This window comes from Sinohyriopsis cumingii, chromosome 8 (genome assembly GCF_028554795.1).
Source record: "Sinohyriopsis cumingii isolate HCF-2022 chromosome 8, ASM2855479v2, whole genome shotgun sequence".
In the NCBI taxonomy this organism is placed as follows: domain Eukaryota; kingdom Metazoa; phylum Mollusca; class Bivalvia; order Unionida; family Unionidae; genus Sinohyriopsis; species Sinohyriopsis cumingii.
In genome coordinates this window covers 92,217,157-92,289,245 of record NC_142968.1, presented here as the reverse complement: position 1 = coordinate 92,289,245, position 72,089 = coordinate 92,217,157, and the positions used below count along the sequence as shown (strand labels likewise).

The window sequence follows — 72,089 nt, the reverse complement described above, 5'->3', positions numbered from 1 at the left end:
TGGGATGATGAGTCCACTCAAGCTGCATCCACGCTCCCATCAGGTACAGGCAATTGAGACAATGACTCGAGCCGTCGTTGTGTCTGTGGTGCCAGGCCTGGGAGATGTCACCTTTAACCAGGTGTAACCTGATGTGTGTGTGTGTGTGTGGACTCGTACGTCTGAGTGTATGTGTTTTGTCTGCACGAGTACGTTTGGTTTGTGTGTTTGTTTGTGTGTATGTGTGCGCGAGTACGTTTTTTTCTTTGTATGTATTGCTATTTATTTGTCCCTATAAAACTCTTATTCCTATCAAATTCGTTTCACCTACCTACCTACCTACCTACCTACTCAGGTCCGTCACTTGCAACACTGTTGCCATTATTCCCCTAGTGTCCAGTACAGTGACGTCATTGAAGCTGGAAACTTTGAGAATATACATATAGTCGGGTTTTTCCGCATGTTTATCTATAAATAGATACTAGAGTTTTCAAACATGTACGGCACAGAAGTTGAGGCTATATATAGTGGGGTTTTAAAAAGGAATATCCCACACAAGTTGTAGCTAAAAATAAATAATAGGTTTTCTCCAAAGGAATTTCCTACCAGTGGTATATAACAAAACATACTAGTGTTTTTTAACATACTGTTTTTGGCAGTGTATGGGTTAATCTGTTTTGTGAATATTTATCTCCTTCGCTTACATTATAAGCTAACACAAAACGACTAGACAGTCCCAATATCCCCATGTTCAATTCCCTTAACGTCAAAGTAGCATATATAATATCCCCATGTTCAATTCCCCTTAACGCTATGTGGCCCATTCAATTTCCTTATGACAAATTCTCTTGATGAAATAGTGGCTCACAACCTTTTAAAGGATATGCTAAGATAGCTGATTAAAGAAGAAATGGAGGAGAAGTTAGATGAAGAGGACATAAAGAGGATGAGAGAATGGAATAATAAAATAGAAAAGGAAGAAGAAAAATTAAGGAAGAATCAAGAAGAGAAGGAATATCGGGGGAGACAAAAATTATGAAAAGAAGAAGACAACAGTGATAACAAAACTAAGAAAATGGTCGAGGAAAAAAAGAAACTAGAAGAACAAGACCAAAAAAAACAACAAAGGCCCTTTTCACGGTCAATCCACTGTCACAAAAATATATTGATTATCTTGCCTAAAATTTGTTAATTCGATTTTATATTTTAGGTTTGCCTACAAAAGATTTGTTCTCTTGCCTAATTTTTTAAGGTCGGTTTTATAGTTTAAGTGTGACAAATTGATGTTCATCAATCTATGTATGTGTTATATATGTCTATGTCTCTACCTGTTCCATTTCTATTAAGTCCCAATATTCCCCATGTTAAATTCCCATTGTCCGTAAACGTGTCCAAGGAATCTAGAAATTCTTGTCCGGAAACGTGTCCAGGGTGTGCTGAGAAAGCTTGTCCGTAAATGTGCCAAAGTGGAGGTCTGTAAAGTATTTTTCCATTGTCCGTAAACAGACCCCATTCTCTACAGTTGTACGCTGTGGTTCTAAATGTCTGGATGTGCGTTTCTACTGACCGACTTTCGGGTCGGGTAGACTCGCTTGGTCTTGGGCTAGATGTTGATGGCGTTGATTCATGCTCGCTCATGTCATCTTTGAAATCGCTGGCATTGATTTGAAACATCACCTCATATTATGTGCATGACGACACGGCTCGTCGTTGTCTCTTCCTCTCTTCTTTATCGCTGAAGTGTGCGATCGTTTCATTTGATCGCAAAGTTGCATTTGAGTAGGTTTTACACAGTGGGTCCATGTATAGTGTTAATTCATCTCTGAGGAAGTCGAAATGGAAAAATCAATACAGCTTACCCTTCTGGTCAAAGCTTTCAGGCGCGTCATACGAAAGCATCATTCAGAGAAGACATCAGACTACTACTCCTCTCGAGTCAAATGTCTCGATATTTGCTATATATGTCAGGAGAAAAGACACTGGGCTACATAATAATGACAACGTCAAAGCAAAAGAAACACATGAGAAAAAAGAGACAAAGGTCAAGATATTTGTTACCGTTGTAAAGATAAAGAACAAAGGAATGAAGAGGAAACGTCTTCTGAAAATGAAACAGTCCATTTCCATCAAGAAATGCAAAAAAAAAAGACAAATAGAAAGTTAATACAAGGAAGACAACGTGTCGGTGAAGATCACAATGGGATATAAAGAGTGAAAGAAGAAAATGGAATTTTGAGATGTGTTGTGAAATTGTCATTGTGAATCAAAAATGATATTCTACCGAAATAAAAATTCACGTGTCTCTTTGTCATTATTGTCTTTTCTATCGACAAACAGTCATGGGGAAAATGGATTTAAGTTTAACATGATTTGGCAGTCTTGTAATAGTTTCTCTTTTGTATAGATATGGTTGACCCTGAAAGAGACCGTTATGTGCTTATTTTTTACAAAGACATGGACTGGACATAATGAGCCTTAATTGTCTCAAACCATGAAGGTCTCGATCTCATGGGCCGAGTTAAATAAGTCGGATACATTTATCTCATATACGTTAACTCTGCCATAATGTCATGTAGCACACACTACGTTTGGCTTTCACCGTCATTCTTCTATTCAACTCCTTCCTTTATCGTCTCTTGCCTTGTCTTGTCTTGTCTTGTCTACTCTACTCTTCTCTGTTTGTTCTGCTTCATTCTGCTCTTGTAAATATTTATCCAGTTCTTTCTATTGTCTCTGTCTAAAATCCTCTCCCAAAAGTAACGAGTGAGAAGGCGGTTAAGGCAATGGTTCCAGAAAATCTTCTTTCGGAGACAAATAAAAATATCCACTACATTAAAATCATTAGCTGGCAGCGGATGTTAACACTGATAAAAATTTTGCTCCACATCTCGATGACTACATGCGTCAAAGTGGTGTTACCAAAGTCTCGTATGAACTGTCATATAATTGTCTTAAGGGTCAAGTAGAAATTGATCATTGTTACGGGAAATTTAGAAATTGTCTAGAGGTTTCTACCTAGAATAATGTGTTTTTGTTATGGCGTATGCTGCACTGAAGTATCAGAATTTTCTTGCTGCGTGAGTACTGTTTTTGTTGCATCCATGCCGACTCCCAAGCTCTCTAATGGTCAAGGAGAAATTGGTCGTTGGAATCACACACAGACAATCTGTGCACAGATGTAAATTAGTTAACTGATGCGGGCATTTGCGAATATGTAGAATAACGTATTTCTATTTATGAACAATAATAACATAATTCATATCGAATAATACTTCAAGGTTTCAAAATCAACATATAAAGGCAGCTTCGCATCTTTTCTTGCGTAAAGATGCATAATTCTTCATGCAGTAAATACGCTATCTTTCTATGTTCTAGTACAGATAATACTGTACCTAGTACGAAGAACTAGAAGCAAAATTGAAAGCACTTGATACAATACCACATCTTCAGGCGCTATAGGTGAAATCCAGATGCTATCATCACCCGGTAATTAGAAGTAGTTAATACCTTGATCATTATTTAATGGGATTAATTGTGTGTATTCAACTGCCAAACTAACACCTCGTTAATTCCATTGGAATCGCAAGCTCTCTTGCAAACTCACTGTCCATAAGGCCATAAACCAATAGTTTTGACGTGACCAAACATTTGCATTCCTTTGAACACGCCATGTGAAACATTTTCTTTAATGCTTTTTACAGAATCATAACTATGGCAGATGGTTAGAGAAATAAACAGAGAAGTACCTGTGGGTCAAACCTGAATGTATTTAGCAGCAAAATATCAATCTTTCAATAAGATAGTTCCGACCTATCAATCAAACTGGGCACATTGACAAACAAAAGATATGTATCGATTTCAATGCATACTTTTGTGTAGCTATTAACCATATTTGTTCACAAAACTGAGATCATCCTTTATTACTCTGGTATTACAATGCAGAAGAAATTTGAAAGATTACGCGTAAAATCACTGAAAATTTACCAGAAAATGAATGGTTCGCTGTTGTACTTGCGGCACATGCGATGCAGACTCGTAATTTTACAAAATCTAAAAATGCCTGCGTTGGAAGTGATCCATTGTTTATAATCATATTTCATATAAAATTACACACAACTGTTTTAAAGTAACGATAGTATTTGTTGTGCTTGCGAAAATGCTTGTTCTTGAATACAATTGTATGCTAAGTGTATGTTTATGCTCAAAATTGTTATATCCCACTGGAGTCAAACTACAACATGCAATAAAGAAACTTTGTGTATACGTTTTGTTTATTTTTGTATTTTTATTATCTCGGTATGTTTTTCTTTAAAAAATTCAAATTGGAATATTGGAATCCTGCATCATGTTTCAGTAGTGATGATTTTGTTAAAATTTTCAAATTTAGTTTTGTAACTGGTGTCAAATTGACGAAACACCACGATAAACATTAAGTTCTGGATTGGCCCTAATCCTATTCATATCCTTATTGATATGTTGGATTCTTGGCATCAGTTATTTCGAAATTGTAAAATTTAATAATTTTTTAAATAGTTTTTATTGAAACCTTAAATTTATGATGAGGTGAAACTGTTATAAAATATTTATTTTGTCTTTATTAGGCTTGGGACTATATATCAGCAATATTCTGCCATATATATATATATATATATATATATATATATATATATATATATATATATATATATATATATATGCCTTTTTGATATAATGAAATAAAAATAATCTGTTATTAGTTAGTGATTTACAAACACGTGCAAAATGTTATCTCGTCAATGAAGTGAAACGAAACGAGTCACACTAATTAGCAGATAAAGGTCAAAGTGGATGCAAACATATCCCGTCACCGTGTATGTAGTTGCTTTTCTCAATGTGACAGTATTATTTCCTTTTGTTTTCTTTAAGAGATTATGATAAAGGATTTACATGGATTTGATACAATTTAAATTTACTAGTTTATCTATGATACACTTATAAAAGTATCCGTCCAACTTGAGGATACACGTTAACGCGGCGTAAAGCATTCCCTTGAAACACTCAGGCAATTTTGTATAAAGTGTTTATTTATTCATTGTAACATTAATATTCATTTTCCTAAACATAATTAAATCATTAAGTAGAGACAGAAGTACCTGATTTATGTCTTGTATGACAATTATAAGTATACGACATAAATATAAAGGTTTCATTTACGTAACAAAGGCTTTATTTTAAGCCAAACTAGAAGTTTTGATAATAAGTATGCCTAACTTTGCAAGAACAGAGAGATTTTGTTATTTTGTCGTCTTCTAACAAAATGTTAGAGGGCCCCGAGTGGCCGAGTAGTCTAAAGCGCTCTCCGTCACGGGTCACTGCCTTTTAACCTCTGGCTGCGTGGGTTCGAGTCTTGGGTTCGGTCAATGTGGATATGTGAGAAAGCTTCTCGTGGGTCGGTGGTTCTTTCTGGGGTTTTCCTGTGTTCTTCCTCCACCATTAATACTGGCCGCCATGTATAGCCTATCTTGTGCTGAAAAATGGCGTTAAACCCCATAACAACAACAACAACAACAACAATAACAACAACAACAACAAAATGTTATCTTCTAATTTGTCAGGATGTTTGTTCTTCCTCATAGATCGCTAGCAACATGTTGTAACTTTGACCTGATGTTTGCCGTCGAAAATTATAGTTCAAGCTTTTCTGTATCGCAAGATCTGAAAGAATCTTGCAATCAGGCAGGAAAGATTCAGAAATATTTTCGAGAATATTTTCCAATGTCTCTGTTGCAGATTATACTGGATCCGCCATTTTCACGAAAGTTTGTGAGCTGTAATTAAGTGGGTGGAGTTAATCGTTCAATAGCGGAACTATCCGACGTGGAGAAACGAACGCAAAGAGCGAGAGAGCATATTCTTTTAAGAAGAAAAAATCAAAATAAACAACTTAATATAGTTGTATAGTATGAGTTCAAACTATGATGTATTAGTGTAAACAATTAGTAAGGAGGTAGGCCGGCAAGGTAGGTAGCTAGGTATGAATGCAGATAGGTAGGTAGGCATGGCAGGTCGGTAGATATGCATGTAAGTATATATTGTTAGGATTGATGGTGATTAAGTCAAGGCCTGTGTGTCTGAAGATTACTAGGTGAACAACTTATGGCGGCGAAAATGAAAAGCAGAATTCACTTTAATTAAAAGCACGTATGTTATTTAGAGCGTGTGATGGGCAGGTCATAGAGATCATCCAGGGAATATTTAATTCCTTGGAACTATCCATTCTAAAATTATCGTTCTTTGAATTTACTTACTTCATAAATTTTCTTTTCATTTAAAAATTAGTCATATCACTTTACGTTCTTAATTTTAAAAAATTACAACAGCCGATTTATGATGCATTCTAAACAAGCAGATCGAAAACTACTTTATCATGGTATTATTTTTAAAATGTTCATATTCAAAAGCGTACTGCAGGGCATTAAGATCATGGCCCTATGGATATGTGCCTGCATGTCTTTTATGAAGGTTTTACAGCAGTGTGGTATGCCTCGTTTGGCAGACTTATCTCAAACAACATTCAGTCACCCCAACCTCAGTAAATACTTTCTAAATTACGAAAATGTTTTTGTTTTTTTGTGGTTTATTTGCTGACAATCTGCTTGTTCTCTGCACGAATATATGATAGTCGTATTACGAGTGTGACGAATATATGATAGTCGTATTACGAGTGTGACGAATATATGATAGTCGTATTACGAGTGTGACAAATATATGATGGTCGTATTACGAGTGTGACGAATATGATTGTCGTAATACGATTGTGACGAATATGATAGTCGGAATATTTTAATTTTAAATGAACAATTGTCTTTGATTTCATTATCATAAGCCAACTTTAATCATTATAAATGTTCACACTAATGGACACATTTGCATGTCGTGGCCAGAAGTAATATCAATACTCTGTTATTTTAATAATTGTAAATGAATCAGGTAATGAATATCACACTGGGTGATCCACGCTATTTTGTCTATTTGAATAACTACTCCGCCAACCCCTGTATCACTTGCATCAATAGACATTTTCAATAATTGACTGAAATTAGGATGTGAAAGAACTGGTGCACTCAGAAGTATGGCCTTTAATTTATCAAAAGCCTCGTGACATTTTTCAGACAAATGACACTTGGGTTTCTTACTCAACATATTGGTCAGGTGTTCAGCAATTATTGAATTAATGGATCATTATTTAAAATAATATCCAGCCGGACCCAAAAAATCGCATGAGTTGCTTCTTACTGATAAGTAGAGGGAATTCAGATATAAACGTGACCTTAACTTCAATCGGTTTAATATGAGCGTGCCCGACGGTATGTCCTAAATATGTAACATAAGCACGTCAAAACTCTCTTTTAATCAATTAATTGTCAAATTTCCTTCAATGTGTCAATCAAAGAATTTCCAAATGGTTTCCAAGATGCTTTCCTGTATCGTTGCAGACGATGACCTCATCTTTGTAAGCGTCAAAGTTATCTACAGCAGGTGTAATCAAGTTCATTAAACGCAGGAACGTTATAGGAGAACCTTTCAAACCAAATTGCATCTGGAGTTACAAATAACGAAATTTCATTTGTAAGTGGAATTTGCCAGAACTCTTTCTAAAGGTTAAACTTAGTCACAAATTTTGCATTTCCAATTTCGTCGAGCAGACATCGATTGTTGACGCTGGAAATCTGTCTGTTTCGATGACACTGCACACCTTTTTAGTCGATACGGATGCGGAGAATATTATCCGGGTTGGCACAATAATGCATGGTGAACTTTTGTTACATATAGTTGGTTCGATGAAGTCTGTGTCCAGCCGATATTACATTTCTATCTTCAAACACCCCTGCTTGAATCCTCATTTATCCTGTAAGGATCCTGTTTCAGAGGCATAGAATCTACAATTTTACTTCCTTAATTATTATCAGCATGCTTTTTGTGTAATGTGATAGTTTTACGATGTTTTGGTCTTAAACTAAGTAATAAAAAGAAGCCAAAACCAACAAGACTTGTAAAATTCAACAAATAATTTATTTCCCCAGAATACATAGTGAAAATTTAAAAAGAGGTTTCGATATTACGAATTAAATCCCAAAATGGTCCTAAAAGTTCACTCTCAAGTCCAAATGTTATGAAAATCCAAATGAATTTTAATTTTATTCCAAATATGATCTAGTATTGAATATCTTGATATGCCTGCATTATCGAAAATGCTAACGCGCCATGGCCTGGATGGTGTACTAAGCCTTGACGTATCACACTCTTTTAATAAAAAATGTCATTATATGCTTTCACTATAATCCAAATTAATACCCCAGTCCAAGAATATTATTTAGCACATAGTAATTCCAGTGAATAATAATTTCAATAAATTAATTGTTATTTATATTTACTGTGCATTGTTAGTTAGTTTATTATTATTATTTTCTATATTTCATTACATGTTTATTTGTAATATAGCATGGTATGTTGGACTTGATAATGTCCAAAACTGAGTTCACTTCTGCTTGATCCGAATTGACCATTTTATTTTTATTCTGTGTAAACAAATAATACATAGCTAAATTATTCCATGTGTATGGGTTTAAAATCAGAATTATTATTAATAGAAGTAAATATGTTTATTTGGGTCTAGGTCTAGGTTTTGGAATTTCGTTAGTGTGTTTGATCATTCTGTAAGCATCAGGATCATTCTAGAAGGTTATTTTCCATTAGATAATATTTTTGTTAACAGAAAATGCTAATTGGGACCTTAGGTCAAGTAGAGAACTATATAATCTTGTAACCGAGAGGAATGTTTAGTCGTGCTTTAAGATCTAGCACGTTTTATTTGTATTATATTTCATGTCCATTATGTGAATACTATTTCATCAAATTAATGAATTCAAGTTATTATTTTCTCTTGAAATACAAAAGTGTTCTGATAACATTCTTGGATAGAGACATTCACTTTAATTTGGAATTTATAGTGAATTCAAACCTGATATTAAATGTCTGTGATTCAACAAAATACTTTTGACACATCAACACTTTATAATCTATCACATGCACATCATCGTTTTCAGTTTCTGGATTTAGTCGGGACTTCTACTAATTTTTATTCAGGGCTTTAAATTATTGCAGTTGAATGTTTGGAAATTAAGAGAACACATTTTGATGTTTAAAACTAAGAGAATGCAGTTGAAAGTTTGGAAATTAGGAAAATGCAGTTGGAATTTTCACATAAAAGATTGCAATTGAATACGTAGAATCACTTGACTGCAACATAACTTTTGTAATTTACGAGAATGTGATTGAGTTTTTCCAAATATGAGATTGTAATTGTATGACCTGATATTGCATGAAGGCAGTCGCATCTTTGGAATTAAGAGGTTGCAGCTAAAACAAAAAATGAAATTTATAGAACTCAGTTAAATATTTGCGGCAACGAGATTGCAATTCAAAATCTGAACGTTTGGAAATTATGTGAAAGTAGTTGCGTATTAGAATGAATAGATTTCAATTGAATGGTTGGATTTACGAGATTTTAACTGAATGTTAGAAATTCAGAGCATGTAACTGAATTGGAATTTCGAAATTGCAAACGAAGGTTTAGAATAACGAGAATACAATCAATGTTTGGAAGTAAGAGAATGCATGCGAATGTTAAGAATTCAAGTGAATGTTTCAATATTGCGAGAGTGTGGATGTATGTTACGAATTTAAAGATTACAAATGAATAGGTAGATATCGCAAGAACGCTTTTGAATGTTTGGTATTATGTGATGGCAATTGACTGTTTGGAATTACGAGATCCAAATTTAAAAGATTTGGGATTTACGAGAATGCAGTGCAATGATTGCAATGAAAATATTACAATCGAATGTTTGGAAGTACAAGACTAAAATTAAATATTTGGAATTTACGAGAACACATGTGTATGCCTGGAATTACGAGAATGCAACTGAGTGTCTAGGGTTACGAGATGACCACTTAATGGCTCGATAATGCAAGAATAAAACTGTTTGGAGTTACGAAATTGCAGTTGAATGTCGAGAGGTTCCTAGAATGGAATTGAATGTTTGGAATGATGAGATTTAAACTGAATATTTAGAAATTACGCGAAAAAGTTGCATGTTGGAAATAAAGAGACTGCAATTCAATGTTTGGAAATTACAAAAATGCAATTGAATGTTTAGACATAGCTAACTGGAACTGAATGTTTGAGATTTAGATGTTGTTGTTGTCTGTTTGTAATTTACGAGAATGCATTTAAATGTTTGGAAATAAGAGACAGCAACTGAATGTTTAGAAATTACGCGAATGCAATTGAATTTGAAGTTACAAGAATGCAATAGAATATTCGGAAATCATGAGATCGCAAAAAATATATTGAATTACGACAATCCATTTGAGTGGTAGGAATTAAGATACTGCAATTCAAAGTTTGGAATCTATGAGTTGGATGGTTTGGATCATGATGTTTCAACTGAATGTTTAAAAATTACGTGAATCTAGATGCATGTTGGAATAAACAGACTAAAATGTATTGTTTGGAATTTCGAGATTTTAAATGAATATTTAGAGATTATGAGAAAACAGTTGCATATTAGTAATGAAGAGATTGAATTCAATGTTTGTAATAAAAGAATCAAGCTAAATGTTTTCAAAAATTACAAGATTGCAATCGAATGTTTGGAGATTACCAGAATGGGACTGAATTTTATAAGTACTATATTGGAATTTAATATTACGAAATTCGAGATTGCAACTGAATGTTTGCAAATTACGAGCTTGCAAGTAAATGTTTGGATATTGCGAGAATGTAGTTGAATGTTAGAAATTTAAAAATTGGAAATGAATGTTTGCATATCAGGAGAATGAAAGTATATTGTTCGTAACGCGTGATTGTATTTACGACAATGCAGTGCGATCTTTGCAAATAAGATACTGTAATTGGTTTTTTATAATTACGAGACCGCAATTAAATGACTGGAATGTACGAAAATACATTTGAATGTCTGAACCTACGGGAATGCAACTGAATGACTGGAATTACAAGATTGCCGTTGAATGACTGGATATTGCTAGAACGGAAAGGAATGTTTGAAATAATGACATTTCAACTGAATAGTTAGAAATTACGAAAACTAACTTGCATGATATTAATGAAGAAATTGCAATTTAACGTTCGGAACTACGAGATTTCAACTCAGTGTTTAGAAAAGAACAGATTGCAACTGAACGTTTGAAAATTAGGAGAATGCAATTGAATGTTTTGAACTAGGAAATTGGAGTTGAGTGTCTGGGATTAAGAGATTGTTATTGGATATTTGCAATTGACGTGAATATAACTGAATGTTTGGAAGCAAGAGATCGCAATTGAATGTTTGCGAATTACGAGAATGCAGTTGAATGTTCGCAGTTAGAAGAAAGCTACTGAATGATTCGCTATAGTGATCATGCAATTGAATGTTTGGAATTACAATATTGCAGTTGAATGTTTGGAAATTAAGAGAATGCAGCTGATTTTGGAATTGCGAGACCGGTATGGAATATTAGGATTTTTGATAATGCTCCCGAACGTTTGCAATTATGAGGCAATGCAGTTGAATGTTTGAAATAACCAGAATACAGCTAAATAGTGCGAACTACGAGATTGCAATTGGATGTTTGCAAATTACCAGCTTTAAAGTGAATGTTTCTAAATTGCAAGAATGCAGTTGAATGTTAGAAATTTAATTTTATTGCAAATGAACGTTTCGGAATCATGAGATCGAAATTTGAATGTTTGGCATTTACGATAATACACTGCGAACGTTGCAATTAAGATATTGCAATCGAGTATTTGAAATTTAGAATAAATTTTAATGTCTGGACTTGCGAGAATGCAATCGACTGTTTCTGGAATTACGAGATTATTATTGAATGGTTCTAAACTGTTAGAATGCATCTGAATGTTCAGAATTACGAGCTACTTGTTGACTGTATGGAGACTGATGAAACTTAATTAAATAACGAGATTTCAACGGAGTGTTTGAAAATAACAGAATGAAGTTGTACGTAAAAATTTAAGAGACTGCAATTGAGCGCTTAGAATTTACGAGAATAATCGAATGTTTTGAAATAGAAATTTAAACTGAATTTCTGAGATCAGCACGTTGTTATTGTACGTTTTTAATTTAGTTGAAATTAATTCAATGTTCGGAATTAAAAGATTGGTACTGAATGTTTGGAAAATGCAACTCATGTATGGGATTACGAGATTGCAATGGAAAGATTGCAATTCAATGCTTGGAATTTACACGAGTGCGGTTGAACGTCTGGGATTATGAGATTGCACATGAATGTTTGGAATTACGAGATTGCAACCAAATGCTTATAAATTAGGCTAATTCTGACTCGTGTTAAAAATGAAGTCATTGAGATTGAATATTTGTAATAACAAGGATGCAATTGAATGTTTTTGGAATTATTAGACCGCAAGTGAATGTTTAGAAATTACGAGATTGGAACTGACTGTCCGGAATTACGAGATTGCAAATGTTTAGAATTACGAGAATCCAATTAATCGTGCTGAATTCGCAGATGCAGTTTAATGTTACGAATCATGAAATTGCAATTGATTTAATATTGCGAGAATGCAATTCAATCATGGAGTAACACTATGACACATGAACGTTTGTAAATTAAGAGAATGCGATTTAATGTTTGCAATTACAATATTGATATGGAATGTTTGGAATTCCGATAATGCAGTTAAATATTTGGAATTTCCAAAATGCAGTAGAAATTCTCAAATCATGAAAATTCATTTCAGCGTACCGAATTAAGAAATTGCAATTGAATGTTTAGAATTAAGATATTGCAATTAAAAGCTAAGAATTGCATGAGTGCAATGGAATTTTTGGTATTAAAAGATTGCAATTGGATATTTGGAATTACAATTTCAACTGAATGTTTAAAAATTGAGTGAATGTTATTGCATGTTAGAAAAAAAGAGACTACAATGGAATATTTGGAAATAGGTGATTGTAATATAGTAGTTAGAATTAAGAGATTGGGGTTGACTATTTAGAATCAAGAGGTTGCAATTCAAATAATCGGTAGTACAAGGGTTAAATCGAAAACTTGAAATAACGACATTGCTGTTTAATGTTTTTATTTACGAGGATGCAATTGAATGTTTAAAATTACGAGAATAGAAAATATCTGGAAATTGCGAGAATGCTTTTGAATGTAGGGAAATGAGAGATTGCAAGTGAATGTATGGAATTAAATAATATGTTTAATCTTTGTAATAAGCGAGAATGCAGTCGGGTGTTTGGGATTAAGAAACTGCATTTGAATGTTTGGTTGTTGTTGTGGGGTTTAATGCCATTTGTCAGCACAAGATAAGTTATGCATGGCGGCCAGTATTAATGGTGAAGGAAGAACCCTGGAAAACCCCAGGAAGAACCACCGACCCACGAGAAGCTACTGGCAAGCTTTCTCATATAGCCACATTAGCTGAACCCTAGACTCGAACCCACACAGACAGAGGTGAGATGGCAGTGATTGGTAACGCTTTAGAGCGCTTTAGACCACTCGGGGCCCCTTTCTGTTTGGAAGTGTCGAGAATGTTGAGCAATTTCTTTAAGAACGAGATTGCAACTATATCATTCAATACTGCAAGAATGTAATTAAATGTTAGGAGTTACAAGGTTACACTTGAATGTTGTGAAATTTCAAGAAATGTTTGGGATAACGAGATTTGAATGCAAACATTCTTATATTACGAGAATGGAAGGAAATGTTTAAAATTACAAGATTTGAATTTAATGCTTAGAAATTACGAGAATGCAGTATCATGTTATAAATGAAGAGACTGCAATTGAATAGTTGGACCTAGGAAAATGCAACTCAATGCTTTGGAGTTCCAAGACTGCAACTGAACGAGTGAAATAAAGAGAGTGCAATTATATGTTTAGAATTAACATAAATCAATGAATGTTTCAATTTGCGAGATGCAAGTGAATTTTTGGAAATTGCGAGACTAGTTGAATGTTCATTATTACGGGTTTGCAACAATGTTTGGTATTTACGAGAATGCATTGCAGACTTTACATTTAAGATATTGGAAATGTATGTTTGGAATTTACGATAATGCAGTTGAATATGAAGACGTGAGAATGTAACATGTTTGGAATTACAAAATCGACATTGTATATTTGGAATGACGAGAATGCTGTTGAATGTCTGTAGATTGCTAGAATGGAATTGAACGTTTGGAATAATTGGATTTCAACTGAATCTTTAGAAATCACATGAATGCAGTTGCATGTTAGAAGTGAAAAGAACGCAATTGAACGTTTGGAAATCACTAGAATACAATCCAGTGGTCGGAATGAAGAGATTATTTTTGAATGTCTGTAGTTGAAGAAAGTTGAATATATAGAATCATGAGATCGCAATTCAAATGATTAGCTATTACGCAAGTGCAATTAAATGTTTGGAACTAATTTATTGCTGTCGAATCTTTGATATCATAAGCAGGCACGTTTGGAATAACAAGAATTGCAACTAAATGTTGGAACTTTGCAACTGAATGTGGGTACGTTAGAGCTTCCAATGGAAAGATTGTATAACCGACACTGGAAATTACGTGAATGCAACTGAATGTATGGAATAACGAGACTGCAATGGGATATTATTAAAAGATTGCAACTGAATATTTGGAATTTATGAGAATGTAACTGAATGTCTCCAATTATGAGATTAGGGTTGTACTGTTTGGTAGTACAAGAATGCAATAAAAATTTTGGAATACAGGATTGCAATTCAAACTTTTGATATCAAGAGAACAGCAGAATGTTTGAAATAACGAGATCCATGGAATGTTTAGAAGTTACACAAAGCCGGCAGCATGCAAGAAATGGGTAGACTGCAATTGAATATCTCCAATTAGGAGATTTGAACTGAATATTTATAATTTAGGTGAATGTAGATGCTTGTTGGAATTTAAGATTACAACTTTGGTTGAAATTACGAGATTTCAACTGAATGTAAGAAATTCGAAAATGCATCTGAATTGTTTGGAAATTGTGAAATTGCAAACGAACGTTTAAAATTATGGGTGCAATAAATGTTTTGGTATAATGAAATGAAATTTACTTTAAGGAATCTTGAGAATTCAATTGAATGTTTCCATATTACGAGCTTGCAAGTCAATCTTTAGAAAGTGAGAGCATAGATGAGTGTTAGGAATTAAAGATTAGATGTTTGGATATCACGAGAATGCAACTGAACGTTTGGACTTGTGAAAATACAGTGCAATCGTTGAAATCAATATATTGCAATTAAATATTTGAATTATAAGATAGCAAGTGAATGATTGGAATTAAAGAAAATACATTTGAGTGTCTGCACTTATGAAAGTGCATTTAAATTTTTAGAATTATGAGATTGCTGCTGAATATCTGGAGATTAGATTACAAGATTGATATGGAATGTTTGAAATCAAGAAATGCTATTGAATATTTGGAAATTATAAGAATGCAACCAAATGTTTGAAATTACTTGAACGCAATTGAATATTGAGATTTACAAGAACTCGATCAATGTTTGGAGTTACAAAAATGCAACTAAATGTTATGAACTGAAAAACTGCAATTGAATGTTTGAAATCACAAACTTCCAAGTACATGCAATTGTTTTGAAATTGCAAGAGTGAAGTTGAATGTTACGAATTAATAGATTGCAATTGAATGTTTTCATATCACGAGAACGCAATTGAATGTGTGGTATTCCGTGATGGCAATGGATTGTTTGGAATCACAAGATTTAAATACGAAGGTCTGGTATTTACTAGAATGCAGTGCAATCTTCACAATAGTGATATTGTAATTAAATGTTTGTAATTACAAAACAGCATCTGAATGTCTTGACTTAGGCAATCGATTGTTTGGAATTACAAGATTGCAACTGAATGTTTGGAAATTGCGAGAATTAAGTTGAATATTAGGAATTTAAGTATTGCAAATTAATGATATCACAAGAATGCACTTGAATGTTTGAAATTACGTTAATGCAGTTTAAAACAATTCGTATTTAGGAGAATGCAGTGCAATCATTGCAATTAAGATATTGCTATTCAATGTTTGGAATTACGGGAGTGCTGTTGAATGTTTGAGAATGCCTGCATGACCTGGCTTCAGGAAATGGGACCAAGCTCGTTCTGGTGGCTGGTACAATATGATCCATTGTGGTCATGACCCATTATGATCATAGGTATATGGCAGAGTCTGGGCATGACAGAGCAGGGCCATCTTCACTGACATTATGTTGTCTGGGTCTTGAAATTAGAGTATAGGACACTGATCCATGTAGTGGGTCCTTAATTCTGATATGCGAGATGTCAAATGAAACTTTTTGTTTGCTATCTTGCGGTCCAGGAAGTGATATGGCCATTGAAGCCAAACATGCAAAATGATGTTGTTCTTGTCCTTAAAGTTGCATTACTGCACCTATCCCTTCAGTATTCCAGTACTGCCGCCTGTTGACTCATGTCCGCAATATAAGTCTTACACATTTTAGTAGACTGACAACTGAAGGGACACATGTAGAGTGGTTGTCAGGATGGTCTTACCTGTCAAAAGGAGAACGTGACTGCCCAAAAAAGTAAGAGCATTGGAGCATGGCTATTAATACTTATGAAGTGGATGATAAAATATCAATTCTAATAAAAGTTACCTTTACGAAAGACCAACTGACTGCTTATACAAGTAAAATCACCGATATAATTCCCATTAATACTAAACATCTTAAATACTGGCATTAGAGTAATGTAGTCACTGAACAATGTTCATTTTACTCTGTCTACACTACACTATTTACAAAACCTAACATATTTTAGAGTGGATTTTTCAGTTCATGTAGCTTGCCATCATGCTGTTTTTCAAGAGCTCTAAGTTCAGCAATTTTGTTTTAAGATTTTCTCTCAAACTAAAGTGTGATCCTGCTATAGCACGCTCCGTTATAACGCAAATTCGGATATAACGCAGTCGTGGTGTGGCTCCCAAAATTGCATACACAATTTACACAAAAAGTCTTTCTTAAAAAGAACGTAAAAACTATCATTTTGGGGAAGAGATCGCATACGAATAATACAAGACGTGGTGTGGCTCCTGAAATTTTATATGTATTTTTCTCGTACATGAAAAAGTAGTTTTTCTTACAAAAAATAACGCATAAAAAGTTTATTCTGAGATCGCGTAGATCTTCGCCAATGTCGCAAATTTGGATTGCATTTCCTTATTGGCAGCAAAACATACCATGTCGCGACTTTTCTTTTATTGGCGATGTTGTTGGCTATTTAAACTTTTATATACAACCATTGTGGTTTGGAGTGCAATTCAGAGGCCTCATGAAAGGAAGCAGCAAAATGGATATAAAATGCACTGAAATTTATCTATTGTTACATAAACAAATTCTTTGTCCATATTGACAAACCATTTAAACAGTGCATAGTTATATCATAATCCGCTTATCATGACATCGAGCATGAGTACTGTATGTTGTGAAATATCCGCTTTTTTGTTGTTGACATTACTGGTAACGGAGATCAACCAGATGAGGTATTATCTCGTAATCTATCTTTCATTGGATTTTTGGCCGCTCGCTAGTAATTAATATATTTACAAAGACTGACATTTGTATGTTAATGGTAAGTAAAATTCCTCTTGTTTTCACTCAGAATTAAATCCTTCAGAAATCTCACATTTTCTGTAACAATCCCTGTCATCAAACCAGAACACCTGCGTCTCTATCGTCCGTTGATCCTTTGATAATTTTCAGACGTTTGCGTGAAAGGCAGCATCACGCTGCTACCACAAATGTATAAAAAAAAATATTTAAAAAAAATAAAAAAATAAAAACTACATCTTACTTATTGGTTTATTCAGAAGGCATGGAGGGACAGTAACTAGAATAGTCCAAACGATAGCTAATTCCTTTTTAAAAATGTATCCAGATAAAATAGTTTGCTGAAATTTCAAAGGAAACAGATTACCTTTGAAGCGCCGTTATGAAAACATACTCAGCAAATGGAGAAGAAAAAAAATCGTTCTCAGTCATGCAATACGATTATTTGATGTTGCCGCCGCAATAAGAATTGGGCATTTGTTTGGTTTTCCAAGTCTGTCCTATAGCGGGGACTTCAACAACGCATGCACCCTTCATCAAAGAAAGCCGACTACAATCTTTCAATAAAACAAAGAACTTTTCATCAAAGGAAGTCAGTACCATACTTAAATGAAAGTGATGGAATCTGATGGATTTTTGCATTTTCCAATATGACTGGAACATGTTAAGTGTGCCGTGGAAGTTTTCTTTTTCTAGGAAAAAGTTTATGCTTACGAACGCTACAAATGCAGGCTTAAAATGCAAACTAACTTTTACCGACTTGGGACATACTGAAAAGTAAATGTGCTTCGTCATTCGTTACGTGATTGTGCTACATTTTCCCACTGAATTCAGACCAATATGACCTGTGACAAAATTATTGAATATTTTAATGCTCTGTGTGTGTGTGTGCATATTTTTGATGGAATCACTTGTATTGTGGATTCAATGTATATGATGAGGTTCGCGGGTGAGCACGCGGTGTTGATACTATTCATGCTATACATTAGACATGTATATATATAAACAGTATTCACGTATATGTACCACTTCGTGGTTCTCTAAAATAAACTAAATGTCTTCTCTGTTTTCACTACAGGTGTATTTCTCATTTAATATGCATCGATTTTACTTTATCCAGAGAACCACAAATTGGTACATAAATGTGTATACTGTATATATATATATATATATATATATATATATATATATATATATATATATATATATATATATATATATATACCTGTTTAATATACAGCATGAGTAGAGTATCAACACCACGTATTCACCTGCAAATCTTTTCACATACATCGAATCCACAATATAAGTGATTCCATCACAAATATGCACACACACAGAACAAACAGTTCGGGTGAGTTGGTGCCTCCCTGTTTGAGGAGATAGGTCACCACTACAGAGTTGTCGGACATAATTTTGTTAGCCTCCGAGTTGATCTTTTCACAAGTGAAAGGCATTGATGACATCCTTCATTTCTAGGATGTTGATGTGTAGAGGCTGTTACCCTGGCTCCCATGTGTCACTTACGGTAGCGGGCAATAGGTGGTCACCCTCACTGTGCGTTAGTACCTACCGTAACTTCTGCTTGGGGCTTCTCCATCAGGATTCTCAGACCTGGGGTTCCCCACTCATGCAGGAATGATTGAATCGTGGGCATGATCATGGCTGTGTGATCAGTCTGACTTGAAAAGATACGTCTTTGTGCTGGCAAGAACTCTCTCACTGAAATCCAAGTCATGTTTGGAAACGGACTTGACGATTCTGCTAACATGAACATAAGGAAGCTGGTTAAGAACTCCATACACAGATGGAACAAGTTCTGGGATGGATCGAGGTCCGACTTTCTCAGTTCAATAAAAAAGCCTAGATGATCTAGAAGAGAAAAAAGATCGTTCCTGCCTTGGAGTAGGATAGAACTGACAGTGTTTCTGATGGATGTCCAGGTATGATGCCATTATTGTAGCTGACAGTGACCAGAGCAGGGAGCAAACACAATCCATAACCCGAGTAAATGCCCAGGGGCTAATGTTGAGGCCAAATGGAAGCACGATGAACTGATAAACTATCATGGTAAGCAAAAAACAGAAATATGTTCATGACACGGGATGGATAGGGATGAAAAATATGCATCGGTCAGTTTGAGACTGATAGTATACTCATCCCATCAAATGGAGAGGTGGATTGAACTTGCTGTCTCTATCTGAAATTGGTTGAGGAAGCACCAGTTGATGGTGGGTCGCAGTTTGCTGTTTGCTTTCCAAAAAAGAAACAGCCTTGAGTAAAACCCTAGGTATGGGTGACTTGCACAAGCTCCACCACTATTTTTTAAAAATTTTATATGATAAACCATATCACATGTTGGAGAAAGGCATCTTTCTCCCAATCTGACAGTGTATTCTTGAAGAGGGGAGAGGAGGAGATGACTGTTGATGAACGAAACCGGAAGTCCCTCAAAATGGGAAGAGGGAGATCCAGTGAGCTCAAAAGTCAGTTTCTTGCTGCCTCTGTACGACTGCTTCCACGGGATTGATGTTGGTGCACGTGAATGAGAAGATCCCCTGTCCTGCAGCCGTTTAACATCCCTTCACAATGACAAGGACACATGGGTTTCAACTGCCTGTATGGGTTGAACAGAAATGTGGAGGCCTGGGGTAGTTCCTGAGCTGCTTGTCTCCGAAAGACATGGATTGCAGACATGCAACACATTATGTATCAAGAGTAGATTGGCCAAATCTGTCAAAGTATTGACCATGGTATTGTGAGTAGCCACAGTAAAAATAAAAGGGCAATCCTGGCCATCGCTGCTCATGTATGGTTATTGCTGGGTGTCTGCAATGACATCCCGAACAAATTCTGATGGGCATGGAGCTGAATTGCTCACCCAATAAAACAGAAGAACATACATACGAACAGCTACTACATTCCTGTAAAGTGCTGGGATATCGGTTCTGCAAGTATCTGTTGCCTTAAGTCCCTCTCTTCCTCCTCATCGAAATCTACCAATTCTTTAGAGCAGCAGTAAGGGTTGAGGGCATTCTGACATAGGCAACATCCTAAAATTGTCCTTGATGACAGCTTGAAAGCTAACTTCAGTCTGTTCCATGGTAAGATGTAAGTAAGATGTGAAAGATGGTGGATATGAAGGAGTTCTGTCATACTGTGTGACTTAGCCCAACTGGGCGCACCTACAGTTCTAGAGAAAACATACCAGGTGGAACAAAGACTCAATTCCATCCCTATGAAAACGTCATTAGTTCTCCCTTGTGGACAAGCAGTGAGCATACGAAGTCTGGCACTGCCGGCTGGTTTGCCTGGTGAATGGTCTATTTAGAAGCTGTCAGTATAGATGGATCGGCTCTCTCTGGTATTGGCCATTCCAAAGGACTGGCTGGATGGACAGATTTCTCACTAAAATCTCCATCACAGAAAGGGTATGTCGCTGATGGTACTTTTCGACAGACGGATCTGTCACTAAGATCCCAGCAAATCATAGTTTGCTGGACCAATGCAACGAAAAGTTCCCCAAGTTGACATGGCTGGCAACAGTGTAGTTTTAATATGAATTAGAGCCACTGGATCCAGTGTGAATGGCATGTGGTCAGCGTGGATGCTGGTGGTAAATAAGAAATCCAGCAATCAACGGTACTAGCCACACCAAAGGCATGGCTGAATGGACAGATTTCTCAGTGAAATCTTTGGTAAAGTAATAAGATGCCAACGGTATGGTTAGACAGACAGATGTATCACTAAGATCCCTGCATGAATTATCTGGCTGGACCATTTTCATGGTCTCTATGCTGGGATGGCTGTACTGCCATGTCAGCTGGATGGTCGGGGATGTCAGGACAGCTGAATTGTTTGGCAGTATTAAGAGTTGGATCCAAAGGATCCAGTGTGAACCCCATGTGCCTTGACTTCCAAGCACTTAGGCCATGCTCAGAAATGCAAGGGGGACTTACACCTTGTGAACTGCCTAAAATTTGGGAATACTCCCCAATAAATCGGTATTACCAACAAGAAACTGTTGGTTGTCTTCCTCAATTTATTCCATCTTTCCTTCCCTTCAATGCAGAAATGACTATTATTTGAATGTGCATTTCATGCATATAGTAAACATTTCTCCTAAATGATGCAAGAAGAGAAAACAAAGCATAGATTAGCAAATTAATCTATGACTAACTAGCTACTAGCATAAACTGGCAAATCAGTATTTGACTAACTAGCTAAAATGTCATCTCTGCTTACTACATAGTTTAGATGCTGCATATCATAAACAACAAATATATAGTATAAAAAAACAAGAGTGATGTTAGACTTTCATTTGTTGAAGTTGCATATAAATAATTTAAATTGACATTCTGCTGAAATAACACAAAAACACAAGTTAAAGCAGAAACTAGTAATGTACAGAAATTATTAAGTTGCTAAAGCACTGTTGTAACTACCAGAGCAGTGAGGTAGCAGACTAATATTCCTAATGTAATGTGATTGGGAAACATATTTGAAGGAGAAGGTTTGATTTTCTGTGGTCCTAATTTTTATATCATAAATGGCAAAAATTCTACACCGCTATCAGTGAAATTCCAGCCAAAAATTCACACCTGATTATTGTAAACTGAGAAGAATACTGAATTGTTGACCCCACTGGAAATGAATTATGACACAATTGACATATCCATGTCCATTAATAATACAAAGAATTACTTTATCCAATATTTTAAAAAAAAGATGGAAGAAATAATATAAAGATTTCTGACTGTAACCTATCTACCAGGTTGCTGTAACTATGTAACTTATAAGCTAACCATGGTGAATCAAAAAAAAGAAGCTTTTGCAAAATCCATATCAAGTTTTAATATGGTATAGGAAAAATGTTCTCTTTTTGAAAATAACACATATGCATAAAAAGACAAAAAAATTTAATATCCATACTAACAGAAACATTAAGTATTTGGAAGGTTTCAATTATTTCTTAAAATATAAATACTACTGATATTTACATTTACACACACACACATCACTCCCTTAATAACTCGTACCCTCATAACTCACAAGCCCGCTTATAATGCAGGGTCAGGCATGGATCCCATTTTTTAAACTAGAATATTTTTTTAAAAATGAACCCTATTTGTTTAACTTGAGGAAAATCGTGATGACAATTGGTAACTGAAACTTTGAAATATTAATCATTTTATCATCAAAAGCGGCAAATAGGGGCTGGGAATTTGAAATAACATTATGAAATTGTCAACATTTAATAAGAAGTCATATTTTTTAATGTTTTCTTTCTAAACGATATTTACAGTATACCATAAATAATACTGTAAATAATGATATTCAACAAAATTTTGAAAATGTCACTTGCTCCAACTGAAAGCAGTAGTTTTATCAATAAAACCCAAAATAAGTTGTTTTTTCTAATCAAGTGAAATTTGTATTTTAGTTCTACCATTTAGTTAGGTTTAAGTGTATTGATCATAAAGACAATGTACCCTCTTGTATTTAAATATAAAATGTGTCAATCCACAGCCATGTCCACGAGCGTTTCTCTGATAACCTAAATAAGTGCTGACCCTGTTTTGACTGCTGACTTGCAGAAGTATTTGTTGTAATGTTACACTGAATTAAAAGCTGACCTCCATTCTATTATCATGTTAATTGCCTGTTTTGTATCAAATAAAGGATGTGGAATAAAAGAAATGTTAAAGGGTATGGAAGTCTTACTTGTATAAGATCTAGTGGCCCTGGTCATATGTCCGGTGAACTCATTACAACTGATCAACTGAACACTGTTATAAATATTATTTTATACTTATAATTTGATTCCCTCAAATTATGCTACTCAATCACAAATGTGCTCAAATATAGCAAGGCAAACAAGTGAAATAAAGAGCGTTGTTTAAAAAAATATGGATCATTGTGTAGAAGATGGTTTCAGAAAAATCCTGAATTTGTACTAAGGGCTGTTCCAGTAAAACATATACCCCCCAGGGGGAAGGCACTTTCAAATTCACCCAACCCACAAGAGAAGCAATTTAAAAAATTTATGATCCACCATCAGATGTGTTTTAATCGAGAAACACTACCCCCTACAGAAGTATATTTCTTAACATAATTTCTGGCTATGGGTTAGTGGGCGGTAGAAGCGATTTTAATATTGGGTTGGGGACAGAAGCGATTTAAATGACAGCTGGCTGGGGGTAATCTACTGAATTTATATACATCATATAATCTACTGCATATTTTTATTTATATTCATTCATTATAATCAGTCTTTTGCCCTTTTGTTTGTTTGTCTATCAGCCAAGTATGTCTCTGATACTGTGAAATCACAGATTTTCATGGTGGCTTATTATTTGTACATGTCATTGATCAGTCCCTTAATACCTACTAATTTAACATCCATAAATACATATTTTATAATAGATATTTCTATTCTAATACAGAAATCATGAATTTGTATCCTTATTAAACTCTGTGTTTCCTAAAGTGATCAATATGTCTTGCTATTTTTCTTTGTTCTCAGGCATGCTGCTTTTGATTTGAATAATAGTTAAATCTTGTATTGCTTTAAATGTGTGGTCAGATTCTATGATTCATTGTTATTATTTTTTCCAATAAATGTTTTGGTAAACTTTTATGATTTGTCAGAGAAAAAAACCAATGATGCCTGTGGAAGTGATGTTGCATCATTTGTCTACTTTTACACTATATCATTTCTTGTAAGAACATCTTTTTCAGTTACCGATGTCTTATTTTTATGCCTTGTTGCAAGACTAATATAAAGTTATAAAAAATATGTAGCAAGTCAAACATTTTTATATCAAAGATTTAAAATAATGGATGAATGTCAAGGAATCATTTTTCCCAGAGCACTCATAAAATCAATGTCATTGCAGTTAACTGCATTGTCAACAGCATCATCATCACTGATAGCCTAGCAGTAACATCATGCACTTTCAATCCAGTTGTCACTGGTTCTATCTCCCACTTCTAGTCTTTCATATGAGACATATACCTATGGCCTGAGGGGCTTTCATGATAGAGTGGTATAAGATGCTTGTCTTGTGATACAGATCTGAGGGGCTTCCATGGCAGTGGTACAAGATGCTTGTCATGTGATTACTTGCCTCCAATGTGCTAATGAGAATGTTGCCAGTTACTTGTGGAAGGTCAGTGGTTCTACATAAGTGGTGTTTGGTGTCTCAAAAGGACTTGGATTTTCTTCAGCAGTAAAACTGGCTGCCATATATAGATTCTGTTCATCTGAAAATGGTGTAAAGGCCATACTGATCTACTGAAACCCCAAGAGCTCATGACTAAATGACTTCAGCTGTTGGAGATAAATGTCAAATCAACAGAGGTTCCATGTGCCCAAGAGTACTAAGGTGCTTGCTTTTACATCACTTAAACATCTCACAGAGTGAGTTTGTGTCACAGATCAACCAATTTAGGTTGGTGGTCTTTCGGGGTCCTTCCTCCACCTAATATATTGTAAAAAAATCACCAAAAAACCCAAAATCAAACCACACTGAATCAACCAACTAATCAACTGTAGCAACAGCAGCAAAGGTACTAGTCAATCATTTTTGCCACAGCTGTACGAGTTTGCAACTTTTGACTAAAGTAATTTTTGTAGACCTTAGAATATCGTCAATTATGCCTTTCTCACAGTTACCTAAAAGTCATCATCAGTTGGTGCAAATGGATTTTTCATGGTGAGCATATGAGATGGAAAAGTCTTGAGCAATCCTGCATCACACACTGCCGAAAGGTTTACATTTTAGCTCACTTAGATTTTCTCTTAACAATATTCATAGTTCCAACTAGAACTGTTATAACTTATTCAAGCTATATTCACCAATATCTGATGATATGCATCTGCAACAAATATTTGTAACAAAGTATGAGAATGCATCAATGTTTTTCAATGATGGATTTGAATTGAGCAACAACCACAATCAACAAACCAAGAAATACAATTATTCACATCTCTCAGGCAGAAGTAGGGTATAATCATAATCTGCCAAAAGATTTTTAATTTTTTAAATTTGCCAAATATTTTTTCCAACCATACTGATTCAGTGGACATATCACCAGAATGGACAGCAACAGACCAGAAGGTTAAAATCAATTTGATACAGCTTTTAAGTAGCTAAATTCATATTGGTTTAGTTAACTGTACACCCTTTATTGTCTTCCTTTTGATGAAATTTCTTACTGAAGCTAAGAAAATAATGTTGCACACATAAAAAAAGAGGCACACTTCTACTCATTATTGTTTTTATTATGCTTCTCCATTCCAGCCTGTTCTAATGATCTTCTCCCCCCACATACTGTTTGTCTTGTTTATGATATGTGTCTAAATTTCTCACTTACTTTTCCTACTACTATACAAATGTTCTGTGAATATGCATATCAGTGTGAAACACAATGGGGAGACTAAATCCGAGATTAAAAACCTCTACATTTCTAGATATATTCTGCTTGGATTCCATATTTCTGCACAAAACTCAAGAGTTCTGGACTCTGCACTAATTCAGTTCCCACTGTAAATTTGTGCAAACTCAACATTAAAATTTAGTAACTTAAAATTTTGAGTGCTCATGATCAAATTTATATCAGTATAGACACATCTATGATGACAGCTTTTGTGAAGAAAAAAAAAACCATAACAGCCGCACCAGTTTCTGGATCTATACAAATTTGAAATGTGTGCTTTCAATACTGCACCAAAGAGTCAGCTGCTCATTTCAAAAATGAGCTGTCCAAACTCGGGTCTGTAAAGGGATGGAAATTATGTTAATAAAACAATGTCCCTCACTTTCTTCAGTTACAAGTAGGACAAGCTCTCAAAAGATTGTTTTTACTAAAATCTTGCTTTCATTATCAACCAATCAGGGACAGTCAAACACATATATACTCTATTTTATCTTCACTGATTTATAGTATGGTTCTCGTTCTTTCACATCTGTAATAATGGGAGTCCTTGAACAACTCAATGGTTGTAAGCCTTTTTCGACCATGCTGAATGGACACACTGTAAGATAATGTTCAAGTAACAGAAATACCATGGGATAACCAGAGACCAATAAAACTGAATAGTCAAGATATCTCCTCTACAGGGATGCTGCCAGGATTTCAGGATGTACTCCAAGTTTTGTGTGTGTGTGATCTCCAATGAGGAAGTGGTGGTGGTGGGAATAACCATTGTGAAATATCTCCCTAACACTTAAATATCTGTTACTCTTTCTTACTGTTCCACTCTGTTACAGCTCTACTGAAATCAAAATTCTCAAAGAGATGTCATCTCTAGTTGTATAGCGATTATTACTGTGATGTCATTGGGCATGGTCACGTGGTTGTGGTGGGGTCTTGGTTGGGATGGCATAAAGACATTAGGCTTACTCCATATTTGACAGCTAATTATGATGTTGTCAAAAGAATTCAAAAATTTCTAGCAATTCAGTTGGACTCGGATACTTGATTCATAGTCAATGAACAGGTTCTAATATTGATGTGTTTATTTTGGAGCTATGTTCCTCCATCACATTCAAGATTTGGATATACCAAAGGTGAAATTGGTACAGTTGCATCCTAAACTACTATCGTGGCTACTTCAAATGTTATTTAATGTGAGACTTTAATGCAAGAACTCATAGCTTCAGTGATTTTTGGGTTAAAAAAAATTAATTTCTTCTCAAACAACTCAATTTGGTGCAGATTACATTGTTTTTTAATGATACGGTGAGAATTCTTGATGTGTAAAAATTGCACAAGAATTGAACATCAGATCAGAAAATTACTACCAATGGGAAAATACTGATAGGAATATACAGAAATAATGATATAATTATTTAAGTAGAATATGTGGTGACGATACGAGCGCTAATTCTACAACTTTGTGCAAAATACATCTTGTACAACTATTCTGTTGTTTCTAACAGCACTGTAATATGGCAATAATTTCTGTCCACTTTTTACTTTAGTCCCTTCCTAATTAATAGTTTTAGATTTTACAACACTAAGCACATTTTACCTTTTGACAATAACACATCATTATAGATATTTAGATTGCAAGAAAATAGAAGCTACAATTTTATTAAAAGCACTGGTACCAGTAAGACTAAAGGAGATGTTAAAAAAAAAAAAAGAATCAGGATGAACAGATTAGTAGTGTAGTAAAGAATCCATATATCAGAATGACATCAAGTATATTTTCATCAATTTCATCAACAGTTAATGATACTGCTTAAAAATGTATTGTACTAGATAATATACTTTTTTAGTTATCCATTTTGCAATACAAATACCAAATGATGGCTTGGAACTAAGTGCCAAAAGGTCTGCAGAAAATACCACCATGATCTATATATAGGGAAGAATCGAACATAAACAGGTCAAATTTTATCCATCTTGCTTCGAGTTTACACAGATCAGTCAGTCTCTTATGTTTAATGTCATTTAATTTTTGCACATACAGAGCATGTACATCATTTGGTCATACATCTGCATATGATACAAAAGTTTGTCTTTTTATTCTTTTGTTGCTCAGTGGTTCTGCCAACTTGAGATCCTCTTACACTTAATTATGTTGTATGGGGATTCTCTGATGTTCCTTATAAGCATTAATCTGTTAATTGTTTCTGAATTTAATATGATCCTCCTCCTCGGTGTACAAATATTATTCTGTGCTGTGAACTCCTTTCATTGCCTGCTGTCTGAAATGCATATGCATAACTAGCTTGAACAAGTTACTGTTCTTTATGGTTGTGCAATTTTCAAGATCTCACATGTATGGCCCCATGGGTATTCTCTCTTGGATATCTCTGTCCCAGAAAGAAAAGTTCTGAACCAGATGTCTCGTTAGGATTTTAAAACTAAGAATCCATGGCTCCCATTTCGGTAAAAATATGAGTCCCATCAGGAAAAGTTGCAGTCCCCTCTCAGAAAACTATGCCAATTATAGTAACTATTCATTGCCATAGAGTTTAATTTCTACATTCTTTATAACACTGACATAGCTCCTGCTCGTCCATCTGAGTGAGTCTGAATTTTTTCGATCCAAGGAAGGTCTTATTCAAAGCTCTAAGCTAGGCATCACACACTTTCATACACTTAGCTAATGTCCCTTTCAAACTATCAGTTCTAGCAACTTTAGCCCTCTCCTGAATCTCACAATCTTCGTCAGTTAGCCGTTGAACCCCAAAATACTCATTCAAGTCTATCCCTCAACATGTCATGATTCTGAGGTCACGTGCACTGCTTATTCCATTACACTCGGAAATAAACACAAGAATGAAAGCTGAAGTTGTTTACTTGATGTACTGTTATAAATGACCACATGTACATCTCTGGGTATTTCTGCCTCTGAATTCAAGCACTGTAAATATCAGTAGATTTTCCCATCCAGCTGCCAGTCAAAGCCTTTGATCTCGCCGCTTAGCTACTGCAGCATGTTCTTTTGATGTACTTTATAATGGTGACGACGGGGGAGGGGGGGGTGCCTTTCAACCACTAAGTTCTGTCATTGTAAATATCATCACAGCTAACTGATCAACACATTTTCCCACTATGCAGGTGACTGAAGCAGGACTGGCAAATATTTGAATTTTACCGCCCGCCTAAATAAAAATAATTGGTGTCCAAATACGCGTGATTATAAGCGTTTCCGAGACCTCTGTCAGTTTTCACTAACATGAACCCTGCCAAGATTCACTTCCTTGAATCAGTGTTTTGCTGCCTCTTATGCCAAATTTTTTTCTTCCATAATGCTGTATTAGGGTTTTAAGTCCAACATTCCCATAGTCTGCTTGTTTAGACATGGATATATTTAATAAATATAACCGGCATATTGTTCATCCAACACGTACATCAGACTCGGCACTCAACATCAATTTTGGGCTCAAAATCACACACTGGTATTTCCAGTGACATTTTTCCAATGTCCAACAGATCGATATACATGAAATTCATTGTCATCATAGCTATCACCAGCCAGTATTTGCCAACTGAAAACGTCTGAAGACAAACCGTGTTGTGATCCAACCATTTTGGTTTCCTGTGTGGCCCTTACTGGAAACACGCATTTGTAAAACTTCTACGATGAAAGTAAGGCTAAAACTCCATAAAATGCCTGTTCCAGGGCCAATGAACGAATCAAATTTCATTTAACAGCCATTCATGTCGAACCGAAGTATCCAGATATCTGGATGTCGCATCAAGCGTTGTGAGACAGCTGCGGCAGCACGAATTATGTCGCGAAATCCACTTTTAAAGTTAAAGTTAAAAGTTTAATAAAAATTGCATACTACGCAAAGCACATTTCTTTTATATCCGTGGCGTTGACGTAATTTGCCGGACGTGTATCACTGCTTTAAAAGTACGTGAATTTGTACAAATTACGTGCACTCGTGTGTACTGGCATCACTTTCTGACCCAATGTTTTATTCACGTTAGACCGCTTGGGGGGGGGTAGATGCGATTTCAAATATATATTCGTTTTTGTTTCTTTCTTCTTTCTGACAAACCCACCAGTGATTTCTCATTTTGTTAGCACAAACCCACAACAGAAGTGATTTTCCTAACCAACCTTCCACTGTCAGAATCAAAATAGTTCGAAAAACCAACCTCCTACAGAAGTTTTTTTGAAGTGCCATCCCCGGGGGGGATATATGTTTTACTGGAACAGCCCTAAGAGATATCCTCAAGGATGATAAGAAGTTTCACTATTACTTGCAATGATCGTTGTGGGCTTAACACCATTTTTCAGCACAGGATAGGCTATGTATGGCGGCCAGTATTAATGGTGGAGGAAGAACCAGAGAAGAACCACCAACCCAAGAGAAGCTACTGGCAAGCTTTCTCGCATAACCACATTGGCCGAATCCTAGACTCGAACCAATGCAGACAGAGGTGACTTGCAATGAAATCATCTCATCAATATTTTACCAACTGAAAAGTACAAAGAATTAGTTTGACATAGATGATTGTTACACGAAATAAATGTCACTAGTTTAACAATAATAATCTTGTTTTGTGGTTTATCAATGGTTACTCTGCTTCCCTGCTTTGTAGACTCCCTGCTTTGAACTTTGCTCTAACATAATAAACAGGGAACCAGACTAATCAACAACAACAAAACATCAGTGCCATAATACACAACTGTCTTCATGTACACGTGAAGGTTGTTGAAACCAGTCAGAATAATATTAACTATCTTTCAGATATTCTGCATCTTCAAAATAAATGTAATTTACACACAGTAACAAAAAACTCTGTTAGAAAAAGTACTTTATTGAAAATTATTCTCAAAGTGATTATAAAATGAGTATTCAGCCATTAAACAATCCCAATTCTCACCCCCCTCTCTTGGGCAGTTTTTTCAGTGGCAATTGCACAACTTCTCATTTTTCAGAGATCCCTCACTAACTTGTGCCCTTGCTCATAGTGCAGTCTGTTTCTGGACCCCACTGTGCACGAGTTATTGAGGGTGAGGTGTGCCTCTGTGTGTGTGTGTGTGTGTGTGTGTGTATATATATATATATATATGTATTTTATTTATTTATTTATATTGCAGCAGTCCCATTTTCACTAACTTTGGGTTAACTGAGGTTGTTCATCATTTGTTCTGCCAGCTTCAGCTCTGCAAAAAACACAAAATTGTAATTAAATTCACATGTTGATGAAAGCACAAGATCATCATATGAAAAATATATTGAAATTAACTGATATCAATAAATTCACTAGATTACTCTGAGCCATGTGAGACACAATTACCATGTATTCATTGGATTACTGTATACCATATGATACAGGAGTCAAATATACTGATACAATCATTCTATGCCATGTGATATGATTCTAATGCATTCATTGGATTACTGTATGACATATGATACAATTTTAATGTATTCACTTGATTACTTTAAGCCATGTGATACATGATTCCACTGTATTGATTGCATTACTATATATGATGTGATGCAGAAGACAAATATATTTATACAGTTATTCTTTGCCATGTTATACACAATTTCAATGTATTCACTGGATTACTGTAAGCCATGTGATACCTGATTCTAATTTACTCACTGAGCTGGGTTACTGTTTGCAATGTCATACATAATTCCAGAGTATTCATTGGATTACTATGTGATACACTTGTGAAATGTATTCATTGGGTTATTCAATGCATATGATACATGGTTCCAATAAATACACTGGATTATGCATGCCAAGTGATAAAAAAAATCAAAAGTACTGGAGTATTGTAAATCATGTGATACATGACTGACATTGGGTTGCTATATGATATGTGATAAATTATTACAATGTATTTAGTGGATTTCTTTATGCCATGTGATACATGATCCCAATGTATTCACTGGTTTACTGTATGGCATGTGATACATGACTGCAGTATTCATTAGGTTATTGTAACAGGGCACAAAACCAAATTGCGTGATATTTCTAAAACTTTTCCACGACCATTTCACAAAATTCAAGGACCACAATATCTATAACTGAAAGTATATCTAAAATATTTCTAGTTTCTTATAATAGTTAATAATGTTCAGTGCACTGGTGCTGTGAAGTCTGTAAATATCCCTCTATTTGGGCCTCTGCACAGTCAAGGCAGGAAATCATTTTAAAAATCCATAGTACCAGTCATAAAGAGGTTTAAATTTCATGCCAGTGGCTTTGGCATGTTTGCTGCTGTCTTTAATAAATGAATGTCTAATCACATTCACACTAATGTGAATAGACATGTTCATTTGGTTAAAGCAACATAACTTGCTGTTCAACCAAATTTGACATTCTTTCATTACCATTGCTCTGCAACCAAATGAAACATGTCCACAACAGCAACATGGTATGAGGAAAAACAGGCAATTTCCACATTTGTAGGAAATAAAGCATTCATGATTCATCAGAATTTGTATCCAATCCTTGTTTTTGTATAATTATGACCACACAAATTCCAAAAAAAATACTTTTTTAAAATCAATTTATAACAATCATAACAATTATGTGGGGCCCCGAGTGGCCGAGTGGTCTAAAGCACTATCTGTTACGGATCACTGCCATCTCACCTCTGTCTGCGTGGGTTCGAGTCTAGGATTCGACCAATGTGGGTATGTGAGAAAGCGTGCCAGTAGCTTCTCGTGGAACGGTGGTTCTTCCCAGGGTTTTCCCAGGTTCTTCCTCCACCATTAATACTGGCCGCCATACATAGCCTATCGTGTGCTGAAAAATGGCGTGAAACCCAACAACAACAACAACAACATAACAATTATTAAAATTGCCCCTCCCAGATGCAAAGTTTCATTATAACATCTCAAAGGTTTCCATGAGATACAAAATAAATAAAAGTGTTAAAAGATGCACTGTATACCTCTTCCCCACACATTATTTCTTGGAGGGTATAACTAAGTTTATTATGAATTTATGGCACATACCATTAAGTAGTACCCTGAACTTGTCAGCCAATATGGTAAATGATACAGGTTTAGTTGAATGCAAATCTGGATTGTTTATCTTCATCTTCAGCTGTACACAGGGCTCATTGATGTCCTGTTGTATAGAAAACACAAGGCACAAGTATCAATATAGACTCGGCATGAATACATGTGTGTAATGGACTTTGATACTAATTATGAGGAGTGTGATTAGAAACACTGGGGCCATCGGCCAGTGTATAAAAGACATATTTGTTTAAGCTTAATACAGAAAGCAATGTATCTGGCTCTTGCTGGTCCTACCGTCATGAAACAGAAATAATAAAGTCTGAAATCAAATATAAAACTTTGTGTCCATTAATATTTACATATAATAAACAATAAAATCAGGTCTTTTCTTTGTCTTTCAACAAGAAGTATCCAACAGTTATCTATACAGCAGTTTTAAAGAACAGAAATACCAATTTTCACACATTTCTAGGGGTCAGTGACTCATCTTTGGGGATTAGAGGGTCGTCTTATGAAGTCAAACAGAAATACTAAAGATAATGCCAAAAGACTATTGTTCTAACCACTCAGAACAAAGTTACGAAAGTTCACAAATTTGTAAATTCAACTCCAAACTCAAGTTTGTCCTGTTAGTTTCATGATTACTGCATCCAGTAAGTTTGCGGCAAGACTTGACATGATTGTTCTATGTCAAATATGAATAAAAAAATCTGTTTCTGCTTTATATAAATACAGAGAGGGTAATTTTTTTGACATTACTTGAATGAATCCATTTATTTATAATCCAGAAAAGTTTAATTAACTTAACATGTTTATGGTATGCAAGTTCAAAGCAGGTTTTGCATCAAACAATGGACAAAAAGCTTTTCTTTACCTTATCAAACATAATTTTAATATGCTGAATTATTTCACAAATGGTCAAAGACCATATGTAATTTTGACACAAAAACCTTCCTGTGTAATTACAATAAATTAATTTGTCTTCTAAACCAATTTATTTTCAAAGTAAATTGACTCATCTGGTTACACATACCTTGAAAACTTAAAAATATTTATTCCAAACTGCATATCAGTACAATCATGTATCTTCAAATCATTTAGTATATTTTAACTTGCATCCTGCTTTAAAAAATAAAAAATGTTGAAGGATTATTCTGAGCATGGTAACCTACAAAATTTTCTTTTGCTTTTCAGAAGCTGATAACATTTAAAATATCTCTGCAAAGTGTTTCAAAATTCAGGATGCATGAAACAGACCAGGTATTGCAACATGAGCCAAAGTGGGCCTGAGATAGCTCCCTTGTATGACATCTGTCTAACAGGAGGCCAAAGGGCCCTGAGATAGCTCACCTAGATGTCATGTGTCTAACAGGAGGCCAAAGTGGGCCTGAGATAGCTCACCTGGATGACATCTGTCTAAGAGGAGGCCAAAGTGGGCCTGAGATAGCCCACCTAGATGACATCTATCTAATAGGAGGCCAAAGTGGGCCTGACATAGCTCACTTGGATGACATCTGTCTAATAGCCATATGCAGCTGCAGCAGTCGGCTAAGTAATATGGTTCAATGCTTTCTTCAGAAATTTTTTCCTATACTGTTGATTGTATTTGTAAAGAAAACAATTGTTTAAAGGTTTTTCTACTGTCACTGATTTTTCAATGGCACATCAGCATTATCTGTCCAACACTGAAAGACCTCTGTGCCATGACATTTCTGCCAAGTTGGTCACATTCTGTAAAGTGGTTTTGATTAGTTACAATTCTGTAGCTGTTTTTCTATTGAAATATTTAAACATTTTTTTACAAACATAAAAGCCCTTCATAAGAATATGATTTATGTCAAATTTTGTCAAGTGTTTTTTTAAAAAGAAGTGGTTTACAGGATTTTGCTGTTTTAGTACACTAATGACAACCATATATGATGGCAAATCAGCATCACTTGTAAAACTGAAATCCCTTACTGCCAAAATGTTTTCTGTGAAAGTTGGTCATTTACAGTTTATTCTATTCCTAGTAAGACTGGCCACATTTGACAGCAGATCAACATCATGATTCATATGAACAAATGTGAAAAACTACCATGGCTAGATACTTTCTGTCAAACTGTCGTGTAGTTTTAAGAAGTTATTTAAAAGATTTTCCAAGTTTTAGTAATGGCAATGGTGGCCATATCCATTGATGGATCTACAGCCACTGACTAAATCTGAAGAGGTCTTCATGCCAAAATGATCCCTGTAATACCACATAGAAAATTCAAGTGGTTTATGAGAGTATATAGACAGCAATTGTAAATGAAAGATAATGCAGGAAGGACCATGTCATAAGCTCATTTGATCTTATGGCCAGGCAAGCAAAACAAAAAATTTCATCTTGGGAAAAACCCAATTACCTGCTATTTATGATGAGTGACCACCTCCTTTTCATAAATTTTGATGTGCTCAGTACAGTCCAATATTCAACCTAGTTCAAAATGGGCGATTTCTGGATGTAAATAATTTGATTATTTGATTGTCTCTATCAAGAACCTCAAAAATTAAAAACTCTTTTTGGTTTTGCCAATATATTTGACGTGTGAACCAAGGGTAGTTTCTAAAGGGGTGAAATAAAGGGCAAATTCAGTATATCCTTTACTTTTATTTGGATAGTTGTTTCATTCATTGCTATCCACCTTCTTGCAAAAATAACCAATAAAAAATTTGGTGACCATGTGGTTGTGCCATGACTTTTAGTTACTTAAGTTTGACTCTATGTTCACTTTGTGTTAACCAAGTAGCAAGATTCGAGTCAAGATCTTGCTGTTCCGTTGCAACTACAATCATGCAAGTGTAAATGAATTCCAACTGAAAACTACCCCTGTAACATTCAGCATTCAAGAACATAGTTTTCTTTACCTATCATTGCTTTTTAAAGATGTTTTATGAGGAATCTTTAAGGGAAGCTATTATTATTATTTTGGTCACGTCATATGAAAATGCAGAAACTTGCACTTTCTCCCAATGCTAAAATAAAACAACCAGCTAACAAATGTCACAAGTTAAACAATGCTTGGACTCAGAGTTTAAGCAGGAGTAGATGAGCAGCAAAAGGTCCAGAGTTTACACTGTGCTTCATGCAATATATTTTTATGAATGTATACTTATATAGGAAAGAAATTATATCACCAGGCATCTGTAAACACTGTATCCATGAGCAACAATTCTTCTGCAACAAACATCCCACTTTCCAATACTGATATGGAGAGAACATTCTCCATTCTTTTGAAAAATACAGAGTGATTCAAGGGAAAATTGGGACCAAATCCAGTCTCTTAAGTGTGAAACTTTGTGAACACCATGAATGTCATCAGTGGTCACCAGGCAGTGAATTTCTTAAGGAAACTAAAAATACTTGCCAATTATAATTTAATTAAATTTCTGTAGTGAATTAGAAGATATACAACTGTTCAATTTAACATAAAATATTCTTTCTTACTGTAAGATATGCTCTAAGAATCTGAGTTTTGATCTAAACTGTCATAATAAGAAAACACATGTTATGCCAAATTATGCACTTATTTGATGTTTACTCCACTTAAAATGAATACAATTTATGTCAATAAAAAACCTAAAAATTAAGATTCTATTTTACTGATCACAATTTTGAAATCTACTGATCTGATGGTTCTGTCACATGTATAGCTTGAAAAATGTCACATGTATAGCTTGACAAACATGTCACATGTATAGCTTGACAAACATGTCACACATATAGCTTGACAAACATGTCACATGTATAGCTTGACAAACATGTTACATGTATAGCTTGACAAACATATTACCACATATAAGTCTCTGTGTTTATAGTCTTACATAGATTACCTTTAATTCACTGGAGCTGATAATGTAATCAATCCTCCACTCCACACCATCAAGTCGAGATACTGAAAAACAAGACACCAATATAACTTGTTATATAATTTGAATTTATATACACACAAAGCAAATCTTATATCAGTGCCCTTATCATTAATCTTCTGCCTTTGAATGACTAGATAGATATAGGTTTCCAATGGTGGTAATGTTGCAATTCTATGTTAAAGTTTTGGAAAGATATTTATCTTATATATCAAGTATTATTTTATGCTAAGCAGTGAATTACTTGATTTTCTAATTAAAACAATTTTGATATTTCACTGTAGTGAAAAAATAACAATATTTTTTCACTACAGGAACTACTTTTTTGGGTCAGAACATACTTACCTTCCTTTGATTTTCTGTCAGTGAACTACTTTTTCCTTATGTACATGTCATTGTCATTATTAATAATCCCTGTTTGTTATCCTTGAAACTTGTTTTTTGTTATTCTGGAAATATCAGTTAATTTTTATAAATCTGATGTGGAACTAACTTTGTGTGCAGGTACACATAGCATAGCAGAACATGTATGGTAAACAGCTGACATTACCGTTAAAAATCTGCTAATTCACTGTGTCACAAACTTTAGGTAGCCAACTTATGTGAGCATAAAATAAAAAGAATTTTTGCTTGAAACAAGTAAATAACGGATACATTTCATCTCGTGGGTGAAAAACTCTAGTATTTTCACTAGTGGCTTTGCCACTCGTGCAAATATTGAGTTATTCATCAACTTGATGAAATATATCCATTATTCACTCGTTTCAAGGAAATATCCTCTATTTGATATAAATTTTTGTTTAATATGTCTAAAATCTTGCATCAGGACAAAGCTGCATCATCTTAAAGCTATTCAGACCCCAGATAGTGTTTGCTATGGAACACATGTTCTTTATTTAGGTTTAAATGTACACAACAAAAATATGTCAGGATTTTCAGTTTAAACATACTTAGTACCCAGAATGGGAATTAATTTAATTTTTTTACAAATATATGCAAGGATACTTGGATTACTTAAAGAGTTTATATGAAAATTACACATAATTCTAAACTGCACTAGTTCTAGTGGTGACTACTCCACAAAAAATGCCTTCTCTGGGTCTCAGGTATGTTTTACTGGAACAACCCTCAATAGCTAAATCAGAAAATGCAAATATTTTAGTCAATTATGTTTCTCCTAGAATACTTACAGGATCACATTAACATTCGATATATACACCATAATACCTCTCAAATCCAGCCCTCCCAGTAATGTAATTGGGTCAGTATTCTAGGAGAAACATAATTTACTAAAAAAGAATCTTTTTCCTTCAAATAAGTTTCCTGATCATATTAACATTAGGAGAATAGGTAACAGGTGGAGGGAATGTTGAGCATCCAGCCTATACCCCTGGTAACCTCTGAGGGGAGAATATTGGATTTGTTACAAGAAGGTTAAATCACTCTCCTAATTGGGAGCAAAATAACTGGGTGGGGTGGGCGGTTTACATCCGGAAAGCACAAATAATGGGTTCTGCATACAATTTCTGTGTGACAGCTGTGCAGAGTGCTCATCTGGAGGTTGTGCCAACGTCAACTGGGTCTGGTAGATGCTTCAACTGATACTGAGTCAACTAGATGCAGGGTATGTCATTGTGGAGCTAAGTCTCGGATATAAAATTTTTAGAAGGTTGACAGTGCATGCCAACTGAATAACTCAATGATGTCTTTGATAGAGACATTATGGTCTTAGACAAGGTTCATACATAAGTTTATATTTTTCTGAGGCGACTCTGTTTTAGTGATGTGTCTGTACTTATTACTCACTTCAACCACAATAATAGGGCTAGAGAGGTTGTGCCCTAATACACGAATTAGATCACATCTGCTTAAAATTATGTCTGATCCTATTTGAAAGTGATTGGGATGTATAAATACAGGAGAGAGGACACCTTTTTGATTTCCCACTGACAGCAGCAACCTGTTCTTGATGACAAAATCATAAAGACCACTGAGCCATCTGATCAAAACTAAAGGTAGGCTGGGTCAATAGAGAAAGTATGTAAGTCATGGACTGCATGCCAAAGCTAAAACAATAAGGAAATAGGTCTTGTATGAAAGGATCTTCAGCAAGGTCCTGGCTACACACCATAACTTTTCTGATTTCAGCAAAGTCAGAACAAAGGAAAGTTTGCACTCATGAAACAAGTGATGATTCAGACCTATGTAAGTCAAAGTTGGGTAACAAATCAGAAAGGTCTCTGCTATGACCAAGATCCACCCTGACATGATGATGGAACATGTTCAATAACATAGAACAGTAGCCTTAATAGTAACTGGAGCCAACATTTTTTCCTTGAACATCCATAGAAAAAACCCAGCTACTTGTGGGACTTCCCTTTGTAGGCCCTTAAAGTGTTGGGCCTTCTAGATATGCAATTTTTTCCATTATTAAAAATTTGTTATGTTAATGCTGAATGGCTGTCCAGGCATGAAGGAGAAGACAGTCTATGTAAGGATGGAACATGTGGGTCTGAGACTTACTGAGAAGAGTTTGCCTGATCCAGATCTTCCTGGATAGATCTATCACTATATCAAGAAAATCTTCGATCCAGGATCTGGCCCAGTTGAGAAGTGCAATCAGAATCAATTATGCACTTCTAGCCCCTTAATTTCTGTATAATTTTTTAAACTGAGATTGTTTGTAGCAGAGGGCAGTGATTCCACCTGGTTGTAAAAAGATTGAACATCAGATGCCTCCAAAGCTGGCAAATTTGATTAAAGTCTATCAGTAGATCCATGTAAAGGGTTGGGATAACTGTTGGTTTTTTTGGGTCGAACAGGGAACGATCTGCATCCCATTATCTCCTGTCATCTAGTCTTTGAGGGTGAATCGGATATGTTGCACAGAGAGATGGAGGGGCAGTTCCTGGGTTGCCTGTCTCCATACTTCCTCTATCTTGCCACCGAACAGAAGAAGCAATCTGTTTGGGTCAGGATGTTAGTAGGATTGAGCAGGGTAAAACGTTGGCATGTGTCCTGTTACACAAGATGATCTAGGTTAGCAGAAGCTTTATTTACAATTGCCCCCCATGTAAACACCATCGATATTCTAGCCATTGACTTCCAGGAGTGTTCATTGCCAGACTTGTCTGCCATAAAAACATTGCCAGGGATGGCATGTCCAACAATGAAGACATGGCCTAGATGTTGTGGACGAACCCTGAACGGTGTACAGAACGCTTTTATGCATCTTATAATAAGAAGGCAAAGTCATATTGACTGCGGCATGGTTCTTGTCTAATGCCGGAAGATAAGTAAAAATGGTGTCGGAATGAGATATACAGGACACTGGTATATGAAATAGATGAAAAGGCTTTGCAATTGGGTCACTGACCTTGGCTGAAAGTCTCTTTGCAAGTCCCTTTATTTTTCCTGGAGAAGACAAAAGAAGTGGCTGACTTCCTCTCTGTAAATATTGATAGTTGCCTTCACCCCGTATGCTGGTGGGATCTGAGTGTGAGCTATTATCAGTTTTATCCCCACTTTGGTCATCCTGATCACGATCAAGATCTACATCCAGATAATGTATACCCACATCCAATTAATGTATACCCATACATACCAACCCCCTGAGAAATGTTCCATTAAAACATACATTGGATCAAAGGAGGGCACTTTTAATGTGGGGTACTCACCCATAGATGCAATTTAGAATTTTCTTATTATTTTAATATGAACTCCATGATATCAAAAAAACCTGGCATACATTTTTTAAAACTGTCTTCTCTGGGTACAATGCATTATTTAAATGGAACAGCCCTGAGAAGAAAAAGCATAATTATTGCTATTATAAAGGCCAAAAATTGCAATTTGGGTGCAAAAAAGTAGAATCTATTTATTGCATACTAGAATTATTGCATGTATGAAAAACATTTATTTTGATGTCTAACTTGGTTCTGCTGCTAGTCAAAATTCTCGTCATGAAGGGCAAAATCCATATGGATTAGAATCAGAATGTACGGAAATATTATTTACATGAACCATTCACCTCAACTAGTCTACATGTGTAACTTTTGCTGAATGATCGTGAACTGGAATCCTGCAATAAGCATGTCATGCACTCAGAATGCTCTATTACATTACTCTTACATTCTTCTTTTAAAGTTTGTAATGCAGCACTGAATTGTCTTTTTTCTTCTGATCTGACATGTTATGAAGTTTGAAAAGATCCGTCTGCTCTAACATTTCCTGTCATATAATAATAATAATAATGAGGACTTTGTATGGCACCTAATCTTTATAAGCTCTAAGTGCTTTACAACATTAGACAACACCTATAAGATAAAAAACATATAATGATATGATTACAAAAACAAACACCATGAAATTAGAAAACATTAAAAAACATGATGATAATATTTAAGGTAGGAAACATTATTAGGTCTTTAAGTTTGTTCTTGCAGTTGAAATAAGTTTTGAAAGCCCTCTTGAATGTGATCACTGTGTCTTTGTGTCTAAGTTCAGTGGGCAATTCATTCCACGTTGCTGAGCCTTGGTATGCAAAAGAACGCTGTCCATATGACTTTGTTTTCATACCTGGAATATTGAGTATACGATTGTCATAAGAGGAGCATAAGTATCTTGCTGGTGTGTACACATGGGTGAGGTTGGATAGGTATGTTGGACTAGAGTCCCACAGTGAAACGTAGCACAGAGAACAAATTTTGTGTTTGATTCTGGATCGAATGGATAGCCAGTGTAGGGTACAGAGCAGCGGGGAGGTGTGCTCTAATCGAGGTACTCTAAGTATGATCCGAGCAGCTGTGTTTTGAACGTTTTGAAGTTTCTGGAGCAGATATTGAGATGAACCAGACAGAATTGAGTTACAATAGTCCAGCCTTGAAAGTACTAATGAACAAACAAGTGCTTTAGTGGCATCAACTGAAAAATATTTGCGAATTGAGCTGTTACATATCAGCTCAAGATATGCTGCCTTGCATATGTTCATGACATGTTGGTGCAATGTGAGAGTACTGTCCAGAGTAACATCTAGGTTTCATACTGATTGTGTGAATTTAATGTTGGTGTTGCTGATATTTATTGTTTGCAGTAAAGGATGTGAATGAGAAAGTCTTTGTGTTGTGATCAGAATGGCCTCAGTTTTATCATCATTCATCTGCAGCTTGTTACATGTCATCCTTGATTTCACCTCTCTACACCTTGGATGGTAGCATCAACTTCAGTTGGGTGGCTAGATTTGTATGTTTGGGTGTCATCAGCATACAATTAGTGAGACACTGGATGATGATCTATGACACTTGAGAGCAGCTGAGTGTACAGAATGAAGAGAACAGGTCCAAGAACAGACCCCTGTGGAACATCACAACATAGATCAACTGGGCTGGAGTGTATTCCATTTGCAGATACAATTTGTGTCCTGTTGACCAAGTAGGACTTGAACCACAGTAAGGCTGTATCATGAATGCCAAAGACATGCTGGAGACAGTGAAGTAATATATCATGGACTATTGTGTCAAATGCTGCAGACAAATCAAGAAGGGTGAGGACTGTAATCTTTCCGTTATCCAATGCAGAGAGAATGTCATTAACTACTTTTAGAAGAGATGTTTCAGTACTGTGGCAAGGGCAATATGCAGATTGTACATTGCTAAAAAGACTGTTTGAATTTAGACGGATACAAGCTGGGAAGATTTTTTATATGAATGGGAGATCAGAAACTGGGCAGTAGTTCTTTAAATCGTTATGGTCTAGTGTTGGTTTCTTCAGCTGAGGAGGAGAAGTCACAGGTTCCTCCAATTCCCCCAAAATAATAGTATCAGTTAGGTCATGGTTGATGCATCTTCACTGGGTAGGGGGCCAATGACATCTCCAAACAGGCTGGTTGGTAAAAGACCCTTTATTAGAATAAATATTCAGGAGATCAGTACACTCTATCTTTGATTTTCCTTAGAACTGTCAACAATGAAGTCTCTGACCAATTGGCGCATGTGCTACATGTAGCTGATAGGGCATACACTTTGTATTGGCATGATATGGATTATGTAAATCCTTGCTGGCTTTGAATTTCTTGCACTTAGTACACTTTGTCACCATTGTTAGTTCTGAGATGACGAACGGATAAAACAAAGAATATAAAAAAGCATGTACCATGACTTGTCTCTGTGCATTTCCTGTAGTGCTTGAGCATGTACCATGACTTGTTTCTGTGCATTTCCAGTAGTGTTTGAGCACATACCATGACTTGTCTCTGTGCATTTCAAGTAGTGCTTGAGTACATACCATGATCTGTCTCTGTGCATTTCAAGTAGTGCTTGAGCACGTACCATGACTTGTCTATGCATTTCCAGTAGTGCTCAAGCTTGTACCATGACTTGTCTCTTTGCATTTCCAGTAGTGCTTAAGCACATACCATGACTTGTTTCTGTGCATTTCCAATAGTGCTTGAGCACATACCATGACTTGTCTCTGTGCATTTCAAGTAGTGCTTGAGCACGTACCATGACTTGTTTCTGTGCGTTTCAAGTAGTGCTTGAGCACGTACCATGACTTGTATCTGTGCATTTCCAGTAGTGCTTGAGTGCACGAACAGGATCTTGCATATGACTGCTCTTTTAGACTTGTTCATGGAAGAGTACAAGCGAATGACAACTCTTTAATTACTAACAGTAGGTCACCTATTTTGTCTAGAAAAGACGGGTTTTGTCAAGAGGACCACTGAACCATCTGGTAATAACTAAGGTTGGTTCAGGTCAATGGAAAGGGCATGTAGCTCGCTTACCTGCATGCAAAAGCTATGAGGAAACATGTTTTGTATGATAGTAACTTTAGCCAAGCTAGAGGCCTGAATTTATCTGAATTGAGCCATGTTAAAACCCAGGACAGATTCATTTTCATTTTGGAAACAGAGTGAGGGATATTGGTCAAATGAAATCAAAATTCCCTAACTGATCCAATAGGTTTTTATCATGCCCAATACAGAATCTACCATGATACCAAAATAGGTCCAATATCATGCAGCAGTAGCCTTTGATAGTAATTGGGACCAAATGTTTCTCTTGGAAGACCTAGAGAAAAAAGTCAGCCAGTTGCAGGCTTGAGGCACCCAGATGATAATGTTACTGATATGGCACCAGTCCCTGAAAACAAGCCACATTCCTTCATAATGTAGAGTTGAAGGCCTTCTTGTTTCGAGATTCTCTCCACAATTGAAGGTTTAAATGTTTATATCATTTGTCTTGCAACGATGCCCGTATAAGTGACAAACATGCAGAAGAAGACTGTCTGGGCAGGGATGGTACACTAGTGACCATGACTGCTTGAGAAAGTTCAAGTTGGCTGGAATCTTCTTGGGCAGATTCATTGCTCAGTTGAGTAGATTGGTGACCCATTACTTGTCCCATCTGAGAGGGGCTATCAGAATCATCTTGCACTTCTGACCCCATAACTTCTGGATTTCTTTTTGGTATCAGGACCATGGGCGGGTAGGCAAAGGATCACAACCCTCCCAAATAACTGACAATGCATCTAAGACCCAAGCTACATGGTTTGGGACTGGAGAGACAAAGGTGCCTAACTTGCCATTACACCTTGTCACAAAAAAAAGATTGATCATCAGACACACCCAAAGTGTACAGATAAAAAAAAGACAGATTTATGGAGAAACCATTCCATGTGAATGACTAGACCTTACCTGGATAAAGTGTAAGTCAAGACATTAAGTCTGCCAGTAATGTGTCTGATTAGTAAGTTGATATGGAGATTGTCGCATAAATTTAGAAACTGCCAAGTCAGAACCAACAGGTCAGGTGATTTGTTGTCCCTCCCCCATTTGAGGAGGCAGGTCACCACAACATAGTTGTCAGACATAATGAAGACTGTGTTTTTATGGGAGTCGATCCTTCCAGAAGTTAAACTTGTTGAATACAGCCTTCATTTTTAAAAGGCTGATGTGTAGTGGCCGCTCACTCAGCTCCATCATGCCGCTGACAGCAGTGAAGTCCAGCAAAAGATGGGTACCCCAACCATACGTACCGACATCAGTAAATACTATTATTTCTACTTGGGGCTTCTCCAGCTGGATCCCCAAGGTCAGCCAACCTGGGTTGCACCACAGATGCAGGAATAATCCTATCTCTGGCATGATCATGACTGTTTGATCGAAGAGACTTGAAATGGCATGCCAATGTGCTAGCAATGTCATTTGTAAGGGGTGCATAAAAAGGCAACCGAGTGGGATCAAGTCTGCGGCCAGAATGAATAAGCAAAAGAGCTGCAAGAACTCTTTCACTGTTGGAAACAGACTCTGTGAGTTTGACTATGCAAAAATGAGGAAGCCATACCAGATACAGGTTGGTAATAAACTCCATACCCAGATGGTCACATAATTCGGTCAGATCGTGACTGATGGCATACTCTTCCCTTCAGATGGAGGGATGGATTGATCTTGTTGCCTTTGTCTTCAATTTCAGTGGTGTAATGAAATGGATGTAGTGACTCAAGTTGATGACTGGACTCAACTTGCTGTTTGCTTTCCGAATAAGAAATAGCTTTGTAGAAAAACCCAGCAATTGTGGCCTTTGCACAATCTCTACTACCTGTTTTTTGATGAGTAAACATATCTCCTGTTTTTAAGAAGGCACTCTTCTCCTGATGTGATGGTCTGATGGGTAAGAGAAATGAAATCCAATACCCGTTTGAAATAGCCAGGGTGGGGTGGGGTGGAGTGGTGTGTGTTTGGTCAATGTTTACATGAGGAGGCTTGAAAGTGGAGAAATCAGGTTTCTTACTGCCTCTGTATGGTTGCCCCTTAGTTTGGTTAGACTGTTGTCTCCTGGCATTGGTTGGGATATGACTGAAAAGATCCCTTATCCCAAAGCCACTTAACATTCTTCTGCACTGGCAGGGGCTGCATGTTTCAAACACCTGACAGTGTGTGGGTTCAGCAGTGAGCTGGAGGGGCAGTTCCTGAGCTGCCTGCCTCCAAACTTCTTAAATTCTTCCTCCAAGAAGCAATGGTGACCCCAACAGGGTTATCTGTAAAGCCAGGGTATGATCAGGTATGAACAACACGGACCACAGACATGTATCACGTCATATCAGGTCTAAGTTTGCTGAAGCGGTCAATGCATTGGTGATGGCATGGTGAGCTGCCTGATTAATAATTCTAGCAATCTTGGCTGTTGCCTCCCAAGCGTTGCTGTTGTCAGATTTTCTGTAAATTGGAAAATTGCCAACGAGGCCAAATCTAACACTGAAGACAAGCAACTATGTTTCAAACTAGCTTTTGATGTGGCATGAAATACATTTTGTTCACTTTATAAAACAGTGAAGCAGACATATGCATGGCTGCTATATTCTTGTCAAAGGCTGGGAGACCAGTACAGAGGGCATTTGAGTGAGTTTTATACCAGCAAGATGAGAATGTTGATGGAACATGGCTTTCTGAGAAAAAAGTTTTAGAACTTTCCAGGTCACCAATTTGAGCTGGTTGGGGAAGGAGCTGGAAGGGCAGCATCTCTGCCATCTTGTTGAGATCTACTGATGCTTTCCTAGTCTTGAGTAGCACTAGGGGGTGGAGGGCATTCTGAAAGAGACACACCTTATAAATTTCATTGATGGTGGTTTTAAAGCTAAATGCAGTCCATGGTCAGATCTGAGTAAGGCTGATTTAAAGGTGTTTGTCACAGCCACTGTAAGTAGAGTCCCAATCTGGGTCTGGATGCAGCTCTGAATAAGTCATACCAGGTGGCATCGATGACTCATTTCCACACTGTTTGAAAATATAATTATGGTCTCCCTATGGATAAACAAAGAACACAATGAAGTCAGGAACTGCCGACTGACTTGCCTGGTGTATGGTGAACCTGGCTGGCTGGACTGACTTCTCACTAAAATGCCCATCATAGTAAGGCTATGGCACCGATGGTACTACTAGATGGACAGATCTGTCACTAAGGTCCCTTGTCAGTCCTTGTTGGCTGGATTGTTTCAATGAAAAGGTTTCCATGCTGGGATGGCAGGCCACATGGTGACAATGTGAATGTATTATGCAATGGATCAAACAGATCTGGTACAAACCACATGCATCCTGATTTATAAACCGGAAGGCCATGCACCCACTGGGCTGCCTAAAACTGAGTGGACACTTCCCAAATGAGTTGGAAAAAGTTGCGGAAGTGAGAGAATAAGAGGTAATATTTGGCCTGCATCATCTCCTGGACCAGGTGATGGATGGTGGACAGTTGTACCCTTTCAAAATAATCCTCCTATCCTACTGCTGATGTTACTGTGGCCAAGGTGGGTAATCCAACATTCCGCACAAGGCTTGTAATGGAGGTTGACTTGGGATGTACACTGAGGACGTCAATGCTATCTCTCCTCGACCTATTCTATCTTTAGCTGCCTTCTGGACTACTATAGCCCAGACTCCCTCTAACCACATAGTGCATATACTAGATGGCATTGACAATACAATAAATGAGTCATGGCAGTCTTCCTTTGCTTTGAACTTTTATGCATCTGGATGATGTACCAAATGAAATGACACAAAAAAAGAAAAACAAAGCATACATTAGTAATTCATTATATTACTAACTAACTAATATCACTCCTGTTAGAAACAAAAAAGAGAAAATAGCCAGTGACATGTTTTAGATGCCCTGTAAGGTATGTTTTAAAAATGTGCGTGTGTGTGTCTGTGATTTGGATTTTTAACATAGCTTTAACAATTTTTCAGTCATATCACTATGATGTCAGCAGTGTGGCAGTTTATAGTGATGTCTAGCACTGGGGCATCACGCCGCAGACATGTAGCATGATATCCCACCCTGTCACATTATCCTGACACCAGGCCGACCAGTCCTAACACTAACCTTTAAATGCTGAGTGCCAAGCAAGGCACCTGTTAGTACCATTTTTTTAAGTCTTTGGTATGACTCAGCCAGGGATTGAACCCACAACCTCCTGCATCAAGGGTGGATGCTCTAACCAGTAGGCCACTGGATCAGTTTGCTTTAAAATTATGCAAAGATGTATTTATTTATTAAAAATATATAACAAAATGACACAAGATAAGAAGGAACAAAGCATAAATTAGCAATGCAGTATGTTATTAACTTGATAATACCATCTCCATTACTAACAAAGCAAGTAAAAATAGTCAATTTCATGCCAAAAAACAACACAGGTTCAATGATAGCATTGTGAAACATGGTCTTAAACAAGTCCATAAAGGAATCACTCAAATTTGGAAGAAATTGTAAAAATAATGTATACAACCAGCTGAGTGATTATTTTACAATAAATCCAAAAGGAATATTGGATGATCCAACCTGAACAACAAAATGGCTTGGATTGTTAGAGGTAAAGTGTACAATGTTATCAATACAGAAGTGAAGCTAATAGCCCAAGTTTCCTCTTACCTGTGCCACCCCATTTCTGATATTTGGACATTTATGTTGGGGTGTAGGGTCAGAGTCCACTGCCTATCAAAAGGTTGGAATTTGCTGACACCATTTGGTGTTGGCATATGGTAGCAGCTAACTAGCTAGCCTAGTAAACTTTAACGACCTTTCAACGAGATATACCTGCATGAAATCAATACGAATATGATTTATTTTCTCACTGACAGAAGCAACAGACTTAAACCTACGATGACTTATGTGATAAGGCAGTTTATGTTTCCATAAGTTAGACCAATTTTAAGTAAGTGGTAATAAAATATCAAGTACTGCCATTGTCAACTTTGGAAATATGCCTGAAAGATTACAAGTGTAGCATGATGTAGCAAAGGCAACATTATGTTCACCTAAAGAGTTTATATGACCCACTTAAGCCAAATTGACCTCCAGTTCAATTTCAGAAACTAGTTCTAAACTCCACGAGGTCAATGACTTACTGCATAATTTCTCAATTAAACACGATCTTCATTTTCTTATATTCTTGAAATGTCTGCAATCATCTGTTTAAACTGTTTAAACTTCTTAAGCGACGGATTGTCCCATTTACCATGTTTTCATTTGGTGGACAACATTTCAAGATGAGGAACTTGATCATGTGGCCATTTTACATGAACAACTTTGTTGATTAAAACATGTGAGATACTCCCTGTAAAGTGTTAGTCTGGTTCATTTACCAACTCTAATGTATCTAAAACCCAGAACATGACCAAACCTGGATAAGCTAATGCTTGGATTAAACTGCAACGATTATATTATGTATATTTTGCTAATTTAAAGAAAATTTCAGCAAGAATAATGGTAAAATCATACACTGAAAGGTCTTAAGATTCCAATAATTTACTGATGGGAGTGTAAAAAACTTCAAGGTTAAAAAGAACTTACATCGCAAACTTTGTTTTCGTAACTGGAGCTGCATCTTTTCTAGGCTATCACTGTATGATCTACATAACGATGTTGCATGTTCTATAAATAAAAAAATATAATTAAATAACATTGTCGAGTACTATGAAGTAATTTATATTCATATGTATAAATTTCTGGGAAAAAATTAATTGTATTAGTAATTAAAATTGGGGATTACTGAATCGTTGTTGCCACAGGGTAAGAATCTACAAATCTACAAATTGTGAAAAAACCTGAATTCACCTTGTATATCTGAAAAGAAATGTAAGTAACTAATCAACACACACTCAGCATACATTCAAATGGCAAACTAAATACAGTACACAACCTTTCCTTAGTGACCACCCCTACAGCCAACAGAATATGGTCTCACAAGACTGGAAAATGAGGTTGTTTTTGGCATGTGATCTTCGAAAACAATAGTCTTTCATGACAGGCAATCTTCCAAAGGAGTGGTCATTCATGACAGCCTGTCTTCCAAAACAAAGGTCATTTATGATGGTAACCTACCAGCATGTGGTCATTCATGACATGAAGTCTTCCAAAACATTTACTCTTTCAAGTCAGCTTGTATTATATTGCATTGTTATACAAGTTATGTCGGGCCCATCAAAAATGGCGAAACTATTACATGTTTATTCCTTCATCCTCTAGCATCCCAGACTATCTCATCCCCTGTGGCCTTATCTTTGACTTTATGGCTCATAATGTGCAAAACTTTGGGTATACCTGGCCAATTGGTGGTTATTCTGTGGATACCACTTTTCCCTCAGAGCAGGTGGAAACTAAACCTGTCATAAATCGATAATTGTTCAACACCCAGCAGCACAGTGTAGCACGAGCTTGATTGCACCTGTAAAACCTTAATACTACAAAGGAACCAGTGGAAAATGCTCAATACATTTTTGTTATATGTTTGTAATAAGTGCAGTACAGCATGATTGTATTTTCGGAACAACACACATCATGGTGTGGTACTTAATTCCCTCCACTCCACAATAATGATCTACTATGGAGCAATAAATACTAAATAATCACCAGAGCACCTCGGCTGGCACACCAATGGCATCTCCACCATGATCCGGCTGATCGGTATTACTGATTGACATATGAACAGAAAAATCAATGAACACCACCCATGGATAGACAGAGACGTCACGAGTGATTAACAAATACCATTTCAGCAATCAGTGAAATTTATGTTGATCATATACATGGACAAAAGAAAATAATTTTTAAAGTCATATATTTCATTCCTTTAGAAAACTTGTGTGCTGACTTGATGAGATGAGGCCAACCTTGTTCCTTTTATCTTGAAAAGTTTACATTGATCCTACTGTTTAAACATGAAAAGTAATCCTCTGATGTACAGACAATTTAATTCCAGATAATAGCAGCTTCAGTTTAAAAACACAAGCAACAAAAAAAAGAAAACATTATTTACACTTAAATGTAAATCATGCAGTAATGGCCCAATTATGAGACTGAATATCAACTAGTTTGATTCTGAATGCATGTCTACTGTAAGAGACTGGCCATTTAATTTTATGGGGCTAAATTATTATTTCCAACAATAGTATTTTATTATTTCATTCCTCAACAGTTTGTTTTAAGCAAAGCAAAGAATGGCATAGTCTTTTTTTATACCACAAATTTTAATAAGCCATTAGTTTTCAAGCATTTACCCCCTTAGAAACTGAAATGGTCTCTCCCAAATAAAGACCTGGCTTTAGCAGATGTTCAGAAGATATCCAGGCAGTGGCCATTGTATAAAATGTTAGCATCAGAAGATGTCAATTTCAGCATGGGATAGGTCCATTTCTATCACAGCGTGTAGCTCCAATTATGTTTCAGTCATTAAAAATGGAAGTTCTACTGATTAACGTATGAATGAATGAATTTCACAGACATGTCATGAATGATTTACAATCAGATACCATCTCTGCAATAAAGTGATCTTAATTCCAATCAAATATTTTGGGAAAATAACAAACTAAAATAAAACAGTCAAGTATAGTATGTACAATTATGAAGGTTGATCAAAATCGTTTGCAATATATTTAAAGTTTTATTTTAATCAAAGAAATCTAATCAAATGTATGCACTGACTTGAACAGTTAAATTTATCTTGCTGTTTAAGCCTGAAAAGTATTTCCCTAAGGTTTAGACAAATAAATTCCAGTTGACAGACAATTTTGCTTAAAAAAATGAAGAAAAAAACAACAACAAACAAACAAGAGCAAATTCTGAATTACAAATCACATGATGACCCAGTCAAAAGGCTGAATATACATACTAGTTCAATTTTAACTACACATGTACTGCAAGGGACTGGCCATTTAATTTATATGGCTAGATTGTGCTTTGTAGCCGAACATTTTTTGTTGTTTCCTTCATCAAATGATTAAAACAATTCAGAAAAGAAAAGGAATGGCATGGTGTCATTTTATAATACACATCTCAGGTTTAAATCACCCCTCTATTATCCTGCAATTGGATATCAGAAGAAGTAGTGCAACATATTACTGAGAACTCATCGGGGAAAGATCAGGGCCCCCACCCCCACCCCTGCTAAAAAAAAAGTATTGACACTGAAATGTAGTCACTAGTCACTTGAAATTTTACTATCATTTTATTCTAGAGCACATTTCTTGGGTATTATGCATACATCAAGGAAAGTTTTGAAATTTGGGAACAACACCACCCCACCCCCACCAACAACATTTGATCTGATCGGGCCCATCTCATGCATTAACACTTTCATATGTATTTGCTTCATTTTAAGCAGATGATTCTATAAGGGTTAATTTATTTGAAACTAATTATCTTCTGATTAATAAAAGAATTTTTAAAAACATTACTTCAATTGGAAAGAACAATAAATTAAATGACCAGTCCCATACAGTATAAATGCAGTCAGAAACGAACTGATGTCGTTCATAGCTGTGTACATGTATATTTAGCCTCATGACTGGGTCATTACTTTTCAAGGACTAAACACTTGGATGTTCACATTTAAGTGTAAATTCAGTTTTCTCTTTTCTTCTTGTTTTTTTTTAAAAACACAAGCAGTTGTCGATAATTTAAATGTACAAGGTAGGATAACATTGCACTGTTCCTTGGAACTAGGAAAATCATCTGATAACGATCTAGATGAATTGGTACCTATTTCTCTTTATAAACCTCTAGACAGCATGCTTGATGGGGCCATACACACTAAACCATGCCATTTGATAGAGATCAAGTCCTGTATGTGGTGGTTATTCTGGACTCCACAAGAAGGTGTGGTGTACAGAGCAATTCTCCACGAGCCACCTTTGCAAGTCCTTCAAGACAGAGAGATGGTGGAGGATGTTTTTCCTAATCCTCTCCAATCCAACTGTGATGCATGGGGTTCCGAAAATACATGTGAGCTGTACTATACACCAACAAACCAGATCTCTACAATCACCTGAAATTTCTAATTTGGCACCATGTCTTTTCTTTTCCCCATATGTTTTAGAGACATTCCCAGTAGCAACATAAAGTATTTACAGCTGCAATATTTACAGAGGTAAAGGGTCAAAATATAGTTAAGTTTACTGACTTTAAATGTTTAAAAAATTTGATAATTTTGTAAAGAAACATGGATGTACTGTTTTCATGCAGGAACAACCATTTCCAATCAAATTATCTTCTTAATAAATGGATCATTTGGTAGGATTTTTTCTTAATTCTTTTCTAAAATGTATGTATAATTTCTATTTATAATGTCACATTGCAGGAATTAGCTTAAGTTAATGAGATATGATGGTACAACATGTCACATATCAGGATGGTTTGCTGCTAATTTGCTGAAACAACATTCATTTAACTCCAGTACTGGCCTATGAAAAACATGTACATTAACATGACTTCTGATGTGTAACATTTAAAAGAAATATCATTTCAAGTTTATATACCACTGCACTGTTTCACAAGGTGCAGTATTGCAGTATGTACACCTGGGACCTCTGTAGCATTATTTAGTGATAAGCAGATATTACCTATACAAGCTAACATCCATGCTTTGTTCCTGTAACATATCTATTTTATATCTTACTGACTGATAGTTGATACTGGATGGACAACAGATGGACAACTCAATGACCAGTATATCGTGTCTACTACAGGTGAGAAACCAGTTTATAGCAAGAGTTTTAGGAAAAAAAATTCATAAATCCCTCTCATACTGTTGATGGTGCACATTAAGTTAGAAGGTCAGAATAAGGTACAGGTTAATGTAAACTTAACATTAAAATGTTATTATTCGATGGATGCATTGTAAAGCACCATGCTCATAATACAAAGTGCTTGGTAAGGCCTGAAACAGGAACTTTGGTCTGGAAACAAAAACTTATAAGGGCAACACTCTTCTCAATAACAAGAAGTTGGTCACGGCCTGCAACAAGTTTCATTAACAAGATAAAATGCACATTTAAATTATATTTCAATCTCCAAAGGGTTGGCAGATACAGTATAAATTGATGGGCAGTCAGGGAACATAACTCTTCTAAATGATTATGTGGAACAGTGGAAATTAGGCTCATTCAGAGTCTTATCAATATAAAGCTACATGCCAAATTTAACTGAAATATAAACTCCTTGGTAAAGTAATGCTGCAAAAACATAAGTCAGAAGGATGAGTAATCAGGGTCCATAACTCTAACAAATTATAATGTGAACATCTGGAAAGTAAACTAAATTCAAGATCTTTGAGACACTTATATGGGTAATTATACTGGGAAAATAAAAATGGAATGCAAAAAATGAAGAATGAAGTCAATGAAATAAAGAATGAATGATTATGAAACAATGAATGGATTTTAAAGTGAAACAGTGTAAAATGAAAAACACTGAATGATGAATGTTATGGAAATGCTGGGAATCAAACTCATTCATGTGGTCACTTCAGTTTAAATCAATTTGTCAAATTTGATTTAAATCAAGCAATTCTTCTTGGTCAAGTTGCTGAAATGAACTTTAAGAGGACAGGCTATCTGGGCCATAACTCTACTGAATGACACAGAAAACGAAATAAAATCTTTTGAGGTCTGAAGAATATAAAGATGCATTACAAATTTGGTCAGGATCCAAAAATCCCAGTAAAGATACCTTGCAGAAAACAAACTCTTTTTAGACTGACAGATGGACATAAAAACAAGGATGACTTCATTGAGTGAGGCCCTAGTTATCAAGTTATATTCTGGAACATTTTGCAGTTTACTCAATGAAAAACTTTTATTGTGATACATAGTATGTTGGTAAAAACTGAACAAGAAATTTAGGAAATTTGCAGAATATTTTATGCTACGCTAGCAAAAGAACTTCAGAAATATTTTTGTCTTTTATTTATGCAGAAAGATTAAAATTTAAAAAATGCCATTTTTCAGCACAAGATAGGCTATACATGGCGGCCAGTATAAATGGTGGAGGAAGACCCAAGAGAACCCTGGAAAGAACCACTGACCCACGTAAAGCTATTGGCAACCTTTCTTACATGCCAACAGTGGCCAAGCCTGAGACTCAAACCCACGCAGAGGTGAGATGGTAGTGGTCCATAACGGTAAGTGCTTTAGACCACTCGGACACATGAGGCCCCAAAAAGAACTTGAACACTGAGCTTAATCTATGGTCTGGTCTGATGTAGGGTCATATATTTGAATTCCAAAGTGTTCACTATTTCAAGACTGTGTTACCACATAAGATCCTCCAACTATCTACAGGGTTAGAAGTGAAATTACATTTTAAAACTTGACATTTTTTATATAGATTTTTTTCAAGGTTTTAAATTTGTTTAGGTTCAAAAGAAAGCAGTTACAAGATTATCTCTATTGTGAGCATGCCATTACTAAAAACTGTGATAAATGCTTTTGAGTTTGTTTCTAAATATAATGAAATATATAATTAAAAACAAACCTGCCAGAGATATGAAATTTCTACCCTGCCAGCAAATAATCCATTAAACAAAAGTAAACATTTAGCTGTTATGACTATGTTCATAAACTAAGTAACAGAAAGAAGCAAAACCAACAAGTTTTGATAACCCTAAATAATTTAATTCTCAAGTTAGAACATGAAAATTTAAGAACAACTTAAGGTATTATGAAATGAATCACCAAAATAATCCTCAAAGTTATATTCCAAAAGATTAGAATGTTCAGAATGAATTTTAGATACTCAAATGTACATGTTACAATGGCAATGTACAGAACTCCTCTGAATAATTCATAAGTCCCAGAATAACATCTTAGTCCAATAAGCACTTTATAATTCCAATGAATAATTCTAACAAATGTCTCCTCTCAAATTATCTAAACACAACATTTAAGACATCTGCAGACTGAATTCAACATATTGTTACAAACCAGGGGTCTTTACTTGACTGAGCGGTGTCAAACCCTGGCACGATTCCCACTAGAAGTTGTAAGTTTACCCCAAATCTCCAGACTTCCATACAACTTTAGTTGTAAATTAGAAAGCCTGATGCATCTGTTCTATACATAAATTTTACTCTAATCAATGCAAGACCACAGATCTCACAAACTGCCAATATCTATCAACCTCACATTTGCATGTTTTTTTTCCCGTTAGGTTTACATACCACCAGCAGTTCATGCCGTAGAAACTATACAACTATTCCCAACCCAAGGGACTATTTTAACTAAGCCACCTTAGGCCAGTCAATCCACGGTTTCCAGGCACATTTCACCAGTACAACTGCATCACCTTTGCCACCATGGCTACATAAACAGTATCTGCCGAGTCCCTTCTTATTTATTCCTTTGTGTTATTTACCAGTTTCCTACTGTAAATACTGCCACTGCAGTCACACCACCAATGTACAAAATTAGATTTTAATAGGGACTTTGTTATTCCTAGGACACTCATTTGGTGAACCATGGCATCATGGAAACTCACTAACACTTCACTCTGTGATGTTAAATGCTCCTAGTAATTAGCCAGTCATTTCGGGCTAAGTAGTTATTTCCAATGAACCGAGCTCCAATAACTAGACAAGTAATCTAAAAAAATCTAAGAATACCTTAAAATGGGGTGCTATAACCAAATGCACATACTCCAAAATTGTTACAATATGAAATAAGAATCAGAAATATTAATGAATCCAAAATAAGAATGAAGTATCCTGCCGTTCTCTCCATATATACCTCTCTAAGTTTCTATTGCGACTAGATGTTGCAATATACCTAACATGATGGACCCTACTACTCGATCTAATATTTCACAATACATATTCATGTGACCTAACATATCAAATAGGAAATAATTCTTCTAAGAACCCACCTGGCCCTACAAGCCAATGAAAAATTAATCCAAATTTGTCAACAGGTTTTATTATTTGAAACTTCACAACATTTACTATTTACTGATCCTACGCAAACTACAGGCAGAACAATATCTTAAAATAGAATCCATAACTGTATACAAAATTAGCTATGTAATATCTTCTTCATAGATGATCATTATAATTTAGAGTCATGAACAAAAATTACACATAATATAGATACAATCATGTTGCAAGAGTTACAAAAATATTGATGTATATAACACCAAATCATTCGCCAGTGTCATGTTTGGGCCTGCAGTTCTATGCACAGTTAATATACAACAAACTGAACACTATATACAATATCCTGACCAAGAACATATACATTTTTTCTATGTTTAATTTTAAAGCTCTTGACACTTCTCATCCATCTGCTTTTAAAGAGCCTAGATTTCCTCCACTTTATCTCTTGCAAACTTTGCATCATGCAGAATAAACATTACCGTGTATATTATGGACCTGAAAGCCAGCTTAGAGTTTGTTGCACAAAGCATCAGGAATTTTTCCTATCTATAACTCAGTCAATTTCCAGGCCAGCATCAATAAATGTAGCTCGAAGTATATAATTTGTTTCATACAAAGAATTTAAAATGATTTAGGGCCTTACTCACCTTTTGGAAGACCTAGTTGCTGAAGTTCATTTGAAAGTGACTCCTCATCCACATTATACTTTGCTGCACTGCAGAGAATGAATGTCAAGGCTGCTATACTGGCCTTCACATCTCCTGTCTCTGAAGGTATAAGAGGAAATCACTTTTAATACAGGTGGGTTTTAAAAAATTGATAACCATGATATGCAGTTCTTGCCTACTTTGTAGACTGAACACCATTTTCCAGCACTTGATTTTCCATATTTTAAAAAAAAGCAAAATCTCTAAAATTCAATTTCAATGACCTAGGTGAAATATCAATGACTTTCAATGACCATGCATATCCTATAAATACCAAATGCTAGCTTACTAGTGTCAATTCCAGAACTACAACTAGCAAAATGCTAGCTTGCTGGTGTCAATTCCAGAATTGCAACTAGCCAAGTGCTAGCTTGCAAGTGTCAATTCCAGAATTGCAACTAGCCAAATGCTAGCTTGGTAGCGTCAACTTCAAGCTCTGACTGTGAACAGTATCATCCAGAGATTCAGTGAAAAAACTTAAGAAGCAAACCTAATACAGATACAACTAGCTAGTGCTTACCAAACTTGGCATCTGATGTTATCTTGTGTACTTTGTCATACTGAAAAAATAAAAGAAATAGTTTTCAATATTTGGAGACTTAGAGACTTATATAATATGTAAGATACACACAACAAGTGTTTCAAACCCAAGATCAAAGCGTTACTGCAAAAGAAGCGACTTGACCCCAACATCAAAGGTTGTCCTAGAATGTGGCAGACTCATCTTCACGTCATAATAATTTAATCTGACAATCTCAATAATCCATCAAAGCGTTTAGGAAATACAAGCCATTGGAGAAAACTTTTAACCAGAGCTGTAATACAAATTTTCAACAAATGTAAACTTGAACCCAAGATCCATGGGGCAGGCAAGCCTCTCAGAGAATTAACTGCCTTAGCTGAAAAAATATACAACCCAGTTATGACAAAAATTCAACAGGTGGCTCTGGAAATATAAACAAATGAAAAAACTTTAAGCAATACCATGGCACATATTATCTATGACTGTGTAATTGATTCCCAAGTAAATGGGCAAGCAAGCATGCTGTAGTGTGAACTGTCTTAGTGTATGTGAACTATATCAAAAATTCATTGAGGGCTTTATGAAAGAAAATACATGTAAACTTTAAACAAAACCGCTGTGCAAATTTAAAGACTGTGACCTTGACCCCAAGGCAAAAGTGCAAGCAAAATTGTCAGAGAAAGAATGGTCATAGCGTCAGAAATATTCATGCAATGCGTAAAAAGAATTCATCAAGGGGTTAAGGGAATTTGTGCAAATGCAAATGAATATCTGTAACCATAACCTTATTGGATGCCAGAAAGGTGACATGTGTCTCACACTAATGTGTACTGAATACAAATTTGTCACCATTTAAAACCAATAATTCTTCAAATTATCACATACTCTATTTCTAATACTCTCCAAATTAAAAAAAATGTCATTAGTACTATCTCCAGCAATATCTAATCAACTGCGTGTATATGCAAAGAAATTTACCATTATTAATCCTGATTTTAAGACTAAGGTACATAGACAGAAAATCACATAAGTTTTTCAATGACACAAATTTAAACTAAAGTAAGTTTTCTTTGGGGTCAGAGGGAAAAATTCCTTGCCCAGTTGCTTATGACAACTAAAATTCAAAACCAGACAACCAACTAGCACATAGTCAAAACCCAGATGGACAACCTACTACTGAAAAGGGTTTAAAATAAATATGTATTTCAAGATCCAAATTGATATCAACTATCTCCACACAATAAAAGTTTAAAATTGGTGTAAAGGATTACACTTTTTAGCACCACCCTGCAGCAAACAGTACACTTCTGAAAGGATATACATTTTCTATCTATATGCCAGATTATTTGTAAGAGGAATGGTTGATAAATATCTGAAATTAAAGAGTATCAAATAACTTGGATAAAATAATTGACAAAAGACCCAATAATTAATTTTCTTTCTCTTTCGTAAAATAAATTCTGTAATACAAAAAAAATTAACTACACCTTTTCCTTGCAAACCGAAGAGCTTACAAAAAGTTTGTGGAATTGCATGAAAAATAGTAATATTGCTGATTTCTGACATTTCTTATGTAACTTCTTTTCACTCCATTTAGTTATCTACATTTAATGTCAAAGATTGTAAAATTGTAATATCATGAAAGAACATAATTTATATTATAGGATAATGATAAATTACAGGATAGATAATTTAAATTACTTACTATATAAAGTTAATAATTTAGTAAGTTAATATACAATAAAAGATAGATTAAATAAAAACTTAAATTGTGCCCCTTGATGTAAAAAGATAACATAGAATTTACATACCAGTTTAAGATATTTGTAACTTGCAGTTTTTAAATACTTGAGGAATGAAATTTTTTTGTGTGGGTATTCTTGCAGACCTTCTAGCAGATAATGGATAGGCAAAACCAACCATGTCTTTTGCACTTATTTAATCATTTTATCTCAGATGTTTGATTATATATCAAATGCATGTGAAATTAACAACTTTTTCTAAGAAGAAAAGATAATTATTGCTGTTACTCACATCAATCTGCTCCCCAAGCATGTCCCTGATTACTTGCACACAAAGAAGCTTCATTTTGACAGATGTCTGGGTAAAGAACATATTATCTCATAATTAATGGATACATACACATATCACATAATTGATGGATACATACATCGCATAATTGATGGATACATACATACATCGCATAATTGATGGATACATACATTCATCGCATAATTGATGGATACATACATACATCGCATAATTGATGGTTACATACACATATCGCATAATTGATGGATACATACATACATTGCATAATTAATGGATAAATATACAAATCACGTAATTAATGGATACATACATACATCACATAATTAATGGATACATACATACATCACAATTAATGGATACATACATATATGATATAATTAATAGATACATAAATATATCACATAATTAATGGATACATACATATAAGAACAGAAGGTGGAAAGTATCATCTTTTATTGCTGTATGCAACATGGTCACATGAGTGATCAGAAACTTAAATGAATGCTAATTAAATATAATGAATGCTAATTAGATATAATTAATGCTAATTATATATAATAAATGTTGTATATTTGAGTAAACATACATAAAAGATGCAGCAAACTCAGAAATATGTGTGCATGATTTAATCTCAAAATTAAATCCACAGGGAAAAATCATATTGTACCTTGGATTTATCCCAAAATATTTCTCACTGTACAGTGTTTTCTAGAATATATACAATAGCTTTATAAAGAATATATATATTTGTTTTAAAAACCATTTTGATACTACAGAGTAGAAGGCTTATCATCCAGATACATGCCATCTGTACAATGCAATGAACGCATGAACCCCACATGCCTCGTTTATGAATTCTAGCATTGATCTTAATTACCCTTCATTCACCTGTGGAATAATTTCCTACTAGGCATGTGCCACTCACAACACACTTACTGTATATGCCAGTGATCAACATTTGCTATACATTTACATCTTACTTGTCAATAACATCACCTCTGTCTAAAATCAATATAAACTTTTGCTGAATGATCATGAAATGGAATCCTGTAATGAGCATGATCATGTGCTTAAGAGTGCTGTATTTTATTACTCTCATAGTCTTCTTTTAAAGTTTGAAAAGTGGTGCTGATTTGTCCTTTTCTTCTGATCTGTTATGTTTTGAAGTTTGAAAGGATCCATCTGCTCTAACATTTTCCATCATCTAACATCTATAGCTCAAACGGTAAAGTGTTTTGCATAATATCAGTTGCGAATTTCTTTAAAGGTATAGACTAGTCTACTAACTAAAATGCTTATCAACATAATGAATACGTGAGGCAATGTTCGTATTTGAAGAAACCCATCCATTTTCTTATATATGGGTAAAAAGCAGTTACTATAAATAGCAAATAAGGAATGTACTCTTATGCTATTCTTATCCAGCAGTTCTCTTTTTAAGATTATTCTCAAATTTCTATGAGTGGAAATAAAGAAATGATAATAAAAATGATAAAAACAACATTATAATGCTTTATTTTTGTTTTTTAATGGACATAAAAAAAGAAAAATACTTATGCAGGTGACTATAAAATGTAACACTGGACAACAAATTTTTACAAAAGTCATGTTACTGAAATAAAATTAGTCAATTCTTATCAATTTTTATGTGCTGAACACGAATATGACAGTCAAATTGCAAAATTGGCTCTAGTTTTTTTGTAATCTGCAAGAAATTAATGTTTACATAACGAAATGCATTCCAATAGTAAAAGGTCAACTGTAATAGCCTAGCTATAAAAAATCAAGTCATTGACTACATCTTAGATTTCTTCGCCTGTCTCTTGTACAGCTGTTCGGGAGAATCTCTGAGGAGTGTCCAGCAGTAGTCAGCCAGCATTGTAGTGGACCATTTTCCCTGGTATCTTTGTTCCATTGTTGCGATATCTTGATGAAAACGTTCGCCGTGTTCATCACTAACAATACCACAGTTGCTAGGAAAGAAATCCAAATGGGAATGAAGGAAGTGAATCTTTAGAGACATATTGCAGCCAAGTTTCTTATACTTCATCAACATGTCTTCTACTAGTTCCTTATAGTTTTCTGCCCTAACATTTCCGAGGAAGTTTGTAGAAACTAGGCGAAAAGCATTCCATGCTTGTTTCGCGTCACCTTCCAGCAAGTTGTTGAACCGGTCATCTTTGAAAAGCTCTCGAATCTGAGGACCCACAAAAACTCCCTCTTTAATCTTTGCTTCGCTGAGTCGAGGGAATTTTTCATGCAGGTATCGGAATGCTGGCAAAGTCCGGTCAATGGCTTTCACGAAGTTCTTCATCAAACCTAGTTTGATGTGAAGGGGTGGTAGCAAGATTTTTTGAGCCTCAACCAGAGCTGGGTGTTGGATATTCTTCTCTCCAATGGCTACATTCTGCCTGTGAGTCCATTCCTTTCTCATGTAGTGCATTTCCCTTACTCGGCTATCCCACTCGCATAAGAAGCACATGTATTTTGTATATCCTTGCTGCAGTCCCATTAAAAGGGCAACTACCTTCAAATCACCACAGAGGTGCCAGCTGTACTTGTTATACTCAATGGAATTCAGTAGCTGCCTTAAGTTATCGTATGTCTCTTTCATGTGGACAGCATACGCTACTGGAATAGATGGAAGAATGTTTCCATTGTACAAAAGCACAGCCTTGAGACTCAGTTTCGAAGAGTCCACAAATAGTCTCCATTCTTGTGGGTCATGAGTGATTTTTAAAGCATTCATGAGGCCCTCAATATCGGAACAGAATATCAGATTACTTTCCTTTCTGAAGAAAGGCTCCAATTGCTGGTGGCGCTTTCGATATGCAGTAATTGTGACATCTTCTTCTAGAAGATTCCATTGTTGGAGTCTTGATCCTAGCAATTCTGCCTTGTTCTTTGATAAGTCCAAATCACGAATCAGGTCATTTAGTTCTTCCTGTGTTATTCTGTGTGGGGTTGATGATGCACCACAGTGAAAATCTGGATCACTGCATGCTGATGGACCAGAAGAAGAACAGGTCGACTCACCTTTGTCTTCGTCAGATGAATCAAGAGAATATTCTGCTGGAGGTTCTGGAATAGGAAGTCCCTCACCATGTGGAACTGGTCTCAATGCAGACGGAATGTTTGGGTAGACTATTCTCGACTTCTTTCGCTTCGTTATTCCGCCGGAAAGAGGAGGAACCAAGCAGAAGTAACAGTCATTTAGGTGGTTGCTTGGCTCTCTCCACACCATTGGGACTGCAAACGGCATTGATGACCTTTTGCAATTCAACCACTGTGAAAGCTGTGTTGTACATGTAGCACAGCATATATGCGGAGCCCAAGGCTTGTCTTGGTCACCAACCTTGCATCCGAAGTAAAGATGATATGCCTTCTTCACTTGAGAATTGATACTTTTCTTCTGGTTGGCAAATGTCACTTCCCCACAAATATAGCAAAAATTGTCCGCGGTATTAACACACTTTCGAGGCATTACTGTTCTTTATTGTACGTAAATGGATAAAATAATAAGTTTTATGTAACAGTAGCTTGAACTGTCTCGCACAACGTCTAAAATATTTTAAATGCTGAACCTATCTGATTGGGCTTTATATAGTACACTGCTTACGTCAGCTTCAGCAGCCGCCTGGCATTAGTATAATAGGCCTACACATGTATAGTACACTGCTGACGTCAACTTACTTCAGCAGCCGCATGGCATTAGTATTGCATTGCATCAGAAAATGATGCAATCAACTGTGGATGATGTGAGCATGATGGTATTATGCAATGTTACATCATTATTCCGGATGTTGCTGCAGTCCTACTGGAGAAATTTACACAGTGAAACATAGAAAATGAGGTATATGAATATCTTCAAAACGAGAGCCAATACAAATTTTTCACGGTTATATTCGTGTTCGGCACACCAAAATACTACAGATTAGGGCCTTTTCAAGTCAGTAATGATTTCACTGTTGACCAGTGTAATTTGGTGAAAAAGGCATAACGATTATGCCAAAAGTATAATGATTGGAATTTATGAAATTACTATCATTAAGCACTTAGATATTCACAAAACTTATATAACACATGCATGGCTGATGGGGATTTAATGCTAAAATATTATAATCTGTAGTATCATGATGTTAACTAAGCATACATTTAAGAATTAATGGAAACAATTCTCTCTCTTGCATCAACTTACTATTTTGGATAATGTACTTATTTCTGCTAAAACCCAGTCTGGGCAGTCCAAATCACCACAGAAACGGAATCTCTGCAATAGAACCAGTGGAATAGTATGCTTCATGATAATGTAGTGTCTCCATAGCGGAGATGGCTGAATGTTATGCTTTTGTGGCATTGTTTAGTTTCTCCACAGTGGGTAGTGTCTCCACAGTGGATCAGATGGATTTTATACTATTATAATAATTTATAATAATGTGTAGTACCTGTCTCCACAGTGGATCAGATGAATTTTATACTATTATAACAATGTGTAGTGTCTCCACAGTGGATCAGATGAATTTTATACTGTTATAATAATGTGTAGTGTCTCCACAGTGGATCAGATGAATTTTATACTATTATAACAATGTGTAGTGTCTCCACAGTGGATCAGATGAATTTTATACTGTTATAACAATGTGTAGTGTCTCCACAGTGGATCAGATGAATTTTATACTGTTATAATAATGTGTAGTGTCTCCACAGTGGATCAGATGAATTTTATACTATTATAACAATGTGTAGTGTCTCCACAGTGGATCAGATGAATTTTATACTATTATAACAATGTGTAGTGTCTCCACAGTGGATCAGATGAATTTTATACTATTATAACAATGTGTAGTGTCTCCACAGTGGATCAGATGAATTTTATACTGTTATAACAATGTGTAGTGTCTCCACAGTGGATCAGATGAATTTTATACTGTTATAATAATGTGTAGTGTCTCCACAGTGGATCAGATGAATTTTATACTGTTATAATAATGTGTAGTGTCTCCACAGTGGATCAGATGAATTTTATACTATTATAACAATGTGTAGTGTCTCCACAGTGGATCAGATGAATTTTATACTATTATAACAATGTGTAGTGTCTCCACAGTGGATCAGATGAATTTTATACTATTATAACAATGTGTAGTGTCTCCACAGTGGATCAGATGAATTTTATACTATTATAACAATGTGTAGTGTCTCCACAGTGGATCAGATGAATTTTATACTGTTATAATAATGTGTAGTGTCTCCACAGTGGATCAGATGAATTTTATACTATTATAACAATGTGTAGTGTCTCCACAGTGGATCAGATGAATTTTATACTGTTATAATAATGTGTAGTGTCTCTACAGTATTATAAAATTAAGACACTTTTGAGATTGATACACAGTATTATAAAATTAATACACATTGGAGATGATACACAGTATCATAAAATTAATACACCAGTTTTATTTACGGAAGATTTTGGAACTGCTGGCAAATACACTATTTTTAAAATAAACCCATGAATTTCACTTTTTCAAAACATGGTCGTACATCATGTTCTCAGATAAAATCGATATCTTCTCAAAATCAATAACACTGTAACAAATCAATAAACCAGTTTGTCATCTGATAATGTCCAATGATTTTATGCAGAAAGTCAGATCATATGATTACCATATTTGTCAAAAAGAGATTGAATGGTAGCAAATAAGACTGAAAATTTGAAGGATGTTTATCAGTATGTTTTTGTTTTCTGATGTCTTTAGCAATTTACAGGTGTTGATTTAAAACATTTTGTTATACATGATTTATAACTTTTCATTGTAACACATGGTTTTGGTTAACAGTCCATGGTTGACATGTACTTTCATGCTCATATGTGTTATTCTCACTAGCAATCCTTGCGCCACCCCCGTCACAAGTGGTTACACATGTATTGTTTTAATTCTCCTAGATAACTTTCTGTTGTTGTAGGGTACAGGTGACTAAATCAAAGCCATTAAGGTAGCATCCATTTTTCGAGTTGATTTACAAGTTGTGCAGCATATAGATATAGGTATAACGGTACCAACTGAACAACCCCAAGTGAGCTGAGCTTAAGTTGTAGGGAACATTGTATTCAAAAATAAATAACAACACTAAGCTGTGATTGGTGCATTATGTAAGAGTTGTACTTTCTGTTAGGCTTTAAAAAAAAGTTGTGCCTCTTGGCAACATGTGAGGTTGTGTTAATTCATATCTAGATCATATTTTGTATTTTTTATGATTTTTTTTTAATGTGGTACACATGGCTGAAACTGTCTGTTGTGACTAGATAACTCTTACCCGTCTAGTTCCAGCAGAGTTATCTCTCTTAAATGCAATTGAGTACCTGGTTTTGTCTTTGTCAAATGGACAGTCTAGCATTATTTTCTATGACAGTGTGTGACATGCATGCTGAGGCAGGATAGAAAGTATATTTATTTCACAAAAGCATTGGGGTATATGGAAAAACAATTGATACCGTGATACCATCAAAATCATAACATCAGGCCAAGTATATGCCATCGTAAAATTATATTATCTATGTTACCGCGATATCGAGTAACGCCCCTTGCATAACCTGAAAACACGGCGTCTGTTTATCGATTGTTTCCCACAACCATCTGATCTAAACTGGAAATGAAATGCAAGTTGATATAGAGCAAAAAAAAAAACCACGTATATAATATCTTGGAGGTCGGTGTCGTTATTTACTTATCGCTAATTTTAAGACTCAGGATATCATAGCGTTCCTTTATACAGTACCATTTATGAAATGTCACAGATACGTAAAACATTTTTTTATTACTTTCAGGGCTGTTACTTAACTTGACCAGAAACAAATAGAAGAATATAACTATACTTTATTATTTTTAAGTATCCCTCTATAAAGAACGATTTCAGCAAATGTAAATATGACAGTAAATGTTAAAATCTCAATGCAAACGAAATACCACCTACCATTTTTTGTAGGCTGTGGTCTTTGACTCGTTAGTGAAATAATGTAGCCGTTATATAGCCTGGTTACCAGCCTCTATGTAGCCACTGCCAAAAAAGCGAGAAAAGGGACTATCAAGTTACGTACACCAGTAGGCCAAGTCCGTCACCCTGATCGTCTCCACTACACTTCTCTATTACGAAGGTCAGGTGGTAGCCACTGACATATTGTCACGTGACTCAACTATGGCGGATGATTGAGATGAGGTAGTGTAAAGGACTCACGGTACTAATTCAGTTCCCGTAGTAAACTTATGCAAACACTATGCTATAATAAATTCAATAACTTTAAATTTCTGATTGTTCATAATTAGACCTATACTTATCAGTATAAATGCATCCGGGATGGCAATTTCTGTGTAGAGAAAAGGATATGAGCCACGGCTTTTTCTGGACTTACATGTGTTTGAAATACGTGCTTTCAATTCCGCACCAAAGAATCAAGTGCTAATTTCAGTAATGAGTGTTCCAAACTCGGACTGTTAAAGTACTGAAATTCCACCAAAAAACAATATCTCTTTTTTTCCACTTACAACTTGGATGAGCTCTTGAAAGATTCGTTTTACTAATATGTTTCAGCCAAACCCATACTCCATTTTACCCATTTACAGACTGGCTCCCATTTTTTCCAACTTTTCCATTGTCGGCACCAGATGTCAAAGACTGGCGGTTGGTCTATATGGACCCAGTACACAATTAATTGTACTGTATATCCAATCATTTGTTTTTCAATACTGAACTTTCCATAGTGTGACAATTAATACGAATCGTATGTTAATCTAATATACCATCAAAGATGACTTCAGGGTAGTATGTTCTTGTCATAGGTTCAATGCATTTCTTTGAGAGGCTGAACTGGAAACAAACCAATGTGCAATGGACCCAGAACACAATTTTACTATATATTTTCTACATTTGTTTCTCAGTACTAAACTTTCCACTGTGTAAACAATCAATACAAATCATATGTTAATCTAAAATACGTTCAATGATGACTTCACAGTGGAGTTCTTGTCATGGGATCACCGGCATTTCTTTGAGAGGCTGGACTGTAAACAAACCAAAGTGCATTGGACCACAGATTTCACTTCCAGATGATCACCAAGACCTTATTACTCAGTGTACATTGTTGCCAAAACACACACACGGGCAACTACACCATAAGCTCATATTCTAAAGAATAAACATGTACCTTTAAATCGATACCAAGAGATGTTTAAATCTAACTCTTGTGATAGCACCAAAAGGAGAAAAGAAAAAAAATGCCATAACAATAGGCAGCAGACTACATTTGTGTACTGAACCAGAACTATTAATTGTGGTCTGATTCCTAACAGGACAAATTTTGTATGGCCAAGTTTAGTCAAACTTTTATATGTGCATACCACACCTATTTGAATTTTATATATGAAGTCTTTTTGAATTTCCTTGCAAACAAGACATGTGACAGATGCCAGAAAGTGTGTAGTGCTGGTGTTCCACAGGGTGCAGGTTTTGGTCCAAGTGCTCCTGTGTGTGTGATTTCGATTTTTAACGTAGCTTTAACAATGTTTGAGTCATATCAGTATGATGTCTGCAGTGTGACAGTTTATAGTGATGTCTAGCACTGGGGCATCATGCCAGTCACATTGTCCTGACACCAGGTTGACCAGTCCTAACACTAACCTCTAAATGCTGAGCGCCAAGCAAGGCAGCTTTTAGTACCATTTTTCTAAGTCCTTGATATGACTCTGCCAGGGATCGAACCCATGACCTCCTGCATCCAAGGCAGATGCTCTAACCACTAGACCACTGGAGTGGTCCAAGTGCTTTTGAGAAACAAACCTAAAGATGCTATATCTTCCTTAATTACAGTAATTTTTCAATGCAGTAAAAACCTAATTGCAATACAAGATAAGGCCTGTCTGAAAATGTGTTTGAAATTTTTTTAAAAATTGATAAATTAAATTTTGATGGAATTTAAATAAACATTTAAATTTTGAAAACTAAATTTTATTGAAACATTAAATTTTCATGCAAGTTATAAAATATTCAATTTGACAAATTTTACGCAGCAAAGTTAACTAATTAATGGTATTTAAAACAAATGGTAGTTTGGGTCTGTACAACTGATAACATCTTTCCCAGGGGTAGTGAAGCAAGATAGCACAATTATTTTGCCAGCAAATTGCAATATTGTTCAGATGCATATAGGTGTAAACACTAAAGAAATAATGACAGGTGCTAAGTTCCACATTTATTGTGGCAGGTACTTAGGCAGTTGTTCATATAAATAATAGTGCACTCAAATTTAAAGTTTTGATGGGACCTTGTTTCGTAGCAAAAATGCATTCCATTTCAATGCTGATGACCACAAAAGGCAACAATATGACAGGAAGACTCCAGGGAGACTTTACCTTACTGAACAATATTGCTAATCTCTCTCATGAAGACCTAAGCCATGTCTTTGAGGTTTTATATATCAGTAATGGTGATATGAACTAATCTTGGTCACTTATGGCAGTGCATAGCACATGTCCTTATGAAACCTTGCTGTCACCACTGGACTACTGGAGAGCTTCCGAACTGATCCAACACTTTGTTCCTTATACGAGATTGAACCTGAAAAGATACAGCATGTTTCACTTAATTCTAGAAAACAGTAGGTTGTAGATAAATGAAGTTAAAATGTGTTAGATATGGAGATATAAAAATAACTATAAGCAATCTTATTTGAGAGGGAAATAACAATTTTGGATATTGCAAGTGAATACAGCCAAATGTGGCCACACAGAGCAATTATAGGTATCAATAAATTTTATATCATGAACCAAATGGGAAATTTTGATCCCCTAAACTTGTAAACAAGGATGGACATTTGCATATGTGGGACATATATAATGTACAAGTTTGTTAAGATGAAATGTGCAAACATAATTCAAATGATCTCTTTGAACACTTTTTGTGTATAGTGTTGGTTACCAATTATTAGGGGGCCCCGAGTGGTCTAAAGCGCTGTCTGTTACGGATCACTGCCATCTGACCTCTGTCTGCGCTGGTTCGAGTCTCGGATTCAGCCAGTGTGGGTATGTGAGTAAGCTTGCCATTAGCTTCTCGTGGGTCGGTGGTTCTTCCCGAGGTTTTCCCAGGTTCTTTCTCCACCATTAATACTGGCCGCCATGTATAGTATATTGTGTGCTGAGAAATGGCTTTAAACCTAACAACAACAACAACCAATTATTAAGCACAATGATTCAGTGGAATCAGATATCAGCCAATGCTACAGTACCACTCTCTGTCAAAGTACTATATTGAAATATGTTACCATACCTAAGCATATTCAAGATGAAAATAACATTTTGGGATATTTTAAGTGTACACAGACAGATATGTGCCTCACAGATTCACTATAGGTAAATGATAATCTATATGATGTACTGAATGTTAACTTTTGATCCCAAATATTCTAAAAATGTATGGATATTTGCTCATGTGGGATATGTAACCATGTTAAGATCAGTTGTAATAATCTAAATTCAAATAATATGTTTGAATATTTCTTGTATAATCTTTAGAGTGTCTGTTAACAAATATTATTAGTAATTAATAATGCATAAAGCAAAATGGCTTCTTAAAATTTTCATATTATTATTATATAGGCCACAATACTGCACTACATCAGTCAGTATCATAACCATACTGAACAATAAATGAATTTTGTGTTCAACTTACATCATTTTTCTGTTTTCTTACATCCAAGGGTAGATTTTATCCCTTTGACCTGTATTTCATTCTCTGTCAGTTTAAAATGATTTAGCAGAGAACTGGAGTAGGTTCTAGTATAAAGTTTTCATCTCTGTCCTCTCACTAAATACCCTATAACTATGTATATAAACAATTATAACAATTCATGATATGTTATTCAGGAAGTCACCCCATCATAAACACACATTAACTGCTTGGACCATTATAAATAGACTAAATGACCTCAAGGCTTAATGCCAAATTTTTTTTGTCTTTGTGTATTTTAAATGAAGGTCTTTTTTTGACTTACAAAGAGATTTTCTCTGACAAAAGTTGACAAATATCCATCATTGCAGCTTGTATATGGTGTAGGAATACATACATGCTGATATTATTTAAAATCATTCCCAATAAATATTATATATGTGCATTTTTGAAGAAAAAAATTAAATAAAAAAAAAATTCATTTAAATTTTTAAAATAAAAATCGATTTTTTATTTTTAATTTCATTCTTATATCTTCAAGGTCAATTTTCATAACATTAAAATTTCATGTGTCAATCATTAATAATAAAGATTTGATACCAATTTAAACTTTAATCAATACTGCACTGAACAGAACCCAGAACACAATTAATTTTGCTATATATTCTCTACATCGACTACACGACCTATCCAAATTGCCAATGATTTCATCCCGCTAAATTAAAAGTGAGAGTGTTCCCTTCCCGTGTCCCATCTATGTTACTCATCTGTAACTTCGGCCATTCCTTTCCTGCCTCTCCTTGTCGGTACTTCCGGTACCCTCGTTTCAGTTCTCTCGGCCCTTTTTGTCGGTACTTCCGGTACCTTCGTTTCCTTCTCCAGACCTCCTTCTTCGCACACCACCCTATCTCTACGTGCTCTCCACGTCTTCTCTAATCTTCGGGTGGCGTCCGTTCCCACCCGGAAAGATTCACGTGGTTTAGAAGGGACGTACAATGGTGCCTCTTTGTTTGAACACAGGAGAATTACCACACTCTTACAGATCTTTCATCAGCATAATGGCAATTAAATCATTAGGTCAACTCGTACACTCACATCTAAATATTCCACACACGCTTGTTCTATAATAAAGGCTACAACAATAACAATAATATCACGACTAATGATACATACATACATATCCTTAGTTCTCTATATAGTAAACTATCAACATCAACAAGATTCCTACGCATTTTCTACCTTACAAATTATAAAAGACGCATACAACTATAAATGCCTGATTATACATTCACAAGGCCAATAAAGCATATCTCTGCACAGTTCACAACTATATATTCAAATAAAAACAAGTACAAGGTCTAACTATTCACT

General features: G+C 35.5%; 1 protein-coding gene across 1 annotated transcript; it reads right to left on the bottom strand.

Annotated features, from left to right (window-relative positions):
• Positions 1-30,941: 30,941 nt before the first annotated feature.
• Positions 30,942-67,208, bottom strand: LOC149794145 (COMM domain-containing protein 4-like). The gene is made up of 9 exons (XM_089968220.1): positions 66,975-67,208; positions 64,198-64,269; positions 59,982-60,047; positions 57,945-57,984; positions 57,365-57,484; positions 49,367-49,447; positions 36,987-37,048; positions 33,123-33,237; positions 30,942-31,306 (listed from the first exon to the last, which is right to left on the bottom strand). Exons 1-9 carry the CDS (start codon positions 66,975-66,977, stop codon positions 31,266-31,268), a joined length of 600 nt encoding a protein of 199 aa, XP_089824346.1. The 5' UTR covers positions 66,978-67,208; the 3' UTR covers positions 30,942-31,265.
• Between the last annotated feature and the right edge of the window lie 4,881 nt (positions 67,209-72,089).

What these genes read in the sequence shown, in the direction of transcription:
- LOC149794145 (XM_089968220.1), bottom strand. An exon ending in GCAACTAGGTCTTCCAAAAG is followed by an intron (nt 49,448 to 57,364) that starts GTGAGTAAGGCC and finishes TTTTATTTATAG; the next exon opens with AACATGCAACATCGTTATGT. An exon ending in TCAGCTCCAGTGAATTAAAG is followed by an intron (nt 33,238 to 36,986) that starts GTAATCTATGTA and finishes TCTATACAACAG; the next exon opens with GACATCAATGAGCCCTGTGT.